The sequence below is a fragment of the Lonchura striata genome, chromosome Z, assembly GCF_050655825.1.
Source record: "Lonchura striata isolate lonStrDom1 chromosome Z, ASM5065582v1, whole genome shotgun sequence".
NCBI classification, from domain to species: domain Eukaryota; kingdom Metazoa; phylum Chordata; class Aves; order Passeriformes; family Estrildidae; genus Lonchura; species Lonchura striata.
Genome location: NC_140740.1, coordinates 6180098 through 6249985, shown reverse-complemented (window position 1 = coordinate 6249985; position 69888 = coordinate 6180098). Strand labels below are relative to the sequence as shown.

Genomic DNA, 69888 nt, shown 5'->3' with positions numbered 1-69888 from the left:
CCTATGAAAGTAATAACTGTTTTGAAAAATATCTATTGCAAGCACTGCAGGACATGCTATAAATATGACATCTAAATGTGTGATGGGTTTGTCACTTTACCCACAGGGATGCATAAAAAGCCAGCAATGTTAATTTTTAAGTACAATTTTTGAGCAGTGTTTTTGTGACCTTCCTCTGTGTCTGCATAAATGACCTTTTAACTTGTCTTCACAGAAAAGAAAGAAGTAAACAAGACAAGTGGTCGACTTAATGATGGTATCCCCCAGGTCCCAGGGAAAAGAGGGGAATCAGAGTTTGATTCCTTCAGGCAGTCACTACCAGTTCTTGAAAAACAGGAAGAAATTGTCCAAACCATAAAGGACAATAAAATTGTTTTGATTATAGGAGAGACTGGATCAGGAAAAACGACGCAGGTATGTTGCTTCAATGAAATAAAAACTATAACAGTATTTATTCTAAACTAATGCCAGTTGTGTAACATTTGTGATATGGGGTACTTTGATGCTGTTTCAAGGCTTTCCTTTTCCTGTGTGATTGAAAATGTTGTTCCAATTTATTTTCTTGCTTTTGAAACACTAAGCCTCTAGATAGGTACTAGAAACAAAAATGATTCCTTACAATTTTCTGGTAGATACCATTTTTTCATTAAAATAATACAAAATATTGAAGGGAAAGTAGCTGTGATGTTTGTATAACCCTTTTTCTTCTAAGGCTAGTTCTGTTCTTAGTATCCAGAGTAATCTATTTTTTGTGTTAAAATGTGAGATTATCTGCAGGGCTTTGGTTTTTTTTTTTAGATTTCTCTGAAGCAGGAGGGAGGCACTGTAAGGTTTTTCTTTAAAAAAAACCTAAATAGGTTATAATTAGAAATTTACTTTCTGCTGATTCAGATATGCTTGCTATGATAATTGTAATGAAAAGTCTTTTGCAATGTGCAATATTGATATGCAGTTAATGGTTTCCCTGTGCTAACAAAGCTGTGACTTTCTCAAAAAGCAAATTTGAACCACTTCTTTACAGATCCCTCAATTTATCCTTGATGACTGCTACAAGAATGGAACTCCCTGTCGTGTGTTTTGTACTCAGCCAAGAGGTTTAGCAGCTGTTGCAGTGGCTGAAAGAGTGGCAGCAGAAAGAAGAGAGAAGATTGGCCAGACAATTGGTTACCAGATCCGGTTAGAGAGCAGGTACCAATGATATTTCTAAGTGTCGGTTGATCTTGTGTTGGTCTTGTGAATCTTGTGTACATTGAAACTGCAGTATGTTTGTGTTGCAGCCTCACAGATGGGATACGTTACTGCAGGTAAGGAATACGTAAGAGTGAAAAGGATGGCTTTCTTCCTGTGTCTTGCAGTTTCATGTAGAAGGCTGTCTTACAGAACTGAATCTCAGGTATTTTCTGTTGATTTCTTCTGCATGGAAATCCTTGTCTGATTTTCAGATCAAGTCTACACTTTCTTCTTTTTTTCCCCGTCCTCTCTGCTTTTAACATGTGTGGATTCAAAAGGTCTGCAAGCTTTGAAGGTAGGTGTGAAAACCAGCATGCTGTAACAAATGTTATGTAGTGAGAGTTGATAGGAGCCATAAAAGGGAAAACAGAAAAATTGGAATGTGACTGATGAAGCTGAGCATTATTTATCAGTCTAGCCTGGATTAAATGTATTCTTCTTCAGCTGCTGTGTTTAAAACATGAAGTGATGTAAAAGTAGAGGTTTCAGTATCACTTGATGAATTTGTCTGTAAAGCAGAGCATGAATGGATTGTTTGGGGTTTTTACATCTTTGCACCGTGTAGCGAAATGACATTTCAGGGAAAGGCCAGCAGTTGAGATATGAGTGACCAGAAGATGGCCAAAGGTTGTGTTGCTTGAGTGAACAAAGATAACACATAGCTGGTGAAAATGAATGCACTTGAACAATGAAGCCACAATAAGAATTCAAATATGTGTATGAAAGCTCACAAGGATATTAAGAGATTAGAAGAGCTGGTGAAGATGTGTCACAAATAAGCCGAATGATTAATATATGGAAGTACTATGCTGGCAGAAGAAGAGCAAAGTCAGGTGAAAATGGTAGAATTACTGGGAGCAGTGCAGAAAATCCAGCTTGAGAAAAATCAATAAAATTCTCCAGGGAAACACTGAAAGGGGGAGATAACAATATTTTGAGCTGTGGACAAAAGAAATTTGGAGTGGAGATGTTGAGAGGTGTTTCTAGTAAGACAGAAACATAATTTTTAAGGTTTTCTCAACTGTCTTCCAGAGAAAAGCTGTAGAGTACAGTACAGAGGAACTTTTCAGCTCTTTTAGGATGGCAGTAGCAGAGGGAGTAGTGAGAATTGCTGTTTTTATTGGGACAGCTAACTGTGCCCCAGGTATGGAATTGTAACATTTCAGTATTTTCACCTCCTGAAAAACCAGAGGATCAAGCAGATGCCTCTGTGATTTAGTCAGCTGTAATGAGTTGTGTCTTCAAGGCAAGGCTTTGGGAGCTGTGGGGAGGCTTCTGTGAGGAGGTGCCAGAAGCCTCTCCCGTGTGTGACAGAGCCAGTGCCAGCCAAGACAGACCTGCCTCTGGCCAAGGCTGAGCCTATCTGCGATGGTGATAGTGCCTCTGGGACACTGGGGAATGGGGGAGGAAAACCTGCACAACAGAGGCAGCAGTTCAGGAAGAGTGGTGAAAGCATGTGAGAGAAGCAGCTCTGCACACAGGAAGGTCAGTGCAGGAGGGGAGGAGATTCTCCAGGTGCCAGAGCAGCCCATGGTGCAGCCCATGGTGAGGCAGCTGTGGCCCAGCAGGCCGTGGAGGTCCGCGGTGCAGCAGGGATCCTCCTGTGAAGGATTCTGTGTTGGAGCAGGTAGATGCTTGAAGGAGACTGTGATCCTCTGGGAAGTCTGTGCTGAAACAGGCTCCTGGCAGAAGCTGCGGCCCCGGGGAGGGAGCCACACAGAAGCAGGTTTGCTGTCAGGATTGTGACCCTGTGGGGTCCCACACTGGAGCAAACTGTTCCTGAAGCACTGCACCCTGTGGAAAAGGACCTGTGCTGCAGCAGTTCCTGGAGAACTGCAGCCCATGAGAAGGACCCATATTGGAGAAGCTCGTGGAGAGCCCACTTTCCCGTGGGAGAGAACCACATTCTCCTTATCTTTCTCTGGGGCCTGGGAGTCTTTTTGTTATGTTTCTTCTCCCTTGCCCGTGGAGAGGACAGATAGAGTGGCTTGGGTAGGCACTTGGCGTCCAGACAGGCTCATCCCACCACGTGTAGACAAGTACAAAGGCTATATCCAAGCACAGGCTGAGGAATTGGAACCTGGTTTTCCACATGGAATTTTCTAGTAAAATGAATGACGTGCAGGGTTTCTTCACAGTTTTCTTTTATTTCCTTAGTTATTAATATTGAATCTTATTCTTTCAATTAATACGTTGTCCAGAGTTTTGAGGCGCAAGCACTACAAATTGTTAGGAAATGTCTGGGAAAAGGCATAGTTTAAAAACAAGTGGTGTGCATGAATCTTTTGAGGAGAGAACTGTAATTTCTCTTCTGGTCAGCAGCTGCTTTAATTTTTGATCCATGGAAAGCTTTAAATGGTGCAAACCCCTGAGTTGTCTCTGTGATGTGATCCATAGGGTTTCTCCAAAGACGCTGGTAACATTCTGCACTAATGACATGCTCCTTGGCACGCTGATGGCAGGAGACAGCACTCTCTCCACCGTGACCCATGTTATTGTGGTGAGCATCCTGTGGTCTTTCATGTGGGGTGGAGCAATATGTATTGCTTTGGAAAATGAGGTCCTCATTTGTTTTACTGAAATTTGCTGAGCACTTTAGGTGTTTTTGTTTGGTAGAATCTGAATCAACTTCAAAGACTTTCTGAGTCCTCAGAGTAGAATGCATGTTTCGTGCAGTTTGGTGTTTTTCTGTGTGTTTGCGTTTTTCCTGTAAAAATATCTTATTTTCATGCCAATGGTTAAGTGTGGAATCAGGAGGAGTGGAGAGGGACAGAAGTGTAAATATTTCTGAACTTCCATGGTCAGCAGAAAATCCTTAGGGAGGCTTACCTTGATGTGGTTCAATGTGATTGTGTCAGATTTTCTCTTACCATTTGTTTTAGCAATACAGGTTTTCAGTCCATTTGTTTGCCCAGAGTTTTCTAGATAATGTGGAGTCTAATTGCTAGCAAACTATTCAGATTGTTCATTTGTGATTATGTCAATATTCCTATGATGGAACTGAATAAGTAAAGGGAACTAGAATGTTTTTGGCAAGACTTAAGTACTGAAGATGAAAAGGTAAGTTTAGGTGCCTGCCTGTTTATCAGAGTTAAAAAAGCATGAGAATGATTTATACATTCTTGATGTCAGCCTACAAACTTTGTATTTTGAGTCCTTGTTTCCTTCATTCATAATATAAATCAAAACAGAAGAATGAAAAAGATGATTAATCAGTTATGTACCTTAACTTATAGGCTTTGTGTATGACTTGTCTAAGCAATTTGTCTGTTTTTCTGATTATGTGGTGTCATACATTTTTTTAAATGCTTATCAGTGGTGAAGTGAGAATTTATTAAAATAAGATTTGTAGTTTGTGGTGTTTTCTTGAAATTTGGCTTCAAATACAAAACCAGAGAGGTTTCAGATACTCACTTTAGCCTCTAAAGTTAAGGTGCTTACAGCTTCAGCATTGCAATGCACTCAGCGCTGACAAAAACTTTTTGAGGCATTTTTGTTTCTTTATGGATAGTTTTTTTAAAAAAAACCTATTACTTAAACTAGACTCACACATTTTAAGGCCTCTGTAATGTGCCACCAAAACATGTATTTTTTTTTAGAGAAGTTTGTTTTTGTCAGAAGTTGTGAATCTGTGATGGTTTTTTATCTCTTTTTTTCCCCTTTTGTTACAGGATGAAGTACATGAGAGGGATAGGTTCAGCGACTTCTTGCTAATAAAACTGAGAGATGTGCTGCAAAACCAGAATAATTTAAAACTAATTCTCTCTAGTGCTGCTCTAGATGCAAATCTCTTTATTAGGTATTTTGGAAGCTGCCCAGTAATACATAGTAAGTCTTGATCTTAACTCTTAAGTCTGAGTATACCTGCCCTGAGACTCACAGATCTTACTAAACTGTAGCAAATTATTCTGAGTAAAGGCACATGATTAATACACTGAGAATTCCAGGAATCCTTGTTCTTTCTGTATGCAGGTTTCTTGTTTCTTGACTGTTTGCACCTCATTCAAAGTGAAGTGTTTGAGTCACTGGGAGTTCTGTAAATGCAGGTACATCCTGCCCCCCTCCACTCTTAATTGAAGAAGTAGGAAGAGGTTATTGAAGTTCTGTCTTCATGCTGATACAGGACTTAGGAGCTACATGAGTGTGATACATATCAGTGCATTCCAGTAGGATCTTACTCTTCAGGCTTTGTGAAGGTTGTTACTGGTTACTGGATAAAACACAGATAACTGTACCAGTTCAGTTCAGAAATACAGGCTTAGGCAGATTGGGTTTCACATGAAAAAAGAATCACATGATTCTCTGATTTAAGGAAAATGAGTAGTTGTTCATCTAGGTAAATATTCAGAAAAGACATCCAGTTTTGCTTAGTTTGTTTGCAGACTCAGTTACCTGCAGTTAGACTACATTCAAATGCAAAGAAAAGTTACCATTATTTGCTGGTTTAATTTCATTTGACTGATCTTTAGTAAAGCCAAAATGTAAATGCGTGGGAGATTGCGGGTTTTTGTGGGTTTGCGGTTTTTGCCCCACCCTCCTGGCTTGCAGGTTTTCTGCATGGGTGACCTCCTCTGGCACCTTGCAATCCTCTTACTTTTTCAACAGTAATGTCCAACTTTAATGTGTTTTGAAAAGTAGCTTTTAAGAGAAATGCTTTATCTGACAATCAGGTAGACTCTCTGCATGTCAGCCTTTTTAAAAAAAATCTCAATGGTTTTAGGAAATGGGATTGCTTACTGGTTTATTTTAGCAAATGTTTGTGAGGAGGAAACCTTTTTTTCCTTCCTTTTTTTGCAGATGGAATTGTTTAGTTCTCAGTTTTGAATTTCTGCCCAGTTGAATAAGGTTTGCAGCTTGTTGGAGACAGGAATCTGGAAATTACACGTGATTTCATGTTCTTTGAATTTTTTTTGCAAGGGAGTGCCTCAGTTATGATTGTTGTATGACTTTCCAGTTTAGTCTTTTTGCAGCTTCCTGTTCTTTCAGATCGGTCAATTTGTGTTGGAAAATCTGCTGGCAATATCTCCCAATCTCTCCAGTTTACCACAGTGTTTGTGCTGGTTATGTAACAGGCCAATAACAATTCAAAAGATATTTTTTCCCCGTTTTTTTTTGTTGTTGTTGTTTTGGGGTTTTTTTTTGGGTTTTTTTTTTTTTTTTGGTTAATTTAAGAATTAAAAGAAGTGGCTTTGTCTGTTAATTTAATATACAAGGTTTGAGTCTCCTTCAGCAATACGGCTGACAAAATCCTGACCACAGAAACCACATTTTGTGGCTGTGGATCGCTGTAGTACACAGAGTTTGTGATCAGTGTTGGAAGGCTTCCTCTGTGACCAGCTTCTAAAAGTATGTGAATTGTGGATTGTTCTTTCTGAAGGAAAATCCTGAGTGTTCCTGAGTCAGGTTAAGGAACAAGAAATCAAAATGTAGAGATTTTAATCTTCATGCAAAAAGCATCCTGCAATGTCGACAGATAAGGTCTAGAAAACAGTCCTGTTGAAAAAGAGATCAGGATAAATTATCAGAAGGTAAAGGCCGCTGGGATGTCTCATCTGTCAAGAAGTATTCAGTAAAGAAAGCTCAGCTTTGCTGAATTAGTAGAGGACATGGAGATAAGGCTGCCTTCTCACATGATTCTCATGAAAAGAAAGGAGTTCAGTACAAAGATTTACTGTCTCTGTGTGGAACCTTGCAAAAAGCTGTATTAATTGCTTATTATTTAATTACATTTTTAATCCAGATGGGATACTTACATGGCAAGCTCTTGTTTGTAAGCCTAAACAAAAACAACTGTTTTCTTTTTCTCGTTTAAAAAAAAAATTGTAGTTAATAATTGTCAATCTTACGAACATCTCCTGCTGGAACACTTCATAAAATTGAAGAGGTTGAGGAGAAACAAGGTGGCATTTGATTTTGGAAATGTTTTGTTTTGTACAGTTTTGAGAAAAATAAACTCCAGTGAAGGTAGTTTTTTAAAAAATTAATTCTGTAAGTGAAGCTGGTGAATATATGATCTTTTACGGATTTTTTCTATTTTAGTCCAAGGGAGACCTTTTGAAGTTAAAGAGATGTTTCTGGAGGACATTTTACGAAGCACTGGGTATACAAACAAAGAGATGGTGAAGTACAAAGAAAAGAAGCAGCAAGGTCAGCGGACTTGTTAATTCTAAGGGTTGGCAATGAGAATCATTGATTGAACAAACAATTAACAGGATTATTTTCTGTTGAAATTCCAGAGTCAGGAGATTAAATGAGTGTGATTTAGATGACAGCAAGTATCTTTAAGCTGTCAATATTTACATTATGGAAATAGTTTATGCAATTAAAGAAAAAAGATCACTTTGATTCAGTGGTTGCATTCTGTTTTCACTCAGTTGATGAATGTCATCTTTTTTCTAATTATTATGCTGTAGAGTTATATATAACTGGGGGCTCTGCCCACATGAATGCTAAAGAAGCATAGGATGCTCTGTACCTTTGGGTGCAAATTAAAGTGCAGCTATTAAAGCAGGCATGATTTTGTACATCTTGCACTAAATGGACAAGGTATTCCCTTCAGTAACATTTTTCACTGCTTTCTTCAGGCATGGATGTATTTTTTTAAGTGTTAACACTCTTGAGCTAAACATCATTTGTTTTAAGTTGATTAAGTAGATACTGTTTCAGAAGTTTTCCTGGCAACTGAAAGTAATGATCCCAGTGATTATTTAAAGGAAAAGTAAAAAATGCAAACCCCAAAGCTATAACATTCAATATCCAGTCCTAACTGGGTATTGATCACAGTGCTCATCTCTGATCACTGGGGTCAGAAAAGTTCAGTTAGGACACTGGTGTTTGCTGATGTTTCTTCCACTAGTGTAGAAAAGTAAGTTGTTACATGCAGGGACTGTATCACTTGTCTTCAGAATTCCATTTGTGGAAAAAGATCTGGCCTGAGATTGTGTGGAAGGTGATTACTTAAGGAAGATACTTTGAATGCAGTAGTTTGGAATAATGGAGGTTTGGGGGGTTAAACACCAAAGTGTTGGGTTTTACCTCGTTTTTATAGCCCTGGTGCAGTGCACTTTGGGTACCCTTAAACATGTCATTTCTGTTGGACTGGTAGTAGCATTCTAGACTAAAAAAAGATGTTGAATGGGTAAAACTTGGTAAAACCTGCTGTGACTAACTTTTTTAGTAGAAAACAATGGATAATAAATATGACTCTAAAACTTTCTTGGGGAATACTTCACATTCTAGAAGAGAAACAGAAGAACACTCTTGCTGAGTGGTGTTCAGCTCAAGATAACACTAACAAAGGGACATCTCGGAGACAAAAATCGGTTCCAAGGACAAATGAGGAGTACAAACGGTTGGATGATGGCGGTGACACAGTATTTAATCAACTGGTAAGTTTTTTCTTTAGTCGGAAGAGATGTTACAGGTGTTTATATTTGTGTTGTATTACTAGCCATTTAAAATCTGTTTTCTAAAGTTCTGTCGAATCTTTCAGGACATTAACGTATTTTAAAGATTACTTGATGAGGATGAACGGCTCTAGCTGAAGTGTGCTCTTCAGTTCGGGTGGTTGCACACAGCTTTTCCTCAGATCAAATGGCTCGACTGCCATTGTGTTCGTACTTGCGTATGACAAAATCAATGCATGAACTGATACCTGAGTGCTGGGTTCTGTGGCTGCTGGGAAAAATAACCATTGCAATTCTTTGTGGGTAATGTATGAGAATAAAGACAACTCTTGGAAAAGATGAAGCTTTCAATATTGTTTTTTGTCTTCAGACTGAAAAAGATGTGAATTGCCTTGAACCGTGGATAGTAAAAGAAATGGATTCCTGTCTTTCTGACATCTGGTTGCATAAAGATATTGATTCGTTTGCTCAGCTGTTAAATCTTATTTTAACTGAAAATGTCAGTGGTAAGTTTCATGTGTTATTGCATAAGAAAAGAGCAACCTCAGATGTACTTAGATTTTTATGGCTACTTTTATCTCCAGTTTCAAATGGTGTTACCTTTGCATTCTGATGCTGACTGAAAAAATGATAGGGCTAGCAGAAATAATGAGTTGTTTAGTTAGTTGTTGTTTTGAAGTATTGACAGAAGTGTGTTTCTAAAACAGTGTAGAATTCATATGAACTAACTTCAGAGATAAAGTGAGGAAACAAATTCTCTTTGGGCTGGAATTTGAAAGCAGTATTTGTACTATATTTAGATGAAAAAATAACATTTCTACTGGGTTTGCTGGATTTTTTTTTTTTTTTATTTCTCAGTTGATTATAGGCACAGTGAAACTGGTGCGACTGCTCTGATGATTTCTTCAGGGAGAGGCTTTTTGAGTCAAGTAGAACAGTTGATCAGCATGGGAGCAAGTATCCACTGCAAATCATCTAATGGCTGGTAAAAACAGAGAAACCAAAAGATAGATTTATTTGTCAATATAGGAGAGAGGAAGAAAATTCTTTAACATCTAAATTAATTTGCTAGCTTATCACACTGCTGTAAGAACTATAGATTTTGACAGCCTCAACAATTTCTAACTCCTGATAATCACATTGTTTTCTGTAAATTCTAAATTGAATTCTTAATTACATGGTCTTGATTGTGAGCTATAAACTTTGTTTCAGTAGGTCTTGTTTAAGATACTGGTTAGTAGAACAACTGTAATCTACTGAATTGAACCAAAATATTTGGCAATTCCTATTTTCATGTAGTTACACATATCAGAAGATCTTTCTGTTATGTTTCTAAATATATTGTAGCATGTAAAAATATTTGTGGATCTGTAGAAACTCAGGTTTTGTGGTCATGGAGTATGTCTTCATATAAACAGGGAAGTACAGTAAATAATTGTAGTATGGAATGATAAGAATTAGGATTCCAGGGGTCTGATATTTGGTACTAACATTTGAATAACTTGGGGAAGAAATGCAATTTAAAGTTAAAAGGGTGAACTGCATAGTGAGGACAGCTTCTGAAAGACATGAAATAGCCAGATGTTATGCCTGGGGTGTGACTTTTTGAGATGACTTCAAGGATACTGCAAACAGGCAGGTCTGATCTCTGCACCATTTTTAAAGGAATGGCACCTTCTTCCTCCTCACTTCCTTGAGCATGTTTGCTCCTGTGTAAAACTGACATTCTATTGTGGTAAAGAACTGTAGTCACCTAAAAGTCAGCTGTTAACACCTATTCAAGCACTTTCAAATGGGAAGTTGCAGATCCAGCAATAACAGTACTGATGTCAATACAGAAATGGGTACAAAAGTCTGATGTCAATTGCCTCTCCTGATGTGCTCTTCATATGCATCTTTTGAAGTGAAAAGTCTAATAAAAATACTTGTGCAACTATTTCAGGATGGCTGTGGACTGGGCTAGGCACTTTGGACAGACAGAGGTTGTTCATCTGTTGGAATCCTACAGGTAAGCTGTAACTGTTTTGCAGAATGAGTTGTATATGATATACAAAGAGTTGTGATGGGAAATTTGAGATTTGTGTTCTTCTAATCAGAACAGGTTTTAGCTTTTCATGCTCTAAAATCTGGACTTAATAGCAATACCTTTTTTTAAGAATAGGAGTATTTCAAAAAATAAACAGCAAAAAAGTTTGTACTCAATAGCATATTGTTTATGCTTGCACAACTTGCTAATTCTATACTATGTACCATTTTCTTTTCACATGCTTATTTTGGAAACAAATCTGTAATGTGTTTTTATCTATATTTTTTATATGCAATAGGCATATTAAAGAAAATTTGCAGAAGTAATGTGTACACTAGGCCATTCAAGAATGATTTTCTGATTAACTTACAGTTATCATACTTGTGGTAGTGTTTTGTAAAGATTATCTCTACTATAATTTCTTTTAGTGTAGTTTCTGCTAGTGGGAAATTTTTGGAGAAGACGTATCTCTCAAATATTTTTACTTGAACAGATAAACGAGAAGTATCTTTATACTTTGCTTATGGTTGTGTTTCAATGAAGTTGAAGAAAACTAAAGTTAACACTAATAAATAAAGTGGCATCCTTCATTGGGTTAACATTGGAATTGGTAAACAGTAATAGTATGGTGATTCCCTTCTGCTACACTTTAACATCAGAATTCAAGACCAACAGTCATGTTGGTCTCGGTCTAAGTTTGAGTTGATGGCTCAATGCAAACCCGAAGGGGCAGCCTTGATTCTGGTGTATTTTCCTGTTACAGCGCTTCATTTGGATTTGGAAACATGGATGAAAGTTCCAGTTCCCTGGTCCAAAAAAGTGCTAGTGACCTTAGTGCAGAGGACAGAGAGCTACTGACAGCTTACCATCACAGTTTTGATGATGAAAAAGTGGATCTGGATCTGATAATGCACTTACTTCACAGCATCTGTCATAGTTCTGATGCAGGTAGGTAAATACCTAACCAGTGGTTGTGGATTTGACTTCTGATAATCATGCTCTTTTTTCAGCAATCCACAGATGTTAAAACCTTCTGAGTGCTATTCGACATGTATTTGAATTTTCTGTTTAACTTTGCAAACCCACTTCCTTTTTTAGGAGCAATTTTAATATTTCTTCCTGGGCATGATGAGATAGTGAGCCTGAGGGACCGCATTGTTTTGGATGACAAGAGATTTTCTGATAATGCTCACAGGTAAAACCTTTAGTTACTGTGGCTTTTCATTGCTTCTTTTAAGGATCCTTAAAATGTTCCTTTTGTCTTGCATTAGATACCAAGTTTTCGTGCTTCATTCAAGTATGCAGACTTTGGACCAGAAGAAAGTGCTTGAAAGTCCACCTTTTGGCATCCGCAAAATTGCAAGTATTAGAGGACTTTTTCCAATGCCACAATGACCTATTTTGCCATTGCTTTTGCAGTTATTATAGTTTTGGTGGTTTTGGGTTTTTTCTTTGCAGATTCTTTCTACTAATATTGCAGAAACCAGCATAACAGTCAATGATGTGGTGTTTGTCATTGACTCAGGCAAGGTGAAAGAGGTAGGACTGCCTTAAATTTTCCTAGTGTGATTCTAAAACACACAGTGTATAAATTTTGGAGAACTTTTTTTTTTTTTAATTACTTTACAGTAAAGTGAGAAAAAGCTTTTACTAGCTGAGAGCTAGTGCCTGTCAGGCAACAGTCCTTTCTGAAAGGCTTCAACATGAATTTGTTTTAAGACAAATACTGTAAGCTATCCGTCTAAAAAACCTTGAAAATCTTGAATTTCAAAACTTGTGGAGCATTAAGATACTAGAAAGGAGATACCCTCATTAATTCACTTGAAATTGAGAAGGTACCTTTGTCTCAGAAGCTGCTGTATATATTACTATTTCATACTTTTTAGAAAACTCCTGTTGGTAATCTAACTAACTAGTAACTTGTATTTCATGTACCCTATTGAGTTTTCAGTTTGTATTCCTTTCTTTGTTTTTCTAGAAGTCTTTTGATGCACTGAGTTGTGCTACAGTGCTAAAAATGGGGTGGATTTCAAAAGCCAGTGCTATCCAGAGAAAAGGCAGGTAATAAATGCCTCATAGTGGTTCCCATTTTGCAGATATGCACAGTCCTTTATGTTTAGAATAAACCACACAACATAGTAATTGTTTCTGGCCTATTCCGGTGTTGTGTTGCATAGAGGCCAACACTGGTTCTCTGCAGACGAGTAGGCGTCAGCATGTATTTCCTTGGAATAATCTCCCAAGTTGTAGAAAAGTGATGCTCAGGCATTTCCCAAAGGTCTGGGTTGTTTTCCCCCCATTAATTTGTTCTCCTTCCTCTTTCTCCCACGTAGCACCCGCAGTCACAATGTTTTCACATCATGTCTATGGGCAGAGGACTGCCTATTTCACTTTCTCCAAGCTATCCATGACTTAACAGGCCATGATTATATTCTTCCCAGCACTGTGGGGGAGGGCTCAGAAGTTTATGTAGCAACAAATGCCTGTTTAATCAATCATATTGGCATTAAGCTGCATGTATGCACATAGATGTATATGACTGAGAGAATTTGCTCATTCCTCCCTCATTCACTCACAAGTTACTTCATCTTTATTCTACCTTTTACTCCAAGGATAACTTCTGTTTAGGGGATGTGAGGGGAAGCAAGAAAGTTTGCAACTGGTTCCTTACAACAAAGGATGATTGAGATTTGGACTGGTCTTAGGTTAGCAAAAAACCCACAGCACTTTACATTAGAAAAGCCTTGTTTTTCTTTCTCCAGATTTCTCAGTGTTGGGTTAAAATTACAGTAAAAAATTGCCACACTCTCAAAAATAATTAATGATTAGGAAATTCTCATGTTGCATGTGACCTAACAACACTTTCTTCATGGTAGTGCCTCTTCTTTTCCATTCTGAGTTTCTGTGTCTGTTTGTTGGCTTTTGGTTTTGTTTTTAGAAAGAAATCCTCATTTTCACAACTTCCCATATTTTATTTTCAAGGGCTGGGCGCTGTCAGCCTGGGGTCTGCTTTCATCTCTTCAGCAGGCTCTGATTTCAGAATATGTTGGAATTTCAATCTCCAGAACTTCTAAGACTGCCGCTTCAGGTGCATGTTCAGTTAGAAACTATAACTTTAAAAAATACAATGTCCTCAAACCATACTACTAATTGCAACAAATCATGTGTTTGGCGGCTGCTTCCAAATCTTGGTAATCTTTTTTTGTTCTGCCTTTTACCTTGCAGAAGATCTGTTTGTACACAAAAATTCTGGCTCCAATTAATTGTCCAATTGTAGACTTTCTTATGAAAGCTCCTGATCCTCCGCCTGCTGTAACTGTGAGAAATGCTGTGCATATGCTTAAGGTCAGAAAAGGAATAAGTTTAGATGGTAATTGTGTTTGATCCCAAATTTGTGGTGTAGCAGTTTACTGACTTCAGTTTGTACTGAAGCTGTTTTTAATTACTTAAGGATGTTTTGAAGTTTTGCTTGTTGTCTGTTTTCATTTTGTGTGTGGGGATGTGTTTTTCCATGTCAAGGGAAGAGAGTGCTTCAAAGTCTTGTCTCTGTTAATAGTCTGACTTGCTTCTTCAGTGTTTGGAAACAAGTCTAGTTAAAGTCCATTATTCACATCCTTTTTGCTTTCACTGTAAATTGATTTTGTCCACTGTACCCATCCTCCTCTCCTTTATTTGTTTGTTTGTTTGTTTATGAACAGACCATAGATGCCCTGGACCCTTGGGAAGATCTCACTGAGCTTGGTTATCAGCTGACTGAATTACCTGTAGAGCCACACCTCGGTAAAATGGTGTTGTATGCTGTAGTTCTGAAGTGCCTGGATCCTGTTCTGACCATTGCCTGTGCTCTTGCCTGCCAAGACCCTTTTGTGCTGCCCACGCTGGCCTCCCAAAAGCGTGCAGCCGTGCTGTGCAGGAAGCGTTTTGCTGCCGGGACGTTCAGTGACCACATGGCCCTGCTCAGGGCTTTCCAGGTAGTCTTTCATTTCAGAGAGTACTAATCACAGCACATCACCCAAGCAAAATGCAGATGTACCAGTTGGATGTAGAGTGGCGGACTGTGATTAAGTCCTCAGAGAAGACTTTCTTTTTGCCTAGTGCCTTTCCTGTGTACTGGACTCATAAATTTGTGAGGGAACCCTTTTTGTAGTATGTTTTGTTTCAAACCCTAGAAAATTTTGAATGTTTCAACAATGTGCCTCTTTGCATCCTACTACACTGAACTTTGAATCATGATCTTAATGTAATGATCTTTATTTATTGTTTTAATTTGACATAATCATCACTGGAGTGAGCACATAAAGAGAATCTAATTGTTGAACAGAAAAAATAATCTGGTTTGATACATTAACTTTTAGAGTGGGTTTTGCATTCATTTTATTGACATAAATGTAATCTTTAAAAAAACACCTGCAGTTTTTAGTTTAAGTCCTTCAAATTAATAGGCAAATGTAAAAACATTTTCAGGCATGGCAGAAGGCACGCAGTGACGGATGGGAGAGAGCCTTCTGTGAAAAGAACTTCCTGTCCCGAGCCACAATGGAAATCATTGCAGGAATGAGAACACAGGTGCTTGGCCAGCTTAGAGCCTCAGGTAGAGAAGTTGGAAACAATTTTAACGTTGTTTTAAAGTCAAGCATATAGAAATTGTAACAAAAATCATGTTCACTGGTGTAATTTTCCTTAATTTGAAATACACTGTCATGCACACATTCATGCAGGGTATGGTGCAGATGAGGAATTGTGGCTGATCAAACTGAAAGCACCTTCATCTCCACATGCCACTGCGTTTCATGTTTTAATGAATTATTCCCATAGGAAATGTCTTTATATTGTAGAAAATAGTGGTATTCTGTGTCAGTATGAAACCCCTTATCAGGAAGGATTTCAGCGTAATGGTTTCTTCTTGGTGCTGTTAAGGTTGGCAGTGGTGAAAAATGCAACAAAGAAGTCATTTATTTCACCTTTTGTTTCTGACTCCTTTTGAGAGCCAAACACAAGGTAACATGGCACTGTTTTGTCTCTTTCATTTGTCAGGTTTTGTGAGAGCCAGAGGAGGAGCTGATATTAGAGATGTTAATACTAACTCTGAGAACTGGGCTGTAATTAAAGGTGCCTTAGTGGCTGGGATGTATCCCAATCTTGTGCATGTAGACAGAGACAGCCTGGTGTTGACGGAACCAAAAGAGAAGAAAGTGCGATTTCATCCTACCTCTGTTCTTGGTCAGTCTCAATATAAAAAGGTAAAGACACTTTGAATTAATAGTTCAAAAAAAAGGGCACTAAAGTCTGTCACGTGTTTTAGAAATGTCTTTTCCTGTTTGTCAGTACTTCAAAAGCAGTATAGGCATTTAACACTACAGCTTTAGAAAATACTGTTCTACCCAGCTGATAGAATTGGAGTTGATTCATTTTTCTGTCGTTTCAGTTAGTCCTTTCTCTAGATGGAAAAGGCAAAAAGGCAAAAAAACTGCCCTGCTATAAAATTGTTTTAAAGATATAATGATCCCTATTCTTAAAAGCAAGTTTTTCTCTGAAACTCATTTTTAACATTTCTTTTTAAAACAACATATTTTGTTTTACCATGGTAGGATAATTGATGATTCTGGTTGAATTCTCACACTTTTTTATGTGCATGTGCGGCTTTCGGGGGGTTCTCGCTGCTGTCCCCCGTCCCTCCCCGGCCCCCCGGGACCCTCCGGCTAGCTGTCCCCTCCGGGGCCGGGGTTTTCCGCGGTCCCGCTGCCCTGGGCTCACCAGGCAGGGCTGGGTCAGCACGGTCCGAGCGGCAGCGTTGCCTCAGTCGCCGCTAGGATTCGAGATAAAGAGACCAAGAGAGACCAATGGTATGCTTGTCCAGAGAGGTTGTATTGCCTGAACGGTTGCAGGGACCAAAAGCCCCGGGCTATTGCCCAGATACAGTTTTATACAGCAGAATTAAGAGTTAAGGTCTAAACAATAGAGACAGTTTTCATCTTAGGCACATCAGAACCGCCCCAGGGGCCAGGTCCAATGGGAACTGCTCAGGGGTGGGGAGAAAGGGGGTTTAGAGAGGAATGCTGAAGCAGGACTTTCCTGAAACAATGGAGCATACATAAATGTATCTTTTCCCTCAGTTTCTCATTTCCAGGGCCTTTCTAAAACAATGGGGCATACATAAATGTATCTTTTTCCTCTGTTTACCATTCCCAAGGCCTTTCTAAAACCTTCCTCCACACTACCATGCCAGCATGATAGCAACATGCATATATATTTTTATATGTATATAATTGTACATGTATTTAATTCTCAAAATACAGAATCATAGAATGGTTTGTGTTGGAAGGGACCTTAAAGCTTATCTCATTCCAGCCCCTGCCATGGGCAGGGACACCTTCCACTAGTCCAGGTTGCTCAGAGCTCCACCCAGCCTGGCCTTGGGCACTGCCAGGTTGAGGCACCCACAGTGTCTCCGGATAAAATGAGAAATACGTTCAAATTTACATTAATTACAGGTAGAGGGTACAATAGCCTGGTTTTACCTGCTCTTCCACAGATTGCCCCAGCAAATGGACAAGCTGCAGCCATCCAGGCCCTCCCCACAGACTGGCTTATATATGATGAAATGACGAGAGCTCACAAGACAGCAAACATCAGGTGCTGCTCTGTTGTGACACCTGTCACCGTGGCCCTCTTCTGTGGACCAGCCAGACTGCAAAGTAATGCCTTGCAGGCATCTTCATCCTTTCAAGGTACACTGGAGTCTGGATTTGGGATGTTTCCATTGGTATACATCAGCGTGTGACATGCAGAGCTTATTTTTCAGTAATATTTAATACATATATTGGCTGATTCTGGAAACAGCGCTGTTATAATTCCTGTAGCTATTCAGGAAGAGTTTGTTGGTTCTGTAACAAATCTCTCCATTTTGGGATTCCTTACCTATTCAAGTCCATAAATTACACAGTCGTAGGGTCTCAGAAACTGCAGTATAGTTTGTAAGGAAAGAATGCAGCCACAATATCTAATGAGAACTGTAGTATTGGTACTGAGAAGTGTAGTATGCATGTTCTCTTTCTGCAGACTACTTTATTTGAATCATTGAACCAGATTATTCAAACAGAATAATTTAGAAACAATCAGTATGGCAAACAAGTCATGTTGCTTCTAGCTAACACATACATTTTCAAGATATGTTCTACTGATAATTTTTAATTTCAGTTAACTGTACTATTAACTGTAAGTAATAGAGAATATATTTACATTTCCTTCTTTTTTTCTCATTTAAATTGAGTCCTGTTGGAATGGAAGCAAAAATAACTGCTTCTAGTTGTCATAGTTTGAATCAAACTAAAAGTCCAACTTATTTCTAAAGCTTTCCTGTCTTGCTTTTAAACTGTGAACCTTAGAGTAGTACTCATGCTGACTGAATTGCACTTAAGAAAAATAAAGAATCCTAATTAATAGCCATACATATTTTTTTTTCTTACTGGGTCTTTAAATCTGCTGTTTTACTAGGAAATAGAGGCATGTGTGATTTTGCCAACAGCTTTAGGCAAAAGTTGTATAGTGGCCTGTGAAAACTGGTGAAGGTACATGAGTTGGGTCACATCATATCAATCCATGTTTTTACATAGTAGGACCTTCAGCAGGTCTGGCTACTTGATTGCTGCTATCTGGAGCAAAGACTTTGCAGTGTATTTGCAGAAAAGAAGAGGTAGTTTTACAAATGTTTACATTTAAAGTCAATTTTAGAAGGAAAAATATTGCTGGTAATATAGTAGTATGCGGGTTTTTGTATAGAAATAATAGTAGAAAAAATATGGAAATTCTGATGAACCTTTTGTCTTTAATTCAGGGGGAGGGGTATCTAATGATAGCAGCGACAGTGAGATGGAGGACAGGACGTCTGCTGATCTGGCACTGCTGAAGCTGGATGAATGGCTCCATCTTAAACTGGACCCTGAAGTAAGAAATTACTCCTGGGTTTGCTTCATGTAGAGGAATTGTAAAAAGATGTGAAAAGGTTTTTGTAACATTTGAGTAGCCAAGAATTTTCTCCAAGAATGTCATGGTCCATTTAGGTCTCTCGAACTAGGTACTCTGTGATTTAACCTTTACTTCACAAGCTCATTAAGAATTAAACGGCTTCAATCCCCTTTGGCACAGAGTTGTCTGTTGCATGAATTTGTGTATTCAAAATCCAAGTTGCAGTGTTTGATCACCTGTCACCCATACCTTTCTCTTCTTTTACCTGTCAGAAGAAAGAAAGAGAATAGTCACCTAAGTCAACAGTGAGAGTGCTCATCCCTCTTCCTCCATATTGGTGTGGGTGTCCTGTCTCTCACAAAAGGGAGCAGGAAAGCCTCAGCAATCCAGATGCTGTTGGGTCTGTTTCAAAAACTTTCTGGGTAATATGATGTTTTATATCTGAGCTTGGCAGTTTTGTCCCTTTCCACAAGTCAGCAGATTCTGAAGAGACTGGCAGACAAAAAATGATGACTGCAAGGGACAGCAAGCTGCAGGTGACAGTGACAGCATAAGGGCCCTTCTGCTCCTTCTGGCCTCCTGTCCTGCCTGCATGGTGCTCCATCAGGCCATAGCACAAGCTGGGATAAGCTAAAATCTGGACAGGAGCTGAGAGAACAGTCACATTGGCATATTGTGTTCTTCTTTCTCTGAGAGGATAACCAAAATCAGATCAAAAAAGGAGCACTTGAAGCTGAAGTTGCTGAGAGAAAGTTGCTGTCAGATTTTGGAAGGATACATTTCAAATCCTCTTTGAAATAGAAGTCTTTATGTCATTGAGGAGCTGTGGCTGCAGTTTATGGGTCATGAAACACACAACTTTACCAACTCTAATAATAATACTCTCTCTCCTAGTCATGTCCAGAAGAGTGATTTTTAAAAATTTATCGTAATGGAAGCGTTTCTGGTAGCAGAATTAGACAATAGTCTTCTGAATTTAGTCATCACATTTGACCAGGTGTCGATGTAAGAAAAATATCACTTAGAGCTCTTTTCCATCAACTATACTGAAGAGTGCATGAGTAGAGACTGATTTGAGAGGAAGGGCATAAAGCATGAAAGGATTGAGTTTTCTTGAAAGATAAGAAGGAAAAAAAAAGTCTGTGGAATTACAATACAAAGCTAAGTTTAGTACAGAGCTAAATGAAATGTTTCCAAAATGACCTTGTACCCAAGGAAAAGAAAGCAAATTAACATCATAGTTTAAATATGGATTATTCCCCTTCCCCAAGACCTTAGTCTTGCCTTCAATTCTGGGCTCTGTTTATATTGGAATGCCAGGTGTTGCTTGATAGGGAAAAGACAGGGTTCTCTTACCTGTGTGATCTAATTTTCATCAGTATTTAACAGAATTGGAATTCATTGCAGGCTGCTGGTATGCTGCTGCAGCTCAGGCAGAAGTGGCACAGCTTGTTTCTGCGTCGTATGCGAGCTCCTTCTAAGCTGTGGTCTCAGGTTGATGAAACAACTGTAAGAGCAATTACAGCTGTTCTGAGTGCTGAAGAACAGTCTGCAGGTCTGCAGCAGCCTTCAGGAATTGGCCAGAGACCAAGGCCTGTGACTTGTGAAGAACTTCCTTTGGCATCTACATGGAAGTCAACCAGCAGCAGAAAAAGCTCAACAGAAACAGAATTGTCTGACTCCTCTCATGCTGAAAAGTAAGATGCTGAGGTCTTCTGCTTACTGTAGGTTGCAGTTTATGTATACAAGTATCACTTAAGTTTCTGCTAGTAATAGGTGAAAACAGTGGAAGTACATTTGGAAGGTGTTATACTGTTGTATGCTGCATTGTAATCCCAAAGAGAAGTATTTCATACCTGGGGCTGCTGTTTGAGAGAGCAGTCAGGAATATTGTCCATGAATTGTGATGTTTGAGAAGTAGCAGAAGAAGTTTAACAGTAGCATTAAAAAGCAATGAATGGTCAGTATGAGTTTTTAGTTAGGTTTAATAGATGTTGTAGTTGCTGTAATACATGTGGTCATGCTGTAGGTGGACAGGTCGATGTAAATTGTTCAGTGACTGCTTGTGAAACTCAAGGTATGTCCTTTGTAGGGTTTCAGTGAAATCTTCTTCTCCTGCACTCCACCAGCCAAAGAAGTACAAAGAAAAAGACATTTTGCTCTCCGGACAATCCTCAGATGACAGATCAGCTCAGTCCTCAGTAAAACCTGCAGAAAGCAGTAGCTATTCCAGCCCCTGTGCTACTCCTTCTTCTCCAGTGTCTGGAAAGGTAGAGTTCTCTAACATACTACCCTGCTCTTCCAAAATAATAGAATTTCTTGCTGATATCATTCTGCAGTTAGGTATTTTACTGATAAATTAGGAATCTAACGTAGCTTTTCATTTGTAACACTGCATAATACTTCCTTCTGGAATTTAAAAATCTAGACTAAATATCCTTGTTTCACTAGTTTAATACAGCAAAAATAATTTATGGACTGCTGAGGTAAAGCTATCCAAAGTAGAAAAAATGAGATTTAAAAAAAATCCCAAACTTGTTCTAATAAACGTGTAAGTTTTTTTCAACTAAATGAGTATATTATATACATACTTCTGAAGTTTTTGGATTCTGCCTTTTTCTGCATTCATAATAGATTTTCAGTATCAATACTGATTCTGTCTTACCTGCCTTACTAGGACTGATTTTTGTGATGGTTATTTTAACAAAGCACACATTTTTAATGAGATTACTGTGACAGTTGTCCCTATATACTTGAATAGTAGACTGCAGTAACACAAAGGAGATCATTCAGAGGAAACTTCATGGACTCATTGGAGGATGTAGTAATACCTCTTGAATCTTTCAGCTTTTAAATTAAGACAGCGTAAAAGGAAGAAAACATGTTTCCCGAATATAGAAATGCGAGTAGTGTGCTGTAGGCTACACTCTAGGATGATGAATTTTGGTGTCATCTCAAGGTCTGTCAGATTTTAACCAATTCTAATTAATCACTAGGCTTTTTAATCCTATTCTGCTTCCTGCCCCCTATTCTTGTTTCCTGCCCCTCATGGATGAATTACTGTGGAAGGGGCTAACAGCAGGCCTGTTAGCTAAAGGAGCAAAAAGAAGCTGAGAGGCAAGAAGCTGATCAAGAGCTCTCTCCAAGGCTGCTACCAAGGAGGCTGAGAGAAGAACTGGAGAAAGATAAGGAGAGAACTGCAGCTGGATAAAGCATTTTCAGAAAGTTAACTAAAGTCACTGTTACTGTTCACCAGTGGTGTTATGTTGATTTTTTGTGGCCAACAGTTGGGGTAGAAGAAGTATAAACAATTAGAAAGTTTATAAAAGGTCATGTTCGATAATAAAGAGTTGCCATCTGAGACCGCCTGTGGTCTGTGCTTTGTGTGGCGACCGCCTCACGATGCAGTGTATATACCAGTGACAGCTGGTGCCCACCGCGTGGAGCAGCAGCCTGAGCAGCGTGGTCGGTCTGGAGCCACGCGGGGTCCCAGCGACTGGCAGCCCTGACCCGCTGGGGAGTAGCGGGGGAGGCGGCGCTGGTGCAGCTGAGAGTGGCGGGTGGAAGCCACAGGCAAGTCCAGACCTGATTTTCTCCTATCAACACACCTGGAAGCAGGTGGGGCACCAACTAGTGATAATGGGAGATAAATCTAAAGAGGAAGAGACTGTTTTGGCTACATAGAAAGCTTTGTTAAGAAATAAGGGAATTACTACTTCAGACTATGCCCTTTGTAGTATATTGCTGTGGGCTAGATCATAGGATTTTGCTACTGATCCTGACACAGCATTTAGTGTTAAAGGTTGGAAAAAAAGTCAGGAACAAGCTGTGGGAAGTCACCTGAGCGGGAGATAAAACTATTGTCAATCTAGTTGTTACTTGGAGATCGCCTTTTGAGGCATTAAAGGAATGGAAAACAGCGGGAACAAGCAGAGTACAAGGTGGATGAAGATTTGGGGTTGATAAAGTAGTCTGATGGGAGGGATGAGTCAGATGGGGCCTCTGATGGGGAACTTGTTGCATACATCCTTGAAGAAAGTGCAGGTGCCCATGGAAGTTACCAGGCAGGCTACCAAAGCTTCCAGGAAAGTTGCCAGAGCTTCTGGGCTGGATGCTGAAGCTTTTGGGAAAGCTGCTAAGGCTTCTGGGCAGACTGACAGAGTATCTCCTTCTCAGACTCCTAAGCCTCTTTATCTCACCTGCACAGCAGCTTTCAGCGGTGCCTCTATACACTGCACCACTGCGCCAGTTAGCGGAAATGTCTTTGGCAGAGAGACAAACCCAGCTGTCTGCCCCCTGCTCTCCTCTGACGCTGTTGAGGCAGGATGGGAATGAACAGACTTTGTTCAGAAGGCTGAGACTATAACTGATTTATTTCAAAATACATCACTCTTTTATACAGAGCTTTGTGCAGACCAACTCTATTGGTCCTGAAGTGAAAACATGTCACCCTATTGGTGTGCAGTGGATGACGTACAGTAGTAAAACCTAATTATAAACAATGTGAACAAGAGAGATAAAGAACTTACATTCTTTCTCAACACTTTCTCAAGCTTCTACCTGGTTAGAAATTTATGGTTTTTCTTTGAATCTAAGACCTACACCCCTCCACTCTAGCCCAGCCATTTGCCGCCCGCCCCCCTCTGAGCTGCATGAACAGTTTGCAAGGTCGTATCCTCCACTGCTGGACAGTGACAGCAAATCAAGTGAAGAGTCACCCGCAGTAACACCTGAGGTGGGGCAGGGAACTGTTGGCAGTTCAGCTTCTAAGAGATCTAGCCCTACTGCCCCATGGACTTTGCCTCTGTGTCAAGTAACTGTGCTTCCATGACAGCCTCAGAAGTTTTGGGAATTTCTTAGGAAGAAAGCAGCTGAATAAAAAAATTGGGACCTAATAGAAAGATTTGGTGCCCCAAAAGTACCTCAGGAGGAGAGTGTTAAGGCAAATGTTGCCTGTGATAATCCTATGGCTTTTCCAGTTTTTAATGCAGTTCCTGGAATAGGGCAGGATGACAGTCATCATGTCTTTGCCTGGAAGGTTGTGCAAGATCTCCAATTGAAAGTGGCTCAGTTTGGTATTAATTCCTCAGAGGTAATGCAATTAATACATGTAATTAATGCAGTATGCTTGTACCTTATGACATCATGCATCTTGCTACAGTTTTATTCCAACCAGTACAGTATGGTGTGTTTCAAGAAACTCAGAGGTGAGTGGCTGAGCTCACAGCTTTAACAAATATGCAGCTGCCTCAACACGACTCGTCATGCTGTGGGTGTTGATGCCTTATTGGGCACTGGGCCTTTTGCTAACCCAGATTTGCAGGCAAGGTGGGATCCTTCAATTTTGACACAAGCTCGGCAAATAGGCATGAGTGCTTTAATTAAAACAATGGAAATGGCAGCTCCAAAACAGAGATATGTTACTATACAACAAGGGATGAGAGAACCATTTTTGCAGTTTGTGGAAAAGCTTGCTGCAGCTATTGAAAAACAGGTAGATAATGAACCTTTGTGACATAGATTGTGTATAGAATTGGTGAAAGAAAGTGCAGACCCAGACTGCAGAACGATTATTGACACCTTACCTGGGGAGCCCACATTGCCTGAAATGGTTACTGCTTGCTCAAAAGATGGTTCAGTAGAGCATAAAATGACAGCTCTTGCTGCAGTTCTAAGACCACCACCGAAATGCTGTAATTGTGGACAGCAAGGGCATGTAAGGGCACAGTGTAATACCCAGAAAATAACATCTAAGTCAAATGCAAGCAGCAATGTTATGTGCAATCATTGTGCTAAATTTGGGCACTGTGTAAGAGTAAGTATCATGCAAATGGTCAGCTGTTGCAGGGAAATGGGAAGAAGAACACGAAGGGGTGTGTGGGGACACAAATAACCTGACGACCATTAACAGCAATTATGGGCCTTCCCAGCACTGTAAAGCTACCCATTTGCAAACAGTATTCAGGAGCAACAAGTGGGTCCACAGGGATTGATGTACCCACCACCGACACAGTAACTATTTTGACAAAAGAAATCTGCAAATTGCCCCATGACACCTATGGCCCAATAGGACGTGGATTGAGTGCATTTCTGATAGGGATATCAAGTACTACACTTAAATGTATTCATGTGCATTTAGGACTTATTGATGTTGATTATTTAGGACAGAGTCATGCTATGATATGAATTGATGACTGCCCTATTACTATTCAGAAAGGAACTTGCATCACTCAGCTTGTAGCCTTTGTGAGTTTTGTTCCCAATACGGTAAGTACCTCAAGTGTTCCGGACTGAGAAAGTAACGGAGAACCATCCAGAAAAGACATGCATCCTCACAGCCAGTGGATATCATCCAGGGACCGTATCGGTAACAGGTTTGATTGACACTGGAGCAGATGTTACAATACTCTCGTGACTGTGTTGGCCTCAATCGTGACCTCACTCGTGCAAGTTTTGGACTTATGGGGTTGGGTGGTTCTACAACAGGTGGCTTGTCAGCCATTGTAATTCATGTGAAACATCCCGATGGCCAACAAGCTAACATCAGACCCTCAGAATTACTGGGATTTTTAATTACTATTATTACAGAATTGCTATGGATTTTTAATAGGAGCCACTGTGATGCAGGGTGGTGAATGTCCAGTTGTAGCCTTGACATGGTTAACAGATAAACCTGTCTGGGTTGATCAGTGGCCCCTTACTACTGAAACGCTTACTGCCCTGCAAGAATTAGTCACAGAACAATTGCAAGTGGGTCATATTGAAGAATCATTCGGCCCCTTGAATACCCCTTGTAATAAAAAAGAAATCAGGAAAATGGAGACTTTTACATGATTTACAGCACATAAATGCTGTAATGGCAACAATGGGAGCTTTACAACCAGGCTTTCCTACACTGACAAAACCTGGCTAAAAGATGCATTGAATCAGATATATATCACTAATACTTTCTGAAAGACTAAATATGGTCTGCAATAATTCTAAAGTTCATCAGCTGCTTACATTATTCTTAAAATGTAAAATTGTACTGCTCTCAAAAGTAAGAACCTTCCTCAAACTCCTAAGTAAAAGGTTGTTTGAAACGTATTCTTTCAAACAAGAAGTGTTTCTCAAATATTTTACAAAACCTAGTGAAAATATTATTTTCTTGCAAAATTTCACATTCCTGTACAGACCCAAGCCAATTGTGCTTAAGCAATCATAATTACTCACACTATTACTGTGTTCTTCTACGCTACAAAGTACATATTATTTAATGTCAGTAACTTCATTTTATAAGCTAAATTAATAGTTTAAGACTTTCCATTAGGAATCAAAGTGTATCTGACAGTATTTCGGAGATTGAAATGTGTGAAAATACCACAAATACATAAAATTGCAGTCCTATACAGCATGTGAACATAGTAAAATACAATGATCATGACAGTTACATTTTTCCATTCTAATCTTTTTCTGAAGCTTTGCATGTGTACCAGGTAACTGGGCTGGGCTTGGTGTATCGCTGTAGAGCCCCAGGAGCTCTGCTCCCACTCAGCTGAATGTTAGCACATGGGCACCAGCCCTGGGCAGGAGCCAGTACAGGGCCCCTCCTGCAGGAGAAAGGATCAGGCCCTGCTCTGTAACTTTCATTTTGGCCACTTCTGTGAACAGGTAAGAAAGGTCAAAATGAAACTTTTCCCAGCTATTTCCGTCTGCTTTATCTTTTTAGGTGCCAGAACTCTGGGTCACAGATGGCCTGGGTGTGTGCTGAGCAGTGCAGTCCCCATGAAGTCCTTGGTTTCCCCACAAGTTGCCATGCCTTGTTCCCAGGTGTGCCCAGCTCTGACAGGAGCAAGAGTCTGCAGCGCCGTGCCCTGCTCAGCCAGGGCTGTCTGGCACAGAGCAGCAGCAGCGCCAGCACCTTTCAATCCACTCCTTCCTTATCTTCTCCTGGGACACAGAAGCCTCTGGAAATCAGCACCACCAGTCTTCTTCCCAGCTCGGAGCAGCTCCTGCTGGCAGGCAGATGCTGCCAGTTTGACTGCTTCCAAAGGGGAATAAAGGCCGAGATGTACATGCTCAGGAGCCCTGGGCATATCCAATAAATGTGCAAACATGTGGGAGATTTGTCAGGAATTGTTTCAGCTGTTATGCCAACAGTGCCTTCTCTCCTGGTTCTGTGTGTTATAGATGAGTCATGTAACAGTTGGCTCTCACTGTTAAGAGGTAGATATTATGGGGATGTAAAAATGTATAGTGATGTTATTGTAATACATCCTCCCAGAGTCCTATTTCCCCTGCCCCTTGCAATAGCCTTGGTAGTCAGGGGTTTTGGGGAGGGCTGGCTTGTGACCAGGAGGTGTGGGTGGCGTAGCAACACCTGACCTCCAATAAGAATGTAAGAAAGGAATCTCCACCAGTGGATGGCAAAACTTTGACAAAACTTTGGAGGGGTTAAGGGTATAAAAGGCAGAGCATCCATTCTATAGATGTGCTGCTTGTAATGGTCAGAGTCTCCCAGTGCTGCAAATTTTCCTTATTCAGTCCTTTGTTAAGATTTAATAAACATTTAAATTTTTTAAAAGTAAGCGTTGTTTCTCAGAAGTGCAATGCTTTGGGCCATTTTCTTGGTCTGGTTTCCTTTGCTTGGGTCCCATCTGAGTGCTCAGTTGGGGTACAGGCTATAGGTGTTTGGTGCACTCCTTGAGTTACTCTTGGATTCCTTGAACAACAGGGTTTGGCCACAAAGTGAATTTGTGCTGCTTTGTGACAGAGAAGAACTTCCCCGGTTATTTTGCGTTTGCTGTACGGAAGGGTGGTTATTGCTCTGCATAAATTCACAGGCCAATATAGAGTGCTTGCACTGTGATGTCAGGGCATGGTTGCCATGTGGTCATGGTGACAGCAGAAGGTTGTCTTGGTGCATGGAAGGCCTCAGTGTCAGAGCAACCCTAGGGCTTGCTCAGTGCAGGAGCATCCTCCTGGTTGAGGCGCTTGTCAGTGAGAGCTGCCCACTGACAAGAGCCTTGTTTTTTCTAGTATTGGACAAATCTGCACAGCAGTGCTACAATGATTGAGCAACTTGCTGCTGCAGCTTTCACAGCTTATGGCGTTGTTTATTCTGGCTATTACCTCACTAACCTGGCACGTAAGTAGAGGTTTTCCCTGGGTGTACCCGAACCTGGCTTCTGTATGTCTTCCTGCTCTTTGTTAGTGCCTGAGTTATTTTAAAACAGAAAGAACACTAGAGTGCCACTGGTTTGGTAAAGCTCCTGTCAAGGCATCCAGGTACAAGGGGATTTCTGCAGCCACAGGGGCAGCATTTGCAAGGGAACCTGCAGGGGTTCTTTTCCCTCCACGGGAGAGTCTGAGGCAGCAGAGTCTGTCTTTTCCTCAGTTTGCTGGGACATGCAAGACAGCTTTGAAAATGTAAACTGGAGACCTTCTTGGAAGGCCTTCTAACAACTGTGCAGTATTTCCCAGAATTCAGGGAAAGCTTCTTTCTTTCTACATTTTGTCATGAAAGGATTTGACTGTCTAACTTGAGCCTTGACTGAGTGTTAAATAGTGATTCCCTTTGCAAGGAAGAGCAAACTCCAAAGCAGTGAGTGTCTGCTCCTGGAACTTGGAGCTGCTGCTGTGTTGTGTCACAATAGAGCCTGCCCCGTCAGAGTGGAATTTTGGAAAAGCTTTTCTGGGCAACTGTTTCCAGCAAGTTAATGAGAAGTTGTGCATGCATCTGATTAAAAAAAACCCTAGGTACCAGAAGGAGAGGATTTTTAAAAGAGGTGTGATGTGTTTGGTAGAACAGGAGCATTGAGTGTTAGAGAACAATTTGCATTTTCTTCATCATGTTTGTATTCATTTAATGGCTAAACAGGCCAAAGGGTAGGCATGCCCAAGAATATTATCTGGATCTCTTGCTGGTTGTATGAATGAAATGTGTCTGCTGAAGGGATGTTGTGAAAGGGAAAACTCTCTGTTCGTGGTGCTTGTTCTGTGGGTTTCACCAGCCCAGACAATTTTCTCACAGCATCTGGTTCATTTTCCCTTGCCTACTACAGGTCACCTGAAGCATGTATTCAGCGGTGCTGGTCCTAAGGTGAGTAAGAAAGGAACATTTCATGTTTGTGCTGTTTGGCAATTGCAGAGCAAGCTGTGTGCTTAGCCAGAACCAGTAGGCTGTAGAGGGCCAGGCATGCAGGCTGAAAGAAAATCCATTTTCAGGCATTCCACAACAAATACAAAGGCATAGCTGGATATTTCCTAATTTCCAACTCAGAGCCTTGAAGACCTACAAACTCAGTTTTGCAGAGAGTTGAATAAGCCCATTTTAATGAAGTCACAGCAACTTAGATTCCTATCCTTATAAAACTTCATGATACTTCCTTAGAAGATGTGGTTGTAGAATTAGAAGGACAATTTAATGCGGTATTTGCAGTCAAACGGGCAATTTTGTGGCTGGGCAGCTGCGTGGGCCAAAGGAGCCCAGGGTGCTGGTCAAGAGCAGCTGAAGGTGGCCAGCGCCTGGCCAGGTAGCCAAGAAGGCCAAGGGCATCCTGGCCTGTGTCAGCAGCAGTGGGGCAGCAGGAGCAGGGCAGTGACCGTCCCCCTGGGCTGGGCAGCGCTGCGGCCAGAGCTGGGAGTGTGTGTCCACTTTCTGCCCGGTCGGTCTGTGTCTCACAAAACAGGATGGGACCCGGACTGGTTGCAGACTTAGCATTTATTATGTCTGTATCATCCAAGCAAAAAGCCAGAGACACAGAGAAATGAACATCCATGCAAATCTAGATCAAAGGCAAGATGGCAGTTGATGCAAAGCCTTTTTCTACATATTCTTTGAACCTATAACATAAAAGAAAAGGTGCAGAGTCATTATACCCTAACCAATAAGAAAAGGACCCATGTGGGTTTAACATTACCAGAAGGACTTCTATGAACCTCAAACGATATAGAGTAATTCATTATATAAGACTGAAACTTTTTCTATTTTTGCAAAGCATATATCTAGGACTTTTGACATCTCAAACTATCACTAAGTTCTTGTTCTTTCTTGCTCCTTATGATAAATATAAATGAATTCACTTGGTTCTTATTTTCCTAGCTTCCCATGAGAAGGTTTTGAAATTTCCCAGCCTTTTTCAGCTTTATGTCTACTTTCTGGGGCCTTTTTGCACTTTCTAAAGTTTTTTACCTTTTATATATTCCTACAATTCCCCCTCTCTTTTTAAATAAACTATTTTTGACTTGTCAGTTATTTATTACTTTGTGTTCCATAGCTTTACTACTGCATATATTTATTCATGTAGGAAAAAAGTTATAAACTTTTTACATGAAGGTACTTTTGTTTTTGTTTGTTTTAAGCTCTATAATTCTAAGTTAAACCATTCTTAATGTTGGGTAAAGTTAGGTTTAGTATCTGTATTAGGTTCTGATAAATTTTGACTTTTTTAAGGCCTCAATGTAAAGGTTAAATTTGTGAGTGACTTTAATTGTTTTTGCTGAGGTTTTGTGAATTGTCTATAATTTTTTTAAATTTTTTTCTTTTGGAAAATAAAAACTTTTTTGATGAGTTTGTAATTTGTTGTGAATAATGAAGTGTATGTGGTATTAATATTAATATTCTAATAACAAGATTTTACTGAACTTGTAAAGTTCTTTTGATTAAGGAGTTAAGCTCTACTTCCTGAATAAATTGTTTAACTATGTTTCTTTATTTTTAATTGTAGATTGTAGAGTTTTTAAGTTTTTGTATATTTTTGTGAATGGATTTAGAATGATTAGACAAATTTATGTAGCACATTCTTTTGAATTCTTTTCAACTCTGTTTATGTGTTAGAAAAGAAAATTAACTGTTGTTTGATTTTGGAATTTGTTGGACACTGCTGATGTCAGTCTGCGTGTTACTGAGCGCACTGGATGTGGTATTTGTTTGTTTAGTTAATATTTAATCTTGTCTATTTGTCTTAATGTTTTTTCTGAAGCAATTGTAGGTAAGAAGAAGCTTGTTGAAATATTTTGTGGTTTTTTTTGAAAGACTGAAATTACTGCTGTAATTTTTTGGGTATATATGAATAGATCTTTTGTCTTTTCTTGTCTTTTTTGAAACTGTTTTAGTACTAGGTGTTATTACAGTGAGTGTGCTAATGTTACATGGTTTGTCTTTAGGGTATGATAGAATGTTTTGCTATGTTTTATTTCTACAAATGAACTAATAACATTTTGGTAATTTCCGTGGATATTTGTTAACTTTAGATTTTTATCTACAGTGTATGAGTAATTGCACTAAAGCCTTAAATTTTTGTATTCATAGTAAGAGTGAATAGCACTGTATTTTGGAGAATTATTTTTTTTCTAATTGTTTCTTGAAAATGTGACACGGAAATTTATTGCTAAGGAACTATGGATCTTTAATTCTTGGGGTTCTGAACTTGTTTTGAGGAGTTGTTTGGTCTAGAGGCTTTAATCCCATGTGCGATTGTTTCTATTAGTAATTTCACTTAGCTTGTTGTTAAATCACTTTTTTGTTAAAAGATCATGTTATATAGGTATTGGCTAATTTTTAGTGGTACACTAACTAAACAGGTTGAAAAAGGCTTTTTTGGATTTGAGTGAGACATACATATGGTATCTGATCTTGTAGCTTTGGTTAATGTGACTTAGACATTTGGTTTTGGTGTTGTATAGGAAAATTTGCATGATAAAAAGTAAGCAAAGTTAGAAAATACAAAGTGAACTGATTTTCTTTCATAACTTTTTTGTTGAGTTACTCTTTGTTAAAAGAATTTTCGATAATATTTTAACTTTTAAACTGCATTTTTTGGAGAGTTTAGAATATTAATTTTTTAGAATCTAATGATAAGAAATCTTTCTTTTCATGTTTTTGTTAAAAGAGCTCTACGAAACAAGCTCTACACATGTATCATTATCATTAGATTGAAGTTTGCAGATTCTACAGGTGACATAGGAACACTGGGCGTGACTTGTAGTCTCTGTTTAGCTTACGTTTGTGTGATTGCTTTTTTACTTTTGGGTTTGTTAGTGTGTTTTGGTGTGTTGTATGGTTTGATGCTCTTTATTGGAATTCACTTTGCTTTTCTAATACTTGGAGAAATACAAGTATACTCTTTGCTTTAAGTTATTAATTGGCGAGGACTTTTAATTTGTCTTCTTTCAGGTCTTTTAATTAAAACAAGAGAATTTTTTTTTAGTTTTGTTTGTGTGTTATTTGTAAAATGCTTAAGAATTGGTGGATCTGGTTCTGCAAAAGAACTGTTTAAAAAATTATAAACATATAAAGCTTGACTCAATTTTATCTGTAGTATTACTTCTGCTCCCCTCTTCTGTTGATCTAAATGTGTTTTAATGTGTGATATGTCTTTTTAACAGTTGTTTGATTTGTGGGGGAGTGGGGAATACTACAGGTGTGATGAACATTTTAATTTATTAGGAATGTTGTTACTTTTTGAGATAGATATGTGGGGCTATTGTTTGTTTTCATTTCCTGGAGTACACTTAATGAAGTAAATGTTTGTAAAAAATGTTGATAGGTACGATTACTTGTTCTCTTGTGTGGATAGAGGTAAAAACTGTACTTGATAGTGAATCTACTGAAACATGAATATTTTTAAATCTCCCCAAAGAAGGGTATTTAGTGATGTTTGTTATAATTGTACTCTTTATAAACTTTGTGGATTAACAGTTCCTGTAGAAACAGGGGTTTGCACAAGGTGACAATCAGGGTAACTGTTAATAATAGCTTTAGCTTGGGATTTAGAGATACAAAACGTCTGTACAAGTACTTGTGTATATTGAGGAAAAAGGTATGACTCAATTTTGCATGCTGAAAAATGTTTGCTAATGTGTTTGAGATAACTATGGCCAGTTTTTTTGTTCTTGTATTTCTTTTTGCTAAACATCTTGGTAAAGATGAATGAGTTTTAATATGAGAAATAAAATATAGGTTAGTTCTGTGTTGTAAATTTTTATGAAGACATGAGAGCTAGCAATATAAATTATTATTACTAATATTTTTTAAAACGATATTTTTACCTACATTAGTAACAGAGGTAGAATCTGTAATTAAACTGAAAGGCTTTGAAAATAGCTGAAGAGCTTTAACAACAGCAGCTATTTTAACTACTTGAGGAGAACTTTCAACTATTTGGATATTTGATTTCTAATTTTTTGTAGTTTGATTTAACTATACAATTACTGATTTATGTGTTTTTCTTGACTTATTAGCGAAGAGCGTTGTATTACTTAAAGGCCCTTCACTTAGCAAGGGCTATTTTTTGAAACTCAATTTTGTTTGTAATAATTTGTGACTTGGATAATGAATAGCACAAACACTTGCAAAATTTAAGAATGCATTTTGTAAATCATCTGAATTTTGTAATGCCTAATCTAAATAATCTTTATTTAAAGGTAATTAGAGAACTGTAAAATCTTTACCTATTAAGGTTAATATTCTTGCTTTGGCCTTAATTACAATTTGTGCTACTATCTCTAGGGTTGTAGAAATTGTTTTTGGAGACTTGTAGGGAAGAAAAACTTATTATTCTACTATTAATAATGGATCTTTCTCAGATGGATCTCATGGAAAAATGAGGCTATAAAGTTGTAGCTTCTGTCTCAAAGCAGTCAGGAAGAAAGGTTTCTTGGGAGCATAATGATGGGCTTGTCTTCTTTGGAAAGTTTTTGTGACTTTTTATGGTGAGTTGAGCTTCAGGTGTTAAAATCTTGGGAGATTTAATGTCACAGTTTTCTCTCAGTAGATCAAAAAGTGGAGCAAGTTCATCGTTGGCAATTTTCAAAATAGGTTTCATCTAGTTCATTTCTCTTAAAAGTTGCTGTAAATCTTGCAAAGTGTTGATGTTGACTTGAAGGTGTATCTTTTGTAGTGAAATTGTTTGTTTTGCTATCTTCTATCTTAGATATATTTAGAGTGGGATTTCTTGTATCTTAGATGTAGAAATTCTAGTTCAGTCTTTTGGATTTCAGTGACAGCACTGTCACGAGTTTGTTTCATCTTTGTCTGTGTCAGTGCTGCAATGAGGAGATCATCTATGTAGTGTAGAATTGTGGATTGTGGATGCTTCTGTCAAGTTGGGCACAGTACTTGTGTGACAAAATATTGTTAAATTGTTAGAGAAGTCTTCATCCCTTGTGGTAAAGATTTCTAGTGCTATCTTTGCATTGGCTTTCTTTGATTGATGACTGGAACTGAGAAGGCAAATCTTGGGGCATCTTCAGGATGAAGTGGTGGTATGTTGAAGAAACAGTCCTTTATAGCGATAATGACAAGAGGCCAGTTTCTAGAAATTATTGATAGAGAGGGACGTGCAGCAGCTGTCTTCCTTTCAGGACTTGTACTAGTAATTATGGATTCACTTTGTAAGCAAACAGTAGTTCTTCTGATCCTTGTGAGTGTTCTCATAGGTGATACTAAGTGTTAGCTACTGGGCTAAAACAGGAGAGAAATTACAGAGACATCTGCACCGTATCTGGTATGCCTGTAACATAAATTGGTCTACCACGATGAGTTAGGGCACAAGTCAGTTCTGGTTGGTTTAGAACATACTTCTAAGTATGTTCTACTTAGAAGACACCTAGCATTGGAGTAGAAATCACATCTGGAACACCTTGGTACACCGTTTGATTGGTTAACAAAGCATCTTGTTGAGATACATTTTGTTTGAGTATGTCTATAGGTAAAGCAATTGTAAAAGCAAGAGGCGTCTTAGGTTGAATTATTGTTGGGGCTTTGAGGAGAAGAGCTAAAACTATTAGCTCTTCATTGTAGTTTACTGAAATGATAACTGGAAAAATTAATAGTCCAAGACTTGTATTGTTGTCTTAACCTATAAGAATTTAAAATTCTTGTCTTTGTTGTGATTTCTTAATCACACCTGTAGGTATACATTCGTAACAGAAATTTTTTAAAAACCGTATTAATTTTGAGTTGGCCAAGTCCAGTTTTGTCCTTGGAGGTAATAAGAAGGAACATCTTGTGGTACTGGTGGTAAAGGTGTTTGGCTTTGAGGTCTCCTAGTTAAGGCTAAGGGGGCAAAATTCCCTGGATTCTGGGTTACTAATGCTTGTTTCACTGCGTGGTGGGTTGCGCTTTGCTTGGAGTTTAACGGTAGGGGATTACTATCTATATCAAATTTAGAATGACAATTTTTTGCATAATGTTTCCCTTTTTGATATTGAGGACTAAGAGAAGGTATTCTTCAGATTTTATTATTGGATCAAGGTAAGTCTTTATCACATGACTAGTCTTCTCACATCTGAAGCACGACTTTTTAGTAGAATTTCATTGAACAGCAGCAAGAGTTTTTTCAAAAAGTTTTATTTGTTCTTCCATTGCTTTTTAAACTTTGTTTTTTAGTGAATCATGAGATTTAGTAATTTGCTCTCTAAAGGCACTAGCTTGTGCTGTAGCAAGATACCTTGGAGTGCTAATTTTACTGTAAGTTGAAAGCATTTGAGTAACAGTTGGAGGCTGTTTGGGTAATGTAGAAATAATTTTTTTGCAATCATCATTTGCATTTACAAATGCTAGGTTTTGGAGAATATAAGAATGAGCTGCTTTATCAGGGCGTTGTTATTCAACAGCTTGTGTTAACTTAATTAAAAATGTACGATATGATTCATTTGTTCTTTGTGTCATGGTCGAATATGCTTTAAGAGGAGTACCTGTTGATTTGACAGAAATGAAAGTTTTTCTTGCAGCTTGTTTAATATCTCTCAGCACTGACCTAGGAAAAAAGTTTCTGTGTCTGGTTTATCATATGGCAGTTTGCTAGACAATTTAGCTTCTGAAAATGTTTCATATGTACTACTAACATATTTTTCCCTTAAAACCTTAGTAAGTATTTTCTGCTGGAGTTTTCATAAATAACATAAATTGTGAATTAGTTAAAATCAGTCTTGCCACAATGCGATAATCAGTTGGCATGAGTTCATAAGAGTAAAAAAAATACTTTTTAACACATAATTAAAAATAAAGAGAGTTAATTCTGCTTTCTTTCAAAGTTTGATTTCACTCTTTGATGTTCTTGTCATGGTTTGACACTGGCACAATGCCAGTGCCCCCATGAAAATTCAATCTCTCAATTGAATGCTGTAATGCAATCGAGGACAGAGCAAAGCAAGCCAAAGCTTTTTAACAAGGAAAAAACTTTATTAAGCTACTACTATAAAAGGGAAAAAAAAGAGAGAAAAAAAACACACAAAGATCAAAATGAAAACCTTGCAAAGTATTCTTCCTCCCACCACCAACTCCAACAAACCACAGTGAGACACAATCTGGACCCCAATCAGGTTTCCACCCTGCAGACAATCGATACTCAGTCCATCAAGGGAGAACAGGAGTCTCCTCTGTGCCACAGACCCCCCCAAGAAACACACTGCCACATCCTGTGTTTCCATGTCACACATGGCACCGCCCGGAGAAAAGGTTTGCCATGGTGACCCTGCTCCTTTCCATGCACAGTGCTCTCACCACCAATGCCTGGATGGACCGACTGCTTTTAGGATTTTTTCTTTCAAGGATGCTTTCCAAGAGGGGGAAAACAACAGCTCAGTTTTTTCATTTTTTGGGACGACAGTTCCCCCCATTTTCCCCTGGGGCCGAGGGTACAAGAACAGAGATCTTCTTCTCTTCTTCTTCTTTGAGGTCAGGGGACACCACCACAAACCCCCTAACTCTTCTCTGTTTGCTCCACTTCTGTCTTTTCCCAGCTGAAGCAGGTCTCTTGGCTCACTGGCATCCTCCTAAAATACAGTCTCTCTTGAAAGAGAAAAATCGGTTCAGTCTATGGCCAACAAGGAAAAGTCCAGCCAAAAAAAACACTCCTCATCTCCTCCCACCTAGAATTCCTCCTTCTAACATCCCAGGGTCCAAGCTGTCTCTCTTCCTCTCTTTCAAACCGAGGAGGAGTGAAATTTCACCAAGCTTTCATTTCTCAAGGAAGGGTTAAAAGTCCTGACTCCCAGGGCTGGCTCGATGCTCAGGCTCTGGCTCCCACAGGCAGCTGGGCACCTTGCGGCCCCTCGCTCTTCTCCTTTCCTGCGGCGTACTGCTGATGCTGATAAAACCACCGCTGTCTCTTCACTCTCTCTCTCTCTCTCTCTCGACTCTGGGGGGAAATGGAGACATCCCAGATTTCTCCACCCTTCTACCTGCAGTGGCCAGCCCAGCTCCAGTCCCTCCACCCTTGGGCCCACCTCAGTCAGGCCATGGGCCTCCCCCTCCCCACCCAGCCACGGCCGGGCAGGGCAGAGTCCTGCACTGCACGCTGACCGGAACCAAAGAGAGCCAGTTCTCCTGGGAATTCTGCTTTTAACCCCTCTGTGTTCTCAGAGGCGTGTCCACCTTCAATTGGTCAATATCCAAATTGACCTCTGCCTTCCGAGAAAATTCTTTTTCCATGTCAAAAAACAAGAGTTATAATGTGAGAGTGATTAATACATAGGCCTGCTATTATCCCTCCCATAAGAGACTGGCATGGATAAAATTTGTTCGTTTAAAAACTTAAAACCTCTTTTTTTTCCAAAAGATATAACCCTATTTTTTTCTAATCAGATGTTGCTACATCATGTTCTGAACTAGGCAGATTATTGTTGTAGCAACTGAGCTCTGAGAGAAATCTGTCTTGGTTTCTAGACACAGTTCTGGGCTTTCTGCTGAAAGAAGTCTCAGCTTGGTTCCTTACTAAATTCTTACTATAGCAACTCGCAGTCTCAGCTTTATAAATTTTAATTTTCCTTAATGATTTAGATCCCGATTTTATGGTCCTGATTGTGCTTATTAATTTCAAATTTCCCAACATTTCCCAAAATTATGTCTACATTCTAAAGTCATCTTACACTTTAGAAAGATTTTTATCTTTTTATTAACGTAAACACTTGTGAGCCCATCTGAAGCAGAAAGCCCTGGAGGGGCTGGAGCGTGTGCAGAGAAGGACACAAGAGCTGGGGAATGCTGTGGAGCACAAGGCCAAGGAGGAGGTGCTGAGGAAGCTTTAGGGTGGAAAACGGGAGCCTCTAGAGGGACAATCAGGCAAACTTCCATGGTTCCATAGGTGACAGTGCTCACCACCAGGGATGTTCCCCTGCCAAACATGCCCTCACTGCATCCCAGTGCTTTAGACACTGGTGTCAGAGACACTCCCTGCTTGTTGCTGGTTGCATTTTTGTTTTGCTGGTTTAGTAGAGGAAAAGTCCTGTTGATTTTCTCATTTTCCAACAAGCAAATATGCTTCTGCACAACGTTTCCTGCCCTTTTCCAGCACTGGATGAGATTCAGATCCAGTTGTAGGCTTCCATGTCTGCAGCAGCAATAGCAAAGGTGTAGCTGTCTCTTTCTTTCTTTTCCATTGCAGAGCTTTCAAAAGCTAAAACTCTGCATTGCAGAGACAATGTTGCTTGCTGATGGCAGCCAGGGAGGAATATCAGCTTCATATCCATATGCAGTTCTGTTGAATTGGCCTGGTTTAATTTGATCTGTGTGGCTTAGAATCCTTTTACTATCCTTTTACTCTGGAATTTTATGATTTCTCCTTGGAAGATACGGTCGTAGATGTGAGAAGGAAGGAGGTTATACGTGATAGGTAATAGCTTGTCGCACACGCTTCTCTCTTGTCCCAGAGCACAAAACCAGCATCGGTGTCTGCCCCAGCTCCCTCTGCTCCTGGAGAAGATGAAGAGGAGCAAATTGAGCAGAATGACCGCGAGTCTCCATCAGTGGTCAGAGCAGAGCCTGACACTTCTGTAAGTGCCAGTTGTGGGTGGTGCTGTCTATCGTGCAACACAGAGCAGCAAGATTTCCTTTTGCATTTCAGAGCTTTCAAGAATTAAAAAGTCAGTTACAAAGAGATCATTGCTCCATGATAGTAGGGAGGGTGGAATATTTATTTCAGAGGAATTTGCATTACAGGTGGATTAGCCAATTTTAATGCCATAAGAGCGCATTGGAATCCCATTGCAATTAAAGTTTCCCAATTTTCCTTGGAAGAAATGGTGGTAGATGTGAGAATATAGAAGGTTGTAAATTATAGGTAACGGCCCGTCCCTAATAATTCTTTCTTGTCACAGATGACAGAGGAAAGAGCAGTGTCTGCCCCAGCTCCCTCTCCTCCTGGAGAAGAAGCCAAAGAGGAGCAAATTGAGGAGTATGACTGCAAGGCTCCATCAGTGGTCACAGCAGAGCCTGAATTTTCTGAGCCAGTAAGTGCCAGTTGTGGGTGGTGCTGTCTTTAGTGCAAGGCAGAGCTGCAAGTTTCTGACCAGCCAGCTCTTGCTGCTGCTTGGCTGAGGATGCTGAGTGCTGGAGTCCTGCCAGGACCCGGCGATTTCCTGCAGGCAGTGACCACCAGCCAGAAATTGGTCTTGGACCTGTCATGTTGAGGCACCAAAGCATGTTTGCCTCAGGGTGAGCATCTGTCTGCTCGGCTCAGTGAAGCTCTGTCTCTTGGTTTTTGAAGTGCTGTTGCCAAGTGCACATGAGGTGGTTCTGGAGCTTCATTTGTTTGCTTTGTTTGCTTTCTCTTTGTGGAAACACGTGTTTGGCTGGTGAAATTGCTCTTCAGCTTTCTTGAGAATTTATTCAGTTCTACAAAGTGTGTGGCCCAGCTGTCTTGTGACTTTTAATAAGATGGAGGGAGACGAGTGTGTTGTCCATGAATCTGTGGGGAACAAGACCTGTGGCCACAGAAACAAAGTGTGTAGATGTGAAGCCCTGTTGTGAGGCAAAAAGCTCAAGGAGCAAGGTTCTGTAGATGCATTTTTAGGGTTACAGTGCAGCTTTGGAAATGGCATTGGAGCCTGGAGGCGGGGGTGAAGCTGCAAGTCCTTGACTGCTGTCTTGTTGCTGAGAAGAGGCAGGACATCTTGGAACCGGGGATGCTGTATTTGAAGTCAAAGGGGCAATTTTGTGGTGGGGGAGCTGCGTGGGCCCAAAGGAAGAAGGCGTGCCGGTCAAGAGCAGTGGAACAAGAGCCAGGGTGTGGCCACATAGCCAAGAAGGCCAAGGGCATCCTGGCCTGTGTCAGCAGCAGTGGGGCAGCAGGAGCAGGGCAGTGGCCGTCCCCCTGGGCTGGGCAGCGCTGCGGCCAGAGCTGGGAGTGTGTGTCCACTTGTGGGCCCCTGTGAAGCAGAAAGTCCTTGAGGGGCTGGAGCGTGTGCAGAGAAGGACACGAGAGCTAGGGAGGGGTTTCAGCCTGGACAACGGGAGCCTCCTGAGGGACCTTCAGGCACACTTCCATAGATCCATATGTGACAGTGCTCACCACCAGGGCTGTTTCCCTGCCAAACATGCCCTCACTGCCTCCAAGTGCTTTAGCCACCTGAGGAGGGAACACTTTTGTCTTGTGGCTTGTTGGCTTGCTAGGAGGTGAAGCCCTGCCCATTTTCTCTCTTTTACAACAAGCACAGATGCTTCTGCACAAACGTTCCTGCCCTTTTCACGCACTGGATGGCATTCTGATCCAGTTTGACTTTTCCATATCTGCCGCAGCAATAGCAATGGCCTTGCTGGCTATTTCCTCCTTTTCCATTTCAGGGCAATAAATAAAAGAGCTCAAAGCTCCCTTGTTGTGCAGGGGCACCATTGCTTGCTGATGGCAGCCAGGGAGGACTATCAAATTCACAGAGTGCATCAAATAGAGTTCTGTTGAGTTGGCCCATTTTCATCTGGTTGGAGTGACTTAGAATCCCATTGCTAACAAAGTTGAGGATTTCTCCTTTGAAAAGGTGGTTGTGGATCTGGAGGGAAACGAGGTTATAAATGAGTGGTAACGGCCAGTCCCTCCTGCTTCTCTCTTGCCGCAGATGGCAGAAGGAACAGCGGTCTCTGTCCCGGCTCCCTCTGCTCCTGGAGAAGGAGCCAAAAAGGAGCAAAAGGAGCAAGATGACCACAAGCCTGCAGCTGTGGCCGATCGATCCAAGACAGTAAGTGCCAGTTGTGGGTGGTGCTGTCTTAGTGCAAGGCAGAGCTGCAAGTTTCTGACCAGCCAGCACTTGCATGTTGCTTGCTGAGGATGCAGAGTGCTGCAATCCTGTGGGACGTAGCCATTTCCTGCAGGCAGTGGCCTCCAGCTAGAAATTGGCCTTTGACCTGTCACTTTGAGGCCCTGAAGGTCTGGGGACTCTGGCTGAGCTTCTGGCTGCTCGGCTCAGGGAAGGTCGATCTCTGGGCTTCTGCAGCGTCGTGGCCAAGGGCACACGTGGCAGTGCTGCAGGTGGCAGGGCTTTTTTTGTCTGTTTTCCCTTTGTGGAAAGGTGTGTTTGGTTTGTGGAAGTGTTCTGCAGTTTTCTGGAGCACTTCTTCACTTGTACAGTCTCTTTTGGCTTTTGCTAAGCTGCAAGGAGATGATTGAGTTGTCTAGGAATCTGTGGGCGCCATTCTTGTTGAGTGTGGCCAAAGAAACCAAGTGCCTCGTTGGGAAGACTTCTTGTGTGGCAGAAAGAAGAAGCGGCAAGTTTCTGTGGACGCCTTTTGCGATGAAGCCTGCAGCTTTGGAAATGGCATTAGGGCCTAGGGTGGGGGTGAAGCTGCAAGTCCTTGACTGCTGTCTTGTTTGGCTGAGAAGAGGCAGGACATCTTGGAACCGGGGATGCTGTATTTGAAGTCAAAGGGGCAATTTTGTGGTGAGGGACCTGAGTAGGCTAAAAGGACCCAGTGGTGCCAGTCAAGAGCAGCTGAATGTGGGCCAGCGCTTGGCCACATAGCCAAGAAGGCCAAAGCCATCCTGGCCTGTGTCAGCAGAAGTGGGGCAGCAGGAGCAGGGCAGTGGCCGTCCCCCTGGGCTGGGCAGCGCTGCGGCCAGAGCTGGGAGTGTGTGTCCACTTGTTGGCCCCTCTGAAGCTGAAAGTCCTTGAGGGGCTGGAGCGTGTGCAGAGAAGGACACGAGAGCTAGGGAGGGGTTTCAGCCTGGACAACGGGAGCCTCCTGAGGGACCTTCAGGCACACTTCCATAGATCCATATGTGACAGTGCTCACCACCAGGGCTGTTTCCCTGCCAAACATGCCCTCACTGCCTCCAAGTGCTTTAGCCACCTGAGGAGGGAACACTTTTGTCTTGTGGCTTGTTGGCTTGCTAGGAGGTGAAGCCCTGCCCATTTTCTCTCTTTTACAACAAGCACAGATGCTTCTGCACAAACGTTCCTGCCCTTTTCACGCACTGGATGGCATTCTGATCCAGTTTGACTTTTCCATATCTGCCGCAGCAATAGCAATGGCCTTGCTGGCTATTTCCTCCTTTTCCATTTCAGGCCAATAAATAAAAGAGCTCAAAGCTCCATTGTTGTGCAGGGGCACCATTGCTTGCTGATGGCAGCCAGGGAGGACTATCAAATTCATAGAGTGCATCAAATAGAGTTCTGTTGAGTTGGCCCATTTTCATCTGGTTGGGGTGACTTAGAATCCCATTGCTAACAAAGCTGAGGATTTCTCCTTTGAAAAGGTGGTTGTGGATCTGGAGGGAAACGAGGTCATAAATGAGTGGTAACGGCCTGTCCCTCATGCTTCTCTCTTGCCGCAGATGGCAGAAGGAACAGCGGTCTCTGCCCCGGCTCCCTCTGCTCCTGGAGAAGGAGCCAAAAAGGAGCAAAAGGAGCAAGATGACCACAAGCCTGCAGCTGTGGCCGATCGATCCAAGACAGTAAGTGCCAGTTGTGGGTGGTGCTGTCTTAGTGCAAGGCAGAGCTGCAAGTTTCTGACCAGTCAGCACTTGCATGTTGCTTGCTGAGGATGCCGAGTGCTGCAATCCTGTGGGACGTAGCCATTTCCTGCAGGCAGTGGCCTCCAGCTAGAAATTGGCCTTTGACCTGTCACTTTGAGGCCCTGAAGGTCTGGGGACTCTGGCTGAGCTTCTGGCTGCTCGGCTCAGGGAAGGTCGATCTCTGGGCTTCTGCAGCGTCGTGGCCAAGGGCACACGTGGCAGTGCTGCAGGTGGCAGGGCTTTTTTTGTCTGTTTTCCCTTTGTGGAAAGGTGTGTTTGGTTTGTGGAAGTGTTCTGCAGTTTTCTGGAGCACTTCTTCACTTGTACAGTCTCTTTTGGCTTTTGCTAAGCTGCAAGGAGATGATTGAGTTGTCTAGGAATCTGTGGGTGCCATTCTTGTTGAGTGTGGCCAAAGAAACCAAGTGCCTCGTTGGGAAGACTTCTTGTGTGGCAGAAAGAAGAAGCGGCAAGTTTCTGTGGACGCCTTTTGCGATGAAGCCTGCAGCTTTGGAAATGGCATTAGGGCCTAGGGTGGGGGTGAAGCTGCAAGTCCTTGACTGCTGTCTTGTTTGGCTGAGAAGAGGCAGGACATCTTGGAACCGGGGATGCTGTATTTGAAGTCAAAGGGGCAATTTTGTGGTGAGGGACCTGAGTAGGCTAAAAGGACCCAGTGGTGCCAGTCAAGAGCAGCTGAATGTGGGCCAGCGCTTGGCCACATAGCCAAGAAGGCCAAGGCCATCCTGGCCTGTGTCAGCAGCAGTGGTGCAGCAGGAGCAGGGCAGTGGCCGTCCCCCTGGGCTGGGCAGCGCTGCGGCCAGAGCTGGGAGTGTGTGTCCACTTGTTGGCCCCTCTGAAGCTGAAAGTCCTTGAGGGGCTGGAGCGTGTGCAGAGAAGGACACGAGAGCTAGGGAGGGGTTTCAGCCTGGACAACGGGAGCCTCCTGAGGGACCTTCAGGCACACTTCCTTAGATCCATATGTGACAGTGCTCACCACCAGGGCTGTTTCCCTGCCAAACATGCCCTCACTGCCTCCAAGTGCTTTAGCCACCTGAGGAGGGAACACTTTTGTCTTGTGGCTTGTTGGCTTGCTAGGAGGTGAAGCCCTGCCCATTTTCTCTCTTTTACAACAAGCACAGATGCTTCTGCACAAACGTTCCTGCCCTTTTCATGCACTGGGTGGCATTCTGATCCAGTTTGACTTTTCCATATCTGCCGCAGCAATAGCAATAGCCTTGCTGGCTATTTCCTCCTTTTCCATTTCAGGCCAATAAATAAAAGAGCTCAAAGCTCCATTGTTGTGCAGGGGCACCATTGCTTGCTGATGGCAGCCAGGGAGGACTATCAAATTCATAGAGTGCATCAAATAGAGTTCTGTTGAGTTGGCCCATTTTCATCTGGTTGGAGTGACTTAGAATCCCATTGCTAACAAAGTTGAGGATTTCTCCTTTGAAAAGGTGGTTGTGGATCTGAGGAGAAACGAGGTCATAAATGAGTGGTAACGGCCTGTCCCTCATGCTTCTCTCTTGCCGCAGATGGCAGAAGGAACAGCGGTCTCTGTCCCGGCTCCCTCTGCTCCCGGAGAAGGAGCCAAAAAGGAGCAAAAGGAGCAAGATGACCACAAGCCTGCAGCTGTGGCCGATCGATCCAAGACAGTAAGTGCCAGTTGTGGGTGGTGCTGTCTTAGTGCAAGGCAGAGCTGCAAGTTTCTGACCAGCCAGCACTTGCATGTTGCTTGCTGAGGATGCCGAGTGCTGCAATCCCGTGGGACGTAGCCATTTCCTGCAGGCAGTGGTCTCCAGCTAGAAATTGGCCTTTGACCTGTCACTTTGAAGCACTGAAGGTCTGGGGACTCTGGCTGAGCTTCTGGCTGCTCGGCTCAGGGAAGGTCGATCTCTGGGCTTCTGCAGCGTCGTGGCCAAGGGCACACGTGGCAGTGCTGCAGGTGGCAGGGCTTTTTTTGTCTGTTTTCCCTTTGTGGAAAGGTGTGTTTGGTTTGTGGAAGTGTTCTGCAGTTTTCTGGAGCACTTCTTCACTTGTACAGTCTCTTTTGGCTTTTGCTAAGCTGCAAGGAGATGATTGAGTTGTCTAGGAATCTGTGGGTGCCATTCTTGTTGAGTGTGGCCAAAGAAACCAAGTGCCTCGTTGGGAAGACTTCTTGTGTGGCAGAAAGAAGAAGCGGCAAGTTTCTGTGGACGCCTTTTGCGATGAAGCCTGCAGCTTTGGAAATGGCATTAGGGCCTAGGGTGGGGGTGAAGCTGCAAGTCCTTGACTGCTGTCTTGTTTGGCTGAGAAGAGGCAGGACATCTTGGAACCGGGGATGCTGTATTTGAAGTCAAAGGGGCAATTTTGTGGTGAGGGACCTGAGTAGGCTAAAAGGACCCAGTGGTGCCAGTCAAGAGCAGCTGAATGTGGGCCAGCGCTTGGCCACATAGCCAAGAAGGCCAAGGCCATCCTGGCCTGTGTCAGCAGCAGTGGTGCAGCAGGAGCAGGGCAGTGGCCGTCCCCCTGGGCTGGGCAGCGCTGCGGCCAGAGCTGGGAGTGTGTGTCCACTTGTTGGCCCCTCTGAAGCTGAAAGTCCTTGAGGGACTGGAGCGTGTGCAGAGAAGGACACGAGAGCTAGGGAGGGGTTTCAGCCTGGACAACGGGAGCCTCCTGAGGGACCTTCAGGCACACTTCCTTAGATCCATATGTGACAGTGCTCACCACCAGGGCTGTTTCCCTGCCAAACATGCCCTCACTGCCTCCAAGTGCTTTAGCCACCTGAGGAGGGAACACTTTTGTCTTGTGGCTTGTTGGCTTGCTAGGAGGTGAAGCCCTGCCCATTTTCTCTCTTTTACAACAAGCACAGATGCTTCTGCACAAACGTTCCTGCCCTTTTCACGCACTGGATGGCATTCTGATCCAGTTTGACTTTTCCATATCTGCCGCAGCAATAGCAATGGCCTTGCTGGCTATTTCCTCCTTTTCCATTTCAGGCCAATAAATAAAAGAGCTCAAAGCTCCATTGTTGTGCAGGGGCACCATTGCTTGCTGATGGCAGCCAGGGAGGACTATCAAATTCATAGAGTGCATCAAATAGAGTTCTGTTGAGTTGGCCCATTTTCATCTGGTTGGAGTGACTTAGAATCCCATTGCTAACAAAGTTGAGGATTTCTCCTTTGAAAAGGTGGTTGTGGATCAGAGGAGAAACGAGGTCATAAATGAGAGGTAACGGCCTGTCCCTCATGCTTCTCTCTTGCCGCAGATGGCAGAAGGAACAGCGGTCTCTGCCCCGGCTCCCTCTGCTCCTGGAGAAGGAGCCAAAAAGGAGCAAAAGGAGCAAGATGACCACAAGCCTGCAGCTGTGGCCGATCGATCCAAGACAGTAAGTGCCAGTTGTGGGTGGTGCTGTCTTTAGTGCAAGGCCGAGCTGCAAGTTTCTGACCAGCCAGCACTTGCATGTTGCTTGCTGAGGATGCCGAGTGCTGCAATCCTGTGGGACGTAGCCATTTCCTGCAGGCAGTGGCCTCCAGCTAGAAATTGGCCTTTGACCTGTCACTTTGAGGCCCTGAAGGTCTGGGGACTCTGGCTGAGCTTCTGGCTGCTCGGCTCAGGGAAGGTCGATCTCTGGGCTTCTGCAGCGTCGTGGCCAAGGGCACACGTGGCAGTGCTGCAGGTGGCAGGGCTTTTTTTGTCTGTTTTCCCTTTGTGGAAAGGTGTGTTTGGTTTGTGGAAGTGTTCTGCAGTTTTCTGGAGCACTTCTTCACTTGTACAGTCTCTTTTGGCTTTTGCTAAGCTGCAAGGAGATGATTGAGTTGTCTAGGAATCTGTGGGTGCCATTCTTGTTGAGTGTGGCCAAAGAAACCAAGTGCCTCGTTGGGAAGACTTCTTGTGTGGCAGAAAGAAGAAGCAGCAAGTTTCTGTGGACGCCTTTTGCGATGAAGCCTGCAGCTTTGGAAATGGCATTAGGGCCTAGGGTGGGGGTGAAGCTGCAAGTCCTTGACTGCTGTCTTGTTTGGCTGAGAAGAGGCAGGACATCTTGGAACCGGGGATGCTGTATTTGAAGTCAAAGGGGCAATTTTGTGGTGAGGGACCTGAGTAGGTTAAAAGGACCCAGTGGTGCCAGTCAAGAGCAGCTGAATGTGGGCCAGCGCTTGGCCACATAGCCAAGAAGGCCAAGGCCATCCTGGCCTGTGTCAGCAGCAGTGGTGCAGCAGGAGCAGGGCAGTGGCCGTCCCCCTGGGCTGGGCAGCGCTGCGGCCAGAGCTGGGAGTGTGTGTCCACTTGTTGGCCTCTCTGAAGCTGAAAGTCCTTGAGGGGCTGGAGCGTGTGCAGAGAAGGACACGAGAGCTAGGGAGGGGTTTCAGCCTGGACAACGGGAGCCTCCTGAGGGACCTTCAGGCACACTTCCATAGATCCATATGTGACAGTGCTCACCACCAGGGCTGTTTCCCTGCCAAACATGCCCTCACTGCCTCCAAGTGCTTTAGCCACCTGAGGAGGGAACACTTTTGTCTTGTGGCTTGTTGGCTTGCTAGGAGGTGAAGCCCTGCCCATTTTCTCTCTTTTACAACAAGCACAGATGCTTCTGCACAAACGTTCCTGCCCTTTTCACGCACTGGATGGCATTCTGATCCAGTTTGACTTTTCCATATCTGCCGCAGCAATAGCAATGGCCTTGCTGGCTATTTCCTCCTTTTCCATTTCAGGGCAATAAATAAAAGAGCTCAAAGCTCCATTGTTGTGCAGGGGCACCATTGCTTGCTGATGGCAGCCAGGGAGGACTATCAAATTCATAGAGTGCATCAAATAGAGTTCTGTTGAGTTGGCCCATTTTCATCTGGTTGGAGTGACTTAGAATCCCATTGCTAACAAAGTTGAGGATTTCTCCTTTGAAAAGGTGGTTGTGGATCTGAGGAGAAACGAGGTCATAAATGAGTGGTAACGGCCTGTCCCTCATGCTTCTCTCTTGCCGCAGATGGCAGAAGGAACAGCGGTCTCTGCCCCAGCTCCCTCTGCTCCTGGAGAAGGAGCCAAAAAGGAGCAAAAGGAGCAAGATGACCACAATCCTGCAGCTGTGGCCGATCGATCCAAGACAGTAAGTGCCAGTTGTGGGTGGTGCTGTCTTAGTGCAAGGCAGAGCTGCAAGTTTCTGACCAGCCAGCACTTGCATGTTGCTTGCTGAGGATGCCGAGTGCTGCAATCCCGTGGGACGTAGCCATTTCCTGCAGGCAGTGGCCTCCAGCTAGAAATTGGCCTTTGACCTGTCACTTTGAGGCCCTGAAGGTCTGGGGACTCTGGCTGAGCTTCTGGCTGCTCGGCTCAGGGAAGGTCGATCTCTGGGCTTCTGCAGCGTCGTGGCCAAGGGCACACGTGGCAGTGCTGCAGGTGGCAGGGCTTTTTTTGTCTGTTTTCCCTTTGTGGAAAGGTGTGTTTGGTTTGTGGAAGTGTTCTGCAGTTTTCTGGAGCACTTCTTCACTTGTACAGTCTCTTTTGGCTTTTGCTAAGCTGCAAGGAGATGATTGAGTTGTCTAGGAATCTGTGGGTGCCATTCTTGTTGAGTGTGGCCAAAGAAACCAAGTGCCTCGTTGGGAAGACTTCTTGTGTGGCAGAAAGAAGAAGCGGCAAGTTTCTGTGGACGCCTTTTGCGATGAAGCCTGCAGCTTTGGAAATGGCATTAGGGCCTAGGGTGGGGGTGAAGCTGCAAGTCCTTGACTGCTGTCTTGTTTGGCTGAGAAGAGGCAGGACATCTTGGAACCGGGGATGCTGTATTTGAAGTCAAAGGGGCAATTTTGTGGTGAGGGACCTGAGTAGGCTAAAAGGACCCAGTGGTGCCAGTCAAGAGCAGCTGAATGTGGGCTAGCGCTTGGCCACATAGCCAAGAAGGCCAAAGCCATCCTGGCCTGTGTCAGCAGTAGTGGGGCAGCAGGAGCAGGGCAGTGGCCGTCCCCCTGGGCTGGGCAGCGCTGCGGCCAGAGCTGGGAGTGTGTGTCCACTTGTTGGCCTCTCTGAAGCTGAAAGTCCTTGAGGGGCTGGAGCGTGTGCAGAGAAGGACACGAGAGCTAGGGAGGGGTTTCAGCCTGGACAACGGGAGCCTCCTGAGGGACCTTCAGGCACACTTCCTTAGATCCATATGTGACAGTGCTCACCACCAGGGCTGTTTCCCTGCCAAACATGCCCTCACTGCCTCCAAGTGCTTTAGCCACCTGAGGAGGGAACACTTTTGTCTTGTGGCTTGTTGGCTTGCTAGGAGGTGAAGCCCTGCCCATTTTCTCTCTTTTACAACAAGCACAGATGCTTCTGCACAAACGTTCCTGCCCTTTTCACGCACTGGATGGCATTCTGATCCAGTTTGACTTTTCCATATCTGCCGCAGCAATAGCAATGGCCTTGCTGGCTATTTCCTCCTTTTCCATTTCAGGGCAATAAATAAAAGAGCTCAAAGCTCCATTGTTGTGCAGGGGCACCATTGCTTGCTGATGGCAGCCAGGGAGGACTATCAAATTCATAGAGTGCATCAAATAGAGTTCTGTTGAGTTGGCCCATTTTCATCTGGTTGGAGTGACTTAGAATCCCATTGCTAACAAAGTTGAGGATTTCTCCTTTGAAAAGGTGGTTGTGGATCTGAGGAGAAACGAGGTCATAAATGAGTGGTAACGGCCTGTTCCTCATGCTTCTCTCTTGCCGCAGATGGCAGAAGGAACAGCGGTCTCTGCCCCAGCTCCCTCTGCTCCTGGAGAAGGAGCCAAAAAGGAGCAAAAGGAGCAAGATGACCACAATCCTGCAGCTGTGGCCGATCGATCCAAGACAGTAAGTGCCAGTTGTGGGTGGTGCTGTCTTAGTGCAAGGCAGAGCTGCAAGTTTCTGACCAGCCAGCACTTGCATGTTGCTTGCTGAGGATGCCGAGTGCTGCAATCCCGTGGGACGTAGCCATTTCCTGCAGGCAGTGGCCTCCAGCTAGAAATTGGCCTTTGACCTGTCACTTTGAGGCCCTGAAGGTCTGGGGACTCTGGCTGAGCTTCTGGCTGCTCGGCTCAGGGAAGGTCGATCTCTGGGCTTCTGCAGCGTCGTGGCCAAGGGCACACGTGGCAGTGCTGCAGGTGGCAGGGCTTTTTTTGTCTGTTTTCCCTTTGTGGAAAGGTGTGTTTGGTTTGTGGAAGTGTTCTGCAGTTTTCTGGAGCACTTCTTCACTTGTACAGTCTCTTTTGGCTTTTGCTAAGCTGCAAGGAGATGATTGAGTTGTCTAGGAATCTGTGGGTGCCATTCTTGTTGAGTGTGGCCAAAGAAACCAAGTGCCTCGTTGGGAAGACTTCTTGTGTGGCAGAAAGAAGAAGCAGCAAGTTTCTGTGGACGCCTTTTGCGATGAAGCCTGCAGCTTTGGAAATGGCATTAGGGCCTAGGGTGGGGGTGAAGCTGCAAGTCCTTGACTGCTGTCTTGTTTGGCTGAGAAGAGGCAGGACATCTTGGAACCGGGGATGCTGTATTTGAAGTCAAAGGGGCAATTTTGTGGTGAGGGACCTGAGTAGGCTAAAAGGACCCAGTGGTGCCAGTCAAGAGCAGCTGAATGTGGGCCAGAGCTTGGCCACATAGCCAAGAAGGCCAAAGCCATCCTGGCCTGTGTCAGCAGTAGTGGGGCAGCAGGAGCAGGGCAGTGGCCGTCCCCCTGGGCTGGGCAGCGCTGCGGCCAGAGCTGGGAGTGTGTGTCCACTTGTTGGCCTCTCTGAAGCTGAAAGTCCTTGAGGGGCTGGAGCGTGTGCAGAGAAGGACACGAGAGCTAGGGAGGGGTTTCAGCCTGGACAACGGGAGCCTCCTGAGGGACCTTCAGGCACACTTCCTTAGATCCATATGTGACAGTGCTCACCACCAGGGCTGTTTCCCTGCCAAACATGCCCTCACTGCCTCCAAGTGCTTTAGCCACCTGAGGAGGGAACACTTTTGTCTTGTGGCTTGTTGGCTTGCTAGGAGGTGAAGCCCTGCCCATTTTCTCTCTTTTACAACAAGCACAGATGCTTCTGCACAAACGTTCCTGCCCTTTTCACGCACTGGATGGCATTCTGATCCAGTTTGACTTTTCCATATCTGCCGCAGCAATAGCAATGGCCTTGCTGGCTATTTCCTCCTTTTCCATTTCAGGGCAATAAATAAAAGAGCTCAAAGCTCCATTGTTGTGCAGGGGCACCATTGCTTGCTGATGGCAGCCAGGGAGGACTATCAAATTCATAGAGTGCATCAAATAGAGTTCTGTTGAGTTGGCCCATTTTCATCTGGTTGGAGTGACTTAGAATCCCATTGCTAACAAAGTTGAGGATTTCTCCTTTGAAAAGTTGGTTGTGGATCTGGAGGGAAACGAGGTTATAAATGAGTGGTAACGGCCTGTCCCTCATGCTTCTCTCTTGCCGCAGATGGCAGAAGGAACAGCGGTCTCTGCCCCGGCTCCCTCTTCTCCTGGAGAAGGAGCCAAAAAGGAGCAAAAGGAGCAAGATGACCACAAGCCTGCAGCTGTGGCCGATCGATCCAAGACAGTAAGTGCCAGTTGTGGGTGGTGCTGTCTTTAGTGCAAGGCCGAGCTGCAAGTTTCTGACCAGCCAGCACTTGCATGTTGCTTGCTGAGGATGCCGAGTGCTGCAATCCCGTGGGACGTAGCCATTTCCTGCAGGCAGTGGCCTCCAGCTAGAAATTGGCCTTTGACCTGTCACTTTGAGGCCCTGAAGGTCTGGGGACTCTGGCTGAGCTTCTGGCTGCTCGGCTCAGGGAAGGTCGATCTCTGGGCTTCTGCAGCGTCGTGGCCAAGGGCACACGTGGCAGTGCTGCAGGTGGCAGGGCTTTTTTTGTCTGTTTTCCCTTTGTGGAAAGGTGTGTTTGGTTTGTGGAAGTGTTCTGCAGTTTTCTGGAGCACTTCTTCACTTGTACAGTCTCTTTTGGCTTTTGCTAAGCTGCAAGGAGATGATTGAGTTGTCTAGGAATCTGTGGGTGCCATTCTTGTTGAGTGTGGCCAAAGAAACCAAGTGCCTCGTTGGGAAGACTTCTTGTGTGGCAGAAAGAAGAAGCAGCAAGTTTCTGTGGACGCCTTTTGCGATGAAGCCTGCAGCTTTGGAAATGGCATTAGGGCCTAGGGTGGGGGTGAAGCTGCAAGTCCTTGACTGCTGTCTTGTTTGGCTGAGAAGAGGCAGGACATCTTGGAACCGGGGATGCTGTATTTGAAGTCAAAGGGGCAATTTTGTGGTGAGGGACCTGAGTAGGCTAAAAGGACCCAGTGGTGCCAGTCAAGAGCAGCTGAATGTGGGCCAGCGCTTGGCCACATAGCCAAGAAGGCCAAGGCCATCCTGGCCTGTGTCAGCAGCAGTGGTGCAGCAGGAGCAGGGCAGTGGCCGTCCCCCTGGGCTGGGCAGCGCTGCGGCCAGAGCTGGGAGTGTGTGTCCACTTGTTGGCCCCTCTGAAGCTGAAAGTCCTTGAGGGGCTGGAGCGTGTGCAGAGAAGGACACGAGAGCTAGGGAGGGGTTTCAGCCTGGACAACGGGAGCCTCCTGAGGGACCTTCAGGCACACTTCCTTAGATCCATATGTGACAGTGCTCACCACCAGGGCTGTTTCCCTGCCAAACATGCCCTCACTGCCTCCAAGTGCTTTAGCCACCTGAGGAGGGAACACTTTTGTCTTGTGGCTTGTTGGCTTGCTAGGAGGTGAAGCCCTGCCCATTTTCTCTCTTTTACAACAAGCACAGATGCTTCTGCACAAACGTTCCTGCCCTTTTCACGCACTGGATGGCATTCTGATCCAGTTTGACTTTTCCATATCTGCCGCAGCAATAGCAATGGCCTTGCTGGCTATTTCCTCCTTTTCCATTTCAGGGCAATAAATAAAAGAGCTCAAAGCTCCATTGTTGTGCAGGGGCACCATTGCTTGCTGATGGCAGCCAGGGAGGACTATCAAATTCATAGAGTGCATCAAATAGAGTTCTGTTGAGTTGGCCCATTTTCATCTGGTTGGAGTGACTTAGAATCCCATTGCTAACAAAGTTGAGGATTTCTCCTTTGAAAAGGTGGTTGTGGATCTGAGGAGAAACGAGGTCATAAATGAGTGGTAACGGCCTGTCCCTCATGCTTCTCTCTTGCCGCAGATGGCAGAAGGAACAGCGGTCTCTGCCCCGGCTCCCTCTGCTCCTGGAGAAGGAGCCAAAAAGGAGCAAAAGGAGCAAGATGACCACAAGCCTGCAGCTGTGGCCGATCGATCCAAGACAGTAAGTGCCAGTTGTGGGTGGTGCTGTCTTTAGTGCAAGGCAGAGCTGCAAGTTTCTGACCAGCCAGCACTTGCATGTTGCTTGCTGAGGATGCCGAGTGCTGCAATCCTGTGGGACGTAGCCATTTCCTGCAGGCAGTGGCCTCCAGCTAGAAATTGGCCTTTGACCTGTCACTTTGAGGCCCTGAAGGTCTGGGGACTCTGGCTGAGCTTCTGGCTGCTCGGCTCAGGGAAGGTCGATCTCTGGGCTTCTGCAGCGTCGTGGCCAAGGGCACACGTGGCAGTGCTGCAGGTGGCAGGGCTTTTTTTGTCTGTTTTCCCTTTGTGGAAAGGTGTGTTTGGTTTGTGGAAGTGTTCTGCGGTTTTCTGGAGCACTTCTTCACTTGTACAGTCTCTTTTGGCTTTTGCTAAGCTGCAAGAAGATGATTGTGTTTTCCAGGAATCTGTGAGGCCCCATTCTTTTCCAAGCTGTCTATATTCCTTGTTAATCTGTTCTTTCCCTTTCCTCACAGTCAGTCACTCTTGTCTGAGAGGGATAAGCTGTTGTCTCTGACTGCTATATTCTGTTTGACTTGAGGTGCATGTGTTGATATCTCACCAGGCAGCCTCCAAAGACCTCCAAGAACACACTGGCCCTGAAGATCACCAAATTTGTCCCAGACAACTGGAACTTCCACCTCCTCGAAAAGTGCTGCAGTTTCAGCATATCTGCACGGGCTCTGGTCCCAATCCTCGCTCTGCAGCAGCATTACTTAAAGGAACCTATGATGTGGAACCTGTGAACTCAATCTCATCCTTTGGTGATCTCCTCCTTCTCAGCTCCTTCATCTCCCTCCACGTGGCTTCTGAGAACCAGGAGACTGAGGAGCAGTACCTGCGTATGCTCTGTACGTGTGCTGTATTTCTTGTCTGAGGGTCAGTGGATTGTGTGCAGGTGTCAGCAGAGCTGTACCAAATGTTCCTCCTGAGTTTGGTGTCACAGGGCCATTTAGGACTCCCCAGAGGAAGTGCTGTGCTCTGAGGGAGCGATAGAGAGCTCTGGGTGCTCCTGCTGCCTCTGAAGACAGCTGGGACTGGCCTGGGTTTGCCTGAGCTTCCCTCTCGGCTAAAGGCTGAAGCAGGGATTTTTCTTGCATCAGCAGAAGGCTAGGCAAGTCCTGCATGCTAGTGGCCAAACCAAAGAGAATTTTTAGCTTCCTAATTTCCCCTTAGACTCCTGACTTCCAACCAGTCATCAGAGCAAAAAATCTTCACAGAAATTTTATGGTTTTGGACTTTTGTCTTTTTGGTTGGGGATTTTTTTTTTAGGGGGCTGGTGGTTTGGGGTTTTTTGCTTTTTCCCTGTTTATTTTTTATGGGGTTGTTTTTTTGGTTTTCTCTTTGCTGGGTTTTTTGGTTTTGTTTGTTTCTTTGTAGCGGTTATTTTTTGGTGGACTTGGTTTATCTCCATCCTGAAGGAGCCCTTCTGCCCCACATGTCTTATTGATGTCATTTTTATGACAATTTTATGTTGCCACTACTACATATACAGTTTCCTTTCGTGAGAATGCTATATTTTTGTCAATAAAAACTACTGTGAAAGAATATCAGGTTACAGGAGAAATAGAGAGCAGGAGGTGTTTCCCGTGTGCCCCCAAAGAAAAAAACAGATACTTTTATAACAATCTGTATTTCATATCCTAGTTTTATGCTTCTAAAGATGTTTCCAACAGAAACACATCGAAGTGGTTTGATCAGATAAATCTGTACTGCAGGCATTTCTCAGGAGACAGCCTCCAGCCCATCCATGGTATATTCCTCAGATCCATGGCACTTTTTCGTACCTTCCCCACTCTTTCCCATGACTCTTAGAATCCTACCCATTGGCCCGAGCCCTGCTCAGATCCGTCTCTAGGAAAACACATCAAGTCCTCTGGGATTCTGCAGCACAGCCCAATGAATCTGCTTCTTGCCCATAACAGCTGCCAGTGCTGAACTCTCAGATAAGACCTGGTGGGGCTGAGAGCAGAGCCCAGTGGATTCTGTGTCTACCATCACCTGTTGGGACAAAAATGGCATTGATCTGCACCTCGGTGTGTCTGATCTCAAAGCCCATCCTGTTGTGGCATGAATGGGGGCAACACTTTGTACGGGGCCCAGGCTGCCTGTGGCTTCTTCCCATTGCTTGTCAGTACTCATGCTTGGGCTTTGCCAGCCTTGTTGTGGTCGCTGCCCTGTCCCTGAGGGCTGGTGGGACAGGGCTGGAGCCTTCCTTAGCCGCAAGATGGGTGTCTGTGAGCTCAGCCTGCTCATGAAGGGTGAGGGTCCCGATGCTGAAAGCACTGTCGACATTGGTTATAGCATGAGCTGCTCTGGATTACAGTTGGAAAGGCATTGTTTGGGCAATGTTTTGGCTGAAAGCTGGAGAAGATGTGCTCCTCTCCTGGGAATGCATCTCCCTGTGCTTTGTTTCCTGTCAAGAGAACTCTTCCAAGGGCTCTACACAATCAGTCTCTGTGCCAGCCATCTGCACTGCAGGGCTGCCTGTCCTGTTGATGTTGTTGCTGTTGTTGCAACTAGCTGACTGCCTCCAGACACTGGGGCTGCCTTTTGTATCTCCTGGAAGCTGGGATCTCTGCTTTAAAGTGAGCATCTTGCATTTTGTTTCCCTCAGGGAAAATGGTGAACGTGGAAAATCCCAAGATGAAATACACTGAAATGGAATATATTGGCAAGGGGTGAGTCCAGCCACACTTACTTCTACACAACCATGGGCCAGGGGTTCTTCTGCTATATCACTGGTATATCAGGAGTTCCACTGGAATATCTATCCAGTGTGAAGTCAGGTCAGCTGCAAACATGTTCAGACACTGGAGATAGATTGTCCTATCTCTTCAGCGCTGCTCAGAACTTGTGAGGGTGCTCAGAAGGCATTGTCAGAGACATCTCCATGCTGCCAAAGCCTGCCTACATCAAGGAGCAGGACCTGGAAGATCTCCTTGTCTCTCAAGTGTGGGACAGCTCTGTGTTAATTTCTTCAGTATTTTTGTATGTCTCAAAACCACACTGCCACACTAATGAATAAAGAAGAATCTTGCTTGCCTGAGAGGGCAACCTAGCCCCTCTCAAAGCTGTGAGATAACAGTTCCCAGGAGAATTTCATTCAATCCACGGTTCTTGGAAGGAAATGCTCCATGCTCAGAATAGGAACCACAGAGTTTAGAAACTCAAACCTAAGATGAAAGAATAAATTCCCTTTAGGAGCTGAGGCAGTAAACCCCAGCGCTTCTGCAACCAGCCCAGGCACTGCCCATGCACTTGAGAGGAAAATGCATCATCTGCCTTCTGGCAGAGCCCTCCTGCATCCTGCAGGTTTTAGGCATTTACAGCAGAGATCTCCTGTGTGGGCCAGCTTTCACTCTAAGAAATAAACAGCTTCTCCTTTCTCTGCTTCTGTTTTGTTTCTAGGCATTTTGGATCTGTGGTTAGAGCACTCAACCAAGCCACAGGAGGAGAGGTAAATGTCAACATCCCCTGCAGACTCTGCTGCACTCAAGGCCTTTCCCCTCTGGTGCGAGCAGCTGTGGCTGGAGCTTTGGGTCGAGCTGTGCTGAAGAGGCACAAGAAACACAGACTGGTACCAGCCTGCAAAATACATTGGGGACAGTCTTTGTCCTTTTCAGCTGCCAGAAGGAAGTCACGCAGGGCAGCAGTTCATTTCAGAGAAGGATGTGCTCACTCGCTCTCAATTGCTAAAACAAAGGTGGTGCCTTAGGGCATCTCACTGCTCTTTGGGGCTACAGCTTCAGAGTCCTGAATTCTCATTTCTGGTTGCCAGCAAATACATCTGAAAGTTACTGGTAGTTCTTTAGCCACCTGCAGTGCTGCACTTGAGAACTGCACATAGGGAGAGATCTAAGAGGCATCCCTAGAAATTCGAAGCCCTGCCCATAGCCCAAGATGTAGCCACAGAGTATTAAGGCATGGATTACTTCTTCTGAATCCCATACAAAGCAGCAGGGAGTGGGCTCAGAGGTTTGTGGGTGATAGTTGAGACACCAGTGTCACCAAGTGTTCACGGCAAAACCTCAGTGGCCACATGTCCTGTAACTAGCCCCCAAGGGAGTGGAGAAATGGGCTATTGCAATGTCATTTCCTAATTACTGCAATGCCTAATCACAAGGCAGTTTGGCACAGCTCAACTGTGTCATTGCAAAATCACTTGCTCCATGTGCCTTGTGGTCTCATGACACCAGCTTCTCAAGTTACTGATTTTCAGTGTAATTTTAGGTGGCCATAAAGAAAATAAGCCTTAAGGGACAGCAGAGGAAGCAACTAACCGTTAATGAAATCACAATCATGAAGAAGCATAGGAGTCCCAGTGTTGTGAATTATTTAGACAGGTGAGTGGTCATGGTCTTATCCTGTGAATATGCATGTACATACTGCAAACATGAGAGGTTAAAAATCCACTTTGGTCACTTCTAGAAAGTAGAGCTGTTAATTATAATGTATTAATATTTCTCTACTCATCTGCAATGGATGAGAAGAGAGTGCATCTTGTCTGCATGAGTCTTCCCTGGCACACGTAGTTTGAAAATTATTCCAAAATTATTCAAAACCTGGATCAGCTGTATCGTACAAAGTTAATACTTTCTAAGTTCACTGCCTCCACATTCTTTTGGGATTGATTTTTTAAAGTTTCTTCAATGCTGAATGATGAACCATCCTAAAGTGGATTTCCCTTGGATTGTTGCCCCTCTTTTTCTTTGCTATGCATGCCAGGAAGACTAGGTGCTTATTTCCAGAAACACCACGCGTGACAGGCTTTTGATCTGGGCTCTTACTAAACCACACTTTTCACTTGCTGGCCATCTAAGACATCTCCTTTTTCACAGCTGTGCCTTTCTCCCTGAGACTGCACAGATTGCAAACAAAGCACAGCCAAGAGGGAATGTCTATTCCTTTTATTTTGTCCTTGTCACAAAGGGCCTTGGAAACAAGAAGCCCGGAAGCAAAAAATCAACGTAGCCATGCATGTTTATCTTCACGCCCTTGTTTCTTTCCTTCAGCCACCTTCTGGGTGAGGAACTCTGGCTGGTCATGGAGTACATGGATGGAGGCGCTCTGAGCGATGTCATCAGGAAGACCTTCCTGACTGAAATCGAGATAGCAGTCATCAGTCGGGAGGTCAGCAAGCCCACCTGTGCTTCCAAGGGTTTGGGCAGGATTGTCTGAGAAATAGGGGCTCAGAACAGGAGAGGTTTCATGTGCCAAACTTTGCTTCTGCGTTGCTGGTATGCTATGGGCATGTAAAAGCATCTCCAGTGAAATGCCTGGAGTGCCCCTGCACCCACTCTACTCAGTTCTTGTACTCTTATCTCCTGCTGTTGTATTCTCACTCTGCCTCTTGTATCTGCTGTTCTCCATCTTGCCTCCCTAAATTTTTGCCTGTCTTCACTGCATTCCTCACTTGTAGAAGCAAGGTGCTGGTAGCAGGATTTGAAATGAACAGCAAAGGTAAAAAGAGAGACTATTTACTTTCAGTCCTCAGCTAAAAAGGGTACTAGTGCAGCTAAAATGCTCTTTGCTTCTGAGCACATCCACTGCAGCAGCAGTCATCCTGGCTGGTTTGCAGGGGGACAGTTTACAACAGCAGGTGCTGTTGCTCTTTCAAAAGGTGACATGCCTTTCCTTAGAAAGGTCCTGCTCTGCAAGTGTTGGAGCAGCAGCTCTTCCTCTCAGTGGCACTGTGTTCTGCCATTACTCGCCATTCCTCTGGGGAATGGGAACCTTTTAGAGTCTCTGTTTCTTTTCTGGTGTGATGAAATCACTGGGTTTGTCCCTCCTGGTTCTGTTTACTCTCTCAGTGCTTGCAAGGATTGGCTTTTCTTCACTCAAACCAAGTGATCCACAGAGACGTGAAGAGCGACAACATCCTTCTCAGAACCGACGGCTCTGTCAAGCTGGGTCAGTATATTCCTGGTCAGGTGCAGCTTTCAGGGATGTGGGGTGAGGGGCTGCTTTGAGTGGCTGCCAGCTCCCCAGGAATGGTGCTGGTGGCAGTGCAGGGACCCCCCGCTCTGAGCTGATGACATGGTTGCAAGGTGCACAGAGGTATGACAAGGAACAAGCAGTCAAAAGGGGTGTTGCTCTGTGTGTGTCCATTGCAGAGGGAGGGAGCAACAAGTCTAAAGCTTCCATAGAACAAAAGCCACTGCTGAAGGCAGTATACAAAATGTGGGGATTTGGCTAAAATCCTGAGGAGACAGAGCAGGGACAGTTGTCCAGGAGATTCAACAGCACATTCTCAAAGTTCTACTGGGCAATTCTTTTGCTTGGTTTCCTAATTGCACAGAATTCAAATAAAAGCAGTATTTTGCTTTCCCCTTAGCTGATTTTGGCATCTCTGTTGAACTCAGCCCTGGGAAGAATAGACCGTCCTCGGTGGCCGGGACTCCTTGGTGGATGGCGCCTGAAGTGGTGATGCGTCAACCATATGGCCCCAAAGTGGACATATGGTCTTTTGGAATTGTGGGAATCGAAATGATAGAACGGAAAGTTCCCTACTGGAGCCGAAGTCCTGCCACGGTAAGGAGCAAATACTCACTGATCCCACTTGTCTTTCTCACCTGCCCTGTGTTCTGCATGCCATTGGACAAAATCCCATTGCCATCTGCTGGAACTACTGCCACCAAGGTCCACTCCTTAAAATGTCCCTGCAACACATCAGCATCTGCTGTAGTTTTGGTTGCATCAGTGTGGAACTCAAGCTATACCACATGCAAACAAACCCCATGCTCAGGCAACATTTTCCTTTGGGCTGTAAGTGGTTCCAGTTCTTTGGTCTGTGTAGATGGCCACAATAACAGGAAACAAGCATCTTAGAATTGGTGCTATACTTCCAGAAATGAAGGAAAGAAAGCCAAACCTAACAGAGTTTCTAAAAGAGTGGTTTTAGTGAGGAACTGCATCCCCTGTGCAGTTTCTGCACACTGAGAAACATGCCTGGAACCTGAACATGAGGCTGCAAGGGCCACAGAGTCTCTTCTACTTCTTGTGCAGTGTTGCTGAAACACTTAGTGACTGTGTTTCTCTCATAGCCCAAGCCACCTTCTCCACATCACCAAGCCGGAGCCTGGTGAGAGGGAGAGCCTGCCAAAACCTCCTGTTTGTTTCCTGGCATTTTCTGGGATGGGCCTTCCATTCATGCATTGACTTGTGTAGCTAAATGAGCAGAGGGTGTCCACAGGGATGGCACCTCTCCATCTTCGGAGCAGGAAAAGCTTTTCTGTTGCTGCGTAAGGAAGCTGAAATTTTCAGGCTGCTGAGAGACAGAGCTGCAGTGGCTCCTGTGTGCCCAAGCAGGCATTTTCATCCCCATACATTAGTGCATGCACCTTAATGTGTCTGTGTTGAATATGAGATTATAAATGTTTGTTTCCTTAGCTGGGGGTTAACTGATGGATTTCCTTTCTCTTCTTCCAATTACCATTGTTTTCAAGAACAGGGCAAAAAACTTGATGAGTCTTGTTGTATGGCAACTGGGCTGAAGGGACCCACAAGCACTGCAGAGATGCCTTTCATGTCCTAATCCTTGGAAAGAGTTAACATAGCAAAGTCCCCCTTCCAAAATGCTGCCAAGTTGGTGTGAATCTTCAGAGAAGCAAATGTGCTTTTGCTGATGTAGTTCCCAACTAACTAGGTCAATCAATGAAATTGGCTGCCAAGGCAAGATCTGCGGGATGATGGCAAAGCTGTGGCTGCATCAGAGTTTGGTTTTTTGTTGGTAAAGTCATCTCTGGGTCTCTGCCAGGGCAGAAACTGCCACTGAAGAAGAGAGGTTAAACAATGGGTTCTGGGAGGGCAGTTACAGATGGGAAAGAAGCAGGTGGAGCCTTGTGTTTCCTGTTTCTCCAGACTAAATTCCTGATAGCCACAGCAGGGACGCCACAGCTGCGGCAGCCCAAGCTCCTCTCGGCTTGGCTGCGTGACTTCCTGAGCTGCTGCCTGCAGAGAGACGAGGAGCGGCGCTGGTCTGCCAACGAGCTGCTGCAGGTAAAATGCCAAGGGGCTGAGGTGAAACAGTGTGCGAGGGATGGGCTCCTCCTCCACCAAGGTCCGAGGCCTCAGATGAGCCCCCTTCCTCCTCACCTCCACTCTTGGTGCTCTTCAAATGAAAATGCTGAGGAGTGCTAGACTGGGCTGGGCTGGCAGGGCTCTGTAATGTCCTTTGGTCCAAGTGTCCTGCAATGAGCAGGGACATCTTTAGAGGGATCAGGTTGCTCAGAGCCCTGTCCCACCTGACCTGGAATGGTTCCAGGGATGTGGCACCTACAAGCTCTTGGGACAGCCTGTGCCAGGGTGGCACCCTGCTCTGAGTAAACAAGGTCTTCCTTAGACCTACTCTGATTAGATCCCCTTTGTGTTTGAAACTATTTGCCCACATTCTATTGTAACTGGCCCTGTTAAAAACGGTGTCCCCCACTTTCTTCAAAGCCACTCTGAAGTCTTGCAAAGTGGCAATAAAGTCTCCCTGAGTCCCGTTCTTCACAAAACTGAATACTTCCACCTCTCTCTGCAGAAGATAGGACAGGTGTTCTATTTTCTTATTCTTTCTGTTGCCCTGTTTTTTAATTTGGTGGTGTATTCTGTTTTACCTAACAGCAAAAGAATTGATGTAGAGCATTGTAGAGAGACATGAAATGGTGGTGGAGGAAGCCACGGCTGCCAGTCCTGGCAGAGCACTCTGGAGAGATTTGGCTGTGGGCAGGAGGGGCTGTGAGGGACTCACTGTGAGCCTCTGAGGGGCCCTGGTTTGTGCCCCCCACCCCACCCTTAGAGGTTTCTGGCACACAAACAGGGAGAGCTGAGAGGGACTTGTCCCAGCCCCATCTGCTGCCTGGCACGCTCAGGCAGAGGGGAACTGGCCCAGGCTGACTGCCAGGTTGTGTGGCAGAGAGGGAACTGCAGGACCCAGCGCCACTCGGCTGGCCCTGCTGGGAAGGAAGGTGCCATGCAGCACAGGAGGGGTAGGGCATGGAAAGGCAGACACTGCTCTGTGTGCCTGTGGAAATTAGCACAAGACAGGGACCTATGGGAGTCATTGGAGCTTCTTGAAAGGAAGAAACTCCAGAGAGAGAAAGCACCATTTCTAGAGCACTGGCAGGGCAAAAACCCCAGCAAGATGGAGAAACCAGAATAAATGGATGAGTGGGATTCTGGGCCGGGTTTGCCTGTGATGGCAAGGTCCTGCACATGACAATTGAGGAGCAGATGGTCCCATTGTTTTCCTTTCTGGGTCTTTCTAGGACCTAGAGGAATCCTGATGGAGTATGTGAGGCACTGAGCTTGGAAGGTCATGGTTCACTGTTCTTTGTTGTTTTTTTTTCCCTTTGGACAGCATCCATTTGTAACATCAGCCAAGCCAGTATCCATCCTGGCACCACTTATCACCGTCCTGAAGAGGATGCAGCAGAGAAGAATGTAACAACCAAGTAGAGATGTCATCACCACAAGGAATTTTGAGGACTGGAGGATTGTAGGAGGAGGATTGTTGATAAGGTTTTAGAGAATAGGATTTTAGAGGAGGATTGTAGAGTAGGATTTTTGGAGAGTTTTGTGGAATAGGATTGTAGAGTAAGATTGTTGAAGAGTTCTGTGGAATAGGATTGTAGAGGAGCATTGTGGAGTAGGATTGTTGAAGAGTTTTGTAGAAAAGGATTGTGGAGTAGGATTGTGGCGTAGGATTGGTAGAGTAGGATTGTTGAAGAGTTTTCTGGAATAAGATTGTAAACAAGGATTTTCATTAAATAAAATTTCTGAAAAATAAACTCACTTGGAAGACTGCCCACTTTCTGACCCCTTCAGAAAACTCAACATTTCCTTCTGAATTACCAGCTGGTTTTTATGGGTGTTAAGTCACACTTATGGCTTCTTTTGTATGGTTTTTAAGTAGGGGAAGGCTCTTCTTCATTCATCCTTTCCAGACCACACTGTCTTGGGAATGTGGCCAACTAGGCAGCTTTTGGCCAGCTGTAGTATTTCTAGTTGAGGCAGAAAGGGCAATGGCATTTGCAGGAAAAAGCAAAGGGCAAGTGGTGCAGCCAAAACATCCTGTGCAGATGCAGGCCTTCAGCTGTGACTCCAGAGCATTTGGGTGCCTGCCACTTGGATTTGTATCGTGAAGGGCAATGTCTTTGGCTGGAGGAGAGCCTCGCTCAGCGGAGAAAGCAGAAAGATCAGAGAGGTGCTCTGAAAGGTCTCCTGCGGTGCAGAGCTGTCAGCGAGTGTGAGCTGAGAGCGGGCCCGGCCCTGCCCGGCGTGGAGCCGCAGCAGAGCCCTGGCAGAGCCCGGAGCAGCCTGAGCCTCGGCAGGGCCAGGCTGCAAGGAGGCCCTGGTAGCTGCAGGAGGCACAGCCCGGCCCTGCGTGCCTCTTGCTGGCAGCGGGCGCATCCTCCGCTCTCAGAGCCCAACACAGCCGGCTGCTCCCGAGGGCAAGCGGAGCCCTGCTGGGCACAGCCCAGCCTGGAGGCATTGGCCCTCTGGAGTCTGCCCGAGGAGAGAAAGGCCAAGGGCAGCCGAGGCCCGCTGGCCTGGCTCAGCATTCCCACTCTTGTGCCGCTGCCCTGTGACTCCTGGCAAAGGTCAGCAGTGTGTACAGCACCCTGGGCACCGGGGCAGGGAGCCGGGCTGCTCGGCAGGCTGGAGCACAGGGCAGCGTCCTTCGGGCACGGCACTTGTGCCAGGGGAGCCGAGGCCAGCGGGAGGCAGGGACAGCTTGTCAGCTCACGGCTGCAGGAGCCAGTGCCTCACACAGCTCTGGGAGGCAGCGCCTGCAATCCTGCAGCTCTGCACTGAGCCACAGCAAAGCTGGGAGCTGCAGAGTGCTCTGCAGAAATATTCAGGGCCGGCAGGCCAGCCTGCTTTGTGCTCCCTGGCACACAGCAAGCGCTGTGCCACACCGCAGCTCGGAGCTGCTGGGAGAGAGGTGTTAGAGATAAACTCTTAGGTACAATTAAATGGAGGCAAAGTCATTAAAGTAAAAGAGAACCTTCTTCTTAGCAGAAGGCTCCTCTTGAAGCCAATAGCAGGTTTCTGAATATAGCAGGAATTGGATTAAACCTAAAAGTCTGCCACTGCTATGACTGAAATACCAATTTGCATGTTTTCTTATTTCGGAATCAAAATATGACCATGGGCTTTTAATGTTGGGTTTTTTGCAGCTAAGAGTGCAGATGCAATAATCACAGAACTCAGGTCATTTGAGATTACAGAAAGGTTAAAAACTATGCATGGGAAGGTAATAACAGGAATTTCTATCTAATAACAAATGGATTGTCCTGCAGCCTTGAGGTCATATCCTTCTACCCTTCCCAAATGAAAACCTATTCACTGAAGACCCATCATCATCCCAAAACCATGTTTAACTTAATTGGACCTGTTGATTAGCCCATGTAAATTAGATCTTTCCCTTTTATTTTCACTGACAAACTCTGATTCAATGTCAAATTATCAATCTTTCAAGGAAAAACTGTACCGTGCAGAGTAAAACCCAGGGCAGAGGCTTCTATACATAGGGTTGCCAAACCCTCTGTGACAGCTCCTGCTAGCTTCCAGCATCAGCCAGAAGGCAACTTCGCTGCAACACAGACTTTCTTAATATTGGTGACATTTTCAAATCCATAGACACTGCTTGTTTTCAAAGTCCTGAAAAGTGCATTCTAAGTTCATGAAAGCAAACACAGAAGCACAGATTTGGTTTAGGAGAGAAGGTGTTTGTGCAGTTGGATAACAGCTTACATGTTGAAGTGTCGGGGGGGATTTCTATGTTTGCGCTCACCTTGTTTGAGACAATGAGCGCAGTGTCACCTGTGCATCCCTGGATATGCCTTGAAGGTGCAATGCTTAATTTGTAATCAAAGGGGAAATGTATCTAAATTTATTAGGATAACCAGTTACTTTGTAAATAGACTGATAGAGAAACTTAGCAATTTTTGCTGGAGAATGGTTGCAGGAGAGGGGTCATGGATCAATGGAACAGTTATTCATTGATACCACTGTTTAAGACCCCAGAATCAGAATCAGCCTGTGTCTGGCCTGGGAACAAAGCTTGGGAAACAGGCTCTGTGTCTAGGCCTGGGAAACTGTACAAGGTCTCTCTAGGCCTGGGAAATAGAGCAAGTTCGGAATGAAATAATAAGGACAGGCATAAGGACAGCCTCGAAGATATGCTCTGTCCTTGGAAGGCATGACTTAGCAATGAGAACTTGGCTTGGAGAACTTAGCTACATCTGTAACCACCCGTAGGAGAAGTAAAACAAAGACCTTTGTAAACTTGACCAATGAGAGCTGTTGCTGACTTTGCTTGTAGCAAACCCTATATAAACGGACAGGATTTTTGAATAAAAGAAGCTTGCTTATCAATCATACTGACTGTGCTTGTCTTCCCTGCGCCCGCGTAATCACCACTTGTCCATTCTTTGTACAGAACAATCTTCTAAACCTTTTTAACTTAATGTGACCATGATACATTCCTAACCTTCATATTGCAATATATTTTCTAATTACATGATTCTGTAAGCCCTTGTAGACCATGTGCAATTTCTACCGGAGGTTGTCATCAGCCTCTGGTGGTCGTTTTGGATGAAGGCTCAGAAGGCTTCCTCGGGCTTCAGCTGTTTTACCTCTGTTTCTGCACATGCTCTACAAGATTGTCTGCTCAAATAGGCACTGGTGAGTCTTTTGCAGTTAGCTTGTTCTGCTAAATTTGCTGATTTCTAGAAAGTGCTTCATTCCCATCCCTGGGTACAAAGCAACTACTTCTTTCTGCACAGCTTTTAGCATAGCTCAAGCATTATCTCATTGCCTCGGCACCTAAAAGAAGGTAGGGAGGAGGGGGCAAACCAGTGAGAGTGATGGGTCATTATCTTGTTAGCCAGGTATCAATTCTTAGATTAACTAAGGACTATTCTTGTCCATAAAGTACGTGCGGGGATACCACAAGGACAGAGGCAACGCATGGATTTGGGGCACTGGGCTTGGCACCAAAGTCCTGCTCTTGAGAGGGGTGCAGGGACACAGGGAATGTCAGAGGACAATGAGAGACGGGGACATGAGGCCATAATGGGCCAGGCATGATCCTGCACAGGATGGCAGCAAAGACACTTCCTCACCATGGCTCTGGCACTCCAGGGCACCCCAAAAAGGGCCGAGGAGTCCTATGTGTAACCAGGAGAGAAGACTGACATCACTGTGGGTCCCAGCATTCCCCAGTCCCTTGCTGGCCATTCAGTGCACACTGGGGACGCTGGGCATGTGTGGGACATGGGGATGGGGTACACGAAGTTAAAGGGGGACCCCAAAGTGGAAGGAGTGGAAGCCAAAATCGCTGGGTGGAGATGCCCAAAGAGGAGGTGTGGTATCCCAAAATGAACGGAGGACACCAGAAAATTGGGGCGATCCCTCAAAAGGACACACAAAGCTGTTCCCTCCCTCCATTACTTACCAACAAGAACTATCTACCAACTGTGATAATCACATCAGGACCATTTACTCCATAACCAGCTAAGAACAGGACTGAAGAGTAGTTTTGTAGAGTAGGATTGTAGAGTAGGATTATAGTTTAGGATTGAAAATAAAGCTTCTGAAACTTTAACTTGCCTGGAAGATTCCCTTTTTTTCAGCCTGTGAATACACTCAGCATTTCCTTCTGAGTTGTCAGCTGTCTCTTAAAGCTACAAAGTGACATTTCTTGGTGCCTTTTGTAAGGTTTAAAAGTGGGGATGGCTCTTCTTCATTCATGCCCTCCAGACTACACTGCCCTTGGCATATGGACCACTGGCCCCACTTGGCACATCTGTGGCACTTCTAGATGCAGGCAGGAACCAAAGCAGAAGTGGTGCAGCCACAGACATCTCTGTGATGTCACTTCGGTCCTATGAGCTCCCACAGCTTTTTGTGATGTCACAATGACATCACTGTGATGTCACAGAGCTGCCTGCGATGTCACATGGACATCCCTATGATGTCATACTGACTTCTCTGTGATTTCACACAGCTGTCTGTGATGTCACACTGACCTCTTGGTGACGTCACACAGCTCTCTGTGATGTGACATGGACATCACTGTGATATCACACAACCTCCTGTTATGTCACACAGACATCTCTGTGATGTCACACAGCTCTCAGCGCTGTCACATCCACATTTCTGTGATGTCAGGATGACATATCTGTGATGTCACACAGCAGTCTGTGATGTAACCCTGACATCTCTGTGACATCACACAGCTCTCTGTGATGTCACACAGACATATCTGTGATGTTACACTGACATCAGAGTGATGTCAAACAGCTGTCTGTGATGTCACACTGACATTTCTGGGATGTCACACAGACATCTCTGTGATGTCACTTGGTCTCCATGAGGTAAAAAATCTTTTTTTGGTGTCACAAAGTCATCTCTGTGATGTCACAGAGCTGTCTGTGATGTCACACAGCTCTCTGGCATGTCACAATGACAACACTTTGATGTCACACAGCTGTCTGTGATGACGTACTGACATTTCTGGGACATCACACAGCTCTCTCTGATGTCACAATGACATCTCTGTGACATCACACAGCTCTCTGTGATGTGACACTGACATCTCTGTGACATCACACAGCTCTCTTTGATGTCACAATGACATATGTCTGATGTCACACAGATTTTTGTGACATCACAATGACATCACTGTGATGTCACACAGGTATCGCTGTGATGTAATTTCCACCCCATGAGTCCACCCAGCTTTTTGTGGTGTCACATGGACATCTCTGTGATGTCACATAGCTATCTGTGATGTCACACTGACATCTGTCTGATGTCACCCAGATTTTTGTGATGTCACAATGACATCACTGTGGCATCACACTGCTGTCTGTGAGGTCACACAGACATCTCCCTGATGTCACCCTTACATCTCTGTGATGTCACACAGACATCTCTGTGATGTCTCAGAGACATCTCTTTGATGTCACTTCGACCCCATGAGGTCACACAGCTTTTTGTGGTGTCACACAGACATCTCTGTGATGTCACGCTTACATTTCTCTCACGTCATACAGCTCTCTGTGATGTCACAATAACATCTCTGTGATGTCACACAGCTGTCTGTGATGTCAGTGTGACATCTGTCTGATGTCACACAGATTTTTGTGATGCCACAATAACATCGGTGTGATGCCACACTGATGTCACACAGACATCTCCCTGATGTCACCCTTACATCTCTGTGATGGCATACAGCTGTCTGTGATTTCACACTGATATCTCTCCATGATGTCACCTGGATATCTCTGTGACATCACACAACCTCCTGTGATGTCACACAGATGTCTGTGTGATGCCACACATCTCTCTCTGATGTCACACTGACATCTCTGTGATGTCACACAGCCATCTCTGTGATGTCTCAGAGACATCTCTTTGATGTCACTTTGACCCCATGAGGTCACACAGCTTTTTGTGGTGTCACATGGACATATCTGTGATGTCACGCTTACATCTCTCTGACGTCACACAGACATCTCTCTGACATCACACAGCTCTCTGTGATGTCACAATGACATCTCTGTGATGTCACACAGCTGTCTGTGATGTCACCCTTGCATCTCTGTGATGTCACACAGCTCTCTGTGATGTCACACAGACATCTCTGGGATGTCACAATGACATCACTGTGATGTCACACAGCTGTCTGTGATGTCACACAGACATCTCTTTGAGGTCACACTGACATCTCTGTGATATCACACAGACATCTCTGTGATGTAACTTTGACCCTATGAGGTCACTCTACTTTTTGTGGTTTCACACTCACGTCTCTGTTGTGAGAACTTAAAATGTCTCTCAGACATTTTTAGAGGTTCAGGGCCTTGGTCAGAAGCATTCTAGACCCCAGAAGGCAGCTGGAAACAGCTGTGATTTCGAGTTTGAGCCATGGAATGAATTACCAGCTTTGAAGGTGGAACAAGCAGTCACAAAGGGTTAGATAGTATAGTAAAAGTAGTTACAAAACAGAGAGGAAAATGTTTTAGCATTGTACAGGGGGGTTTTAGCACCTGTTCAGGGGGGTTTTTACTTTGTACATGGGGGTCAGAAGTTCTAAGATGGAGGAAAGTGGGCTGATCCTATTCTTCCTCATTCTTCTTCCTTGCCTCCATGTTCTTGGTGATGTTGGCATTCACAGATTGGTTTAGAGTAGAAAAGCACTTGGTAATATTGGTAGTAGGTATTGGGGAATAATTGTAAACATGTTATATGTAATATATCTTATAAAAGAAAGCAGCAGCCCTGGGTGGGGGGGGAGAGAAGAAGAAGACACTGGACAGTGAGGGTGTCAGGAGTGTGTGTGTCTCTGCCGGGGCCGCTGATCAAACAGCCGCAGCCCGCGAACACAATCTGTTAGATAACTCGCAATAAACTGCCTTGAGACCAAACAACAAGAGGCTATGGAGTTTTTCTTTGGAAGCACGGGTTGGAGGAGAGACTTTACCACCACTCAAGACACCAAACCAAACCCAGGGTTCTCACAGGGGATCAGAAAATTCTTTTGGGGTTTGGCTCATTCTCTCTTATTTTCTGCATTACTCAGAATTCTCCCCATTTGGGTCTACTTCTGGATTAGGAGTCTCATCAGCTCCTCTGGACATCTTAGCCCTCAGTTTAGAGAAGCTGTAGACTGTATAGAGGAAGCTTACTAGATTAAATATGACGAAAGTGGTCTCTTTAACATTCAGAGGAAACTGACCATTTTCAAAAAGGGAAATAACAGATTCAGAGAAGAAGGAAAGGAAAGGCTGGAAAGCTTCATCCCTTGTTTTTCCTCTAATCAACTGGGTGTCATTTCTAATAAACCCCCAAAACATGCTACTGGAACTGGGACCTAGGCTAGGATGAAGAAACTATAAACCAAATATATCTTGGACAGACTTCAGTACTCTTGTTAACAATAGTCCGACTTCTTTATTGCTAAAGTTCAATACTAAATTCTGTAATCTTAGACTAACTAATCCTATGTTTTTAACAAATAATCATCTACTCAATCCTAACTTGAAGAATCCTAAAAACTTAATCTTCTTTTATAATAAAACAGCCTGAGTTCATAGATGATTCCTTGCTGAAGCAGACGACTGGTGCCAGGACTCCACTTGCTGCTTGCCAAATTCAGATACTCATTGCTAAATGTGGGACAGCTTTTTGTGGAGGTACTGGCATCTGCTCTTCATCTCAGAGTAGCTGGGGCTACCCTAGGAAGAAGAAATAAATAAAAAATAAAAAAAATCAGGCATGTCAGCATTTCTGCAGAGTTTAGGA

General features: G+C 44.0%; 3 protein-coding genes and 1 pseudogene across 3 annotated transcripts; all 4 read left to right on the top strand.

Moving 5' to 3' along the window:
* The first annotated feature begins 11287 nt into the window (after positions 1-11287).
* On the top strand, positions 11288-12727 carry LOC146763605 (3'-5' RNA helicase YTHDC2-like). The gene is made up of 4 exons (XM_085568165.1): positions 11288-11857; positions 11934-12021; positions 12121-12201; positions 12641-12727. The coding sequence occupies exons 1-4, from the start codon at positions 11712-11714 to the stop codon at positions 12725-12727; spliced, it is 402 nt and encodes a 133-aa protein (XP_085424291.1). The 5' UTR covers positions 11288-11711.
* Positions 12728-13666: 939 nt separating this feature from the next.
* LOC144248308 (3'-5' RNA helicase YTHDC2-like) lies at positions 13667-23140 on the top strand. Its single transcript, XM_085568160.1, has 9 exons — positions 13667-13750; positions 13888-14007; positions 14361-14633; positions 15127-15253; positions 15697-15902; positions 17195-17390; positions 18497-18606; positions 20035-20324; positions 20720-23140. Exons 1-9 carry the CDS (start codon positions 13706-13708, stop codon positions 20988-20990), a joined length of 1638 nt encoding a protein of 545 aa, XP_085424286.1. The 5' UTR covers positions 13667-13705; the 3' UTR covers positions 20991-23140.
* On the top strand, positions 21960-24520 carry LOC146763604 (uncharacterized; annotated as a pseudogene).
* A 33836-nt stretch (positions 24521-58356) lies between these two features.
* On the top strand, positions 58357-62872 carry LOC146763603 (serine/threonine-protein kinase PAK 3-like). Its single transcript, XM_085566961.1, has 4 exons — positions 58357-58497; positions 58922-59118; positions 60448-60585; positions 61931-62872. Exons 2-4 carry the CDS (start codon positions 58996-58998, stop codon positions 62015-62017), a joined length of 348 nt encoding a protein of 115 aa, XP_085423087.1. The 5' UTR covers positions 58357-58497; positions 58922-58995; the 3' UTR covers positions 62018-62872.
* Positions 62873-69888: the final 7016 nt, after the last annotated feature.

What these genes read in the sequence shown, in the direction of transcription:
- LOC144248308 (XM_085568160.1), top strand. Translation starts at nt 13,706, where the DNA reads ATGTTGGAATTTCAATCTCCAGAACTTCTAAGACTGCCGCTTCAG. An exon ending in CCCTGCTCAGGGCTTTCCAG is followed by an intron (nt 14,634 to 15,126) that starts GTAGTCTTTCAT and finishes AAACATTTTCAG; the next exon opens with GCATGGCAGAAGGCACGCAG. An exon ending in GACTCCTCTCATGCTGAAAA is followed by an intron (nt 20,325 to 20,719) that starts GTAAGATGCTGA and finishes TGTCCTTTGTAG; the next exon opens with GGTTTCAGTGAAATCTTCTT.
- LOC146763603 (XM_085566961.1), top strand. Translation starts at nt 58,996, where the DNA reads ATGGCGCCTGAAGTGGTGATGCGTCAACCATATGGCCCCAAAGTGGAC. An exon ending in GGAGCCGAAGTCCTGCCACG is followed by an intron (nt 59,119 to 60,447) that starts GTAAGGAGCAAA and finishes CTGTTTCTCCAG; the next exon opens with ACTAAATTCCTGATAGCCAC. An exon ending in CTGCCAACGAGCTGCTGCAG is followed by an intron (nt 60,586 to 61,930) that starts GTAAAATGCCAA and finishes CCCTTTGGACAG; the next exon opens with CATCCATTTGTAACATCAGC.
- LOC146763605 (XM_085568165.1), top strand. Translation starts at nt 11,712, where the DNA reads ATGTATTTGAATTTTCTGTTTAACTTTGCAAACCCACTTCCTTTTTTA. An exon ending in TTTTCTGATAATGCTCACAG is followed by an intron (nt 11,858 to 11,933) that starts GTAAAACCTTTA and finishes GTCTTGCATTAG; the next exon opens with ATACCAAGTTTTCGTGCTTC. An exon ending in CTTTTGGCATCCGCAAAATT is followed by an intron (nt 12,022 to 12,120) that starts GCAAGTATTAGA and finishes TTTTCTTTGCAG; the next exon opens with ATTCTTTCTACTAATATTGC.